At 37.6% G+C, this 72,089-nt stretch overlaps 1 long non-coding RNA gene across 2 annotated transcripts; it reads right to left on the bottom strand.

Moving 5' to 3' along the window:
• Positions 1-43,436: 43,436 nt before the first annotated feature.
• On the bottom strand, positions 43,437-68,498 carry LOC138119884 (uncharacterized). 2 transcript variants are annotated; one of them, XR_011155650.1, is made up of 4 exons: positions 68,454-68,498; positions 65,078-65,149; positions 44,215-44,232; positions 43,437-43,621 (listed from the first exon to the last, which is right to left on the bottom strand). It is a non-coding gene; the product is annotated as an uncharacterized lncRNA (long non-coding RNA). The 2 variants fall into 2 exon arrangements; XR_011155652.1 differs by lacking the exon at positions 65,078-65,149.
• Between the last annotated feature and the right edge of the window lie 3,591 nt (positions 68,499-72,089).

The following is a 72,089-nucleotide window of genomic DNA, read 5'->3' as shown; positions in this document are numbered from 1 at the left end:
TCTAAAATTGCTTTTCAGGCTCAAAGTAGATAATTGTTCCAGTGAATCAGAACTGTCTTTATTTTGATGTTTTGACAAGCTATTTTAATGTTGCTGCCATACATGTCTTATGTAATTACAAGATCTTTTCAAAAGCAAGGTTATTTATTTACTGATTATTTCACTCTTGTGTGTCATTGTCGATTTCTTTAATTTATTATGTTATGTATGTTTTTGTTACTTATATGTGCTTCAAAATATCTGGGGGCGGGCAAAACTTATTTTGTGTAAATAATATCGAGCATTTATTCCAACTCATTATACACAATGATAAACTACTTTGCTGCAGACCTTAAGGCAAGTTTCCAAGAATGGCTCATTGACTAAAATCTGACAGCAAAGAAGCCTACTCATCAAACTGGAATATAAAATATTAGCTCCTGTGTCCCGAAGGAAAAAATGTTTTAACTAATAGTGAAAAGCAGAACTCTGTGTTGTGTACAGATACAAATCCACACAGACCATCACTATATCTGAATTCTCATCATCATTTTATCTACTTGTGGCATTCAATCTATTGAGTTCTGGTTAGGAGGAAATGCAGTGAGCTCTGCTATTCCATGAAGCTCAGGGAAGAAATGTCAGCTGTGTGAGAAATCCTCATTCTTGTCTCCCAACTCTGCAAATGTTACTGTATTGTTCCAGCCACTAACTAGGAAGAACATTTGTTTTAGACAAGCCCACTAGCCTGACCCTGCCTGTGATGCAGAAACAGGATAGAATCATCCCTGTGACTGCTTCTAGTTCTCTGCCAACAAAAGCAGACCATGGGGCAGCTAGTATGGCTGGTTAGTCAAAAAAAAGTCAGTAAAGAAGGAGTTAGTGATCTACTGCACACCCTCGTAGTTGCCTGCCTAAGTAAGCCAGCATCAACCCTTAAGTCTTTACTAAGTACTTTTTTCTGACTTTTTATAAGCAAACAAGTTACATGTATCTCCACTGCAATTCAAAATCACCTGTATGTCTGATTCAGTAACATTTCAGAGAGGAATAGGAATTTCAGGAGACAGCTATTAAAATAAGCAGCTGGTTAGAGCTAGTATCAAGGAAAGGCAAGGAGACTTCAGCCTTCATGTATTCCCCTTTGTTTTTAAAACCAGTTTTCACATTCCTCTAAACAAAAAAATAACCATGGCAGTACCCATACAACAATATTCATAATGAGCTAAGAATGCTGAATACTGTTAGTGACCTCTAATACCCACCACTCATGATGAGCAGCCCATGTCTAAGAATTTTATCTGTCTTTTGAGGCAATTCCATTTGGAAAGATTTTTCTCTGGCATATTGGATTTTGACTAATGTGAACAAGGGATAGAGAATAAGTTTAATATCTAAGAAGAGCTGCATGTTCAGAATAGAACATGTTCAACCTTATTCTCCTATGGGAATTCCCAAGAATTTGCATGTGAATGGGAGAGAAGATATTATTTTGGTGATATTTTATATGGTAAATAATAACATGCATTTTATAACACAACTGTCTTCTAGGATCCTGAAGAAATTTAAAAGCATCTAGTGACTCAACCTATTTCTATACAAAAAAGAACTAGAAATTAACGTTGACCCACTGACATCCTGCTGTTCTCTCTTAGTTTCTTACTGCCATTTTTCTGCAAAGCATAATTATATTATTTAGTGTGCCTCAGTGTTTTAGTCCTTCAACTTACATAAGGCCCTACTCAGATTAGTAGTAGTAAGTCTGAGCTATATACATTAAAATTTAAGTTGTTCTGATCTGATTGAAGACCTGGAGGCTTCTGTGGGATTTGTTAAACTGAGAATTTGTACTAGGAGAAGCTGATCAGAGATGGATGTGGGTGAGCCCCCAGGTAAATATTGAGTGTGGCAGCAGGAAAACTTGGTAGAATAAACTCAGAAACAATCAAACAGCTATTTTGAAGAAAACAGGATGAAGAGTGTTAGGAGCACATTTATATCTGCCACAGATGGAGAGGAAGTGGTGGTGAATGCAATTAACACACTTGAAAAAAGGGATCTTCTGAAAAAGGCCAAGACTAACTTTCTCAGCTCTGTGTGTGTAAGAGTCAAACAGTTGCAGCTGTACTGGAAAAAAAAAAAAACAAACTAACAACAAAAAAAACCCCACAAACCTAATGCAAATGTCTAAAAATTGTTTGTGAGCCTGAGCCTGAGAACTGTGTGTTGAAGTATCACTATGAATTTGTAAGTTTATTATGAATAGAAAAGAGAATGAGAAAACTAGATCACTCTTTTAAAATATATTGAAGTTCAAGGAATTACATCTCACACATTCTGAGAGACACTCTGTGGTTACCTCATTTATTCATTCTTGCTAGTTCATGATATCCCCCTTCCTGCTTGGCTATCTGGGGACCTGTTCAGGTTTCACATTGAAGGATCAATTCACACAGCAATGAAATACCACTGCCTCTTGGGGGGAGGATGACATCTGTTAAATAGCACCCAGCAACACTACACAACAGTTTATAGCATCAAATGCAGAACAATTATGAATTTAATTAGAATCAGAGTGGGATTTTAATGAGAAAAAATGCAATTATGCATGATGAAAATATAGGGCTAAGCTCCTTTATACTCACCCTGAGTTCCTTTAGTACATAAGTATTTCCAAGGATTTTACTACCAGCAAGGGGGTATAATTTTCCCCTGAGCAGTTAAGGACCCAACCTCTCATTTACCAGCAAAGAGCTGTGTTCTCTTTGTGCTACCAGCACATTACAGAGATTAACAAGTTTCACGCTCAAACACCATCAGCTGAGCAGATCTTTCACATTTTTCCCCCTCTAATATGGCAAATATCTATTCCTCACATGTTCAGTAGAATGGGCTACATCTCATCAGCAAAATGGCACATGGATTTGGATATAAAATGATAAATGGTGTTGGTCTGGTACCTAACTAATACTCTAAAACAACATACATCTCTGAGTGCCTGTGACACAGGTCTACAGGAGGGAGAGTTTTAATGCCTGTACACAAAATAATAATAACTAGCTGGAGGAGAGGGAAATAAATTAATTTTATTTTCTCCTATAGTGCTGTAGGTGATTGCCTGCATAACTGCTTGTGAATACCTATGAATCACTGTAACATTATAACAATTGCTTTTAAAGCTGACAACAGAGAAATTATGGTATTGCCATATTGATAAATATTACTTTATCTAATTGCAAGTTGGCATTAAAATCTAATTGGAAACAGTTTGAACCAAGTTATAAGAAGGATTTTTATGTGGGACTGAGAAACTTTTTTATCAAGCATTGTACAAGCACATAAAAGCGAAAATGTCTATCTTAATTTAATGGCATAGAAGATCTCTGTCCTACAAGATGTTAAATCTTGGGTAACCTGAGGCACTTTCCTCCTCCAGAAATGCACCTTCAATGCATAGGATCTACTTGTTACAATAAAACTCCCAGTATGAGGAGGAAAAGAAAATATATGAAACTTGGATAAACTCTGGAAAGCAATATTTAAAAAAAATATATATTAGGGCCAAAGCTAAGTAACAAGGCCAGAAAAATTGCATTGCACTACAGTAGCCATTTTGTTTCTTCCATGCTTTTTAGGGCACAAGCTTAGAAAACCAATGTTTCCATGAAGAAAAAAAAAAAGTAAGTCTATAAGGCTCTGGAACAGTGTATTGGCATTCACTTCCCAAGTGCTGAAAGGCAACTGCCTAATCGTTCCCTCTAGCTGCAGGAATGCTTGGCAATTACAAAAGAAGAATGATGATTACTATTCTTCCTCCTTGGAAAAAGGACAGACCAGCCAAAGGGCAACAATATTTTTAAATCCTATGCTACACTTTCCCCTCATACTCATGGCTTCATCTGTAGTACTCAGACACTCTAAGGTAACTCTAAAATATCATTTTATGGAAGTGGAAATGGCTAGATGCACTTTAATGCACACTTGCTCAGAGTTGTCATGGATTCCATGTTAAAATTCATACTTGGAAAAAAATCATAAACTAAAAAAAAAAAAATGAAGACAGACAACTGTTTATCACTGTAATATTTGCCTGTCAGTGAGCAAAAGTGAAATTTGCATAATGGTATCAGCAGCTTTCTCCATGATGTTAAGCTTTCCAGTTTTTCTTTCTCAGGCTATAGGAAGATTTGCCTGGAACAATATTTGCTTGTTTTCTTAAATTTATTTTGGTTATGGTCAAGGGGTAAATTCAATATTATCACCTGCTCATAAAGACCTGTTGTGATAGCTCATGTAAAAATGTTCAACAATAAAAAAGACAATAAATAATGTCAACTTTTTCAACTACAGGTTGTTTTGATCCTTACTGTGATAAGGAAAAATATAAACAAATGTAGATTGTCTTTTTACATTTCAACAAACAGTTGCAGAATTATTCCATCATGTTACAGGAATCTGATCACACTTGATTGAGGCCTCTGGATTTAAGATACATTTTCTATCTTGTATCATATAAAAATAAATACATGTCCAAGCAGCCTGATGATAGGATATATATGTTTTATGAAAAAGGAAATAAAATGTGCAAGGCAGTCTCTTTTAGCTCGTAGGGAAAGCTGGACCCTACAGTGGTGTTGCTGATTTGCTGGTGTACCTGCCAACCTAAATTTTGTTTCCGTCTGATGTTTCCCAAAATAGTATCTCTTACAGCAAATTGATCTAGCTCCCTCTCCTCTACCTAAGAGATATAAAACACTCATCTTATCTTATAGAAAAGCTAGTAATGCCATGACCCTATCCAGCACAAGCAAAATTATAATATATCCATTTCTGATGTTGAATAATACAGCCTTTCCCTAACTGCTGTGGGTTTTCTTATATATAAAGATACAAATAAATTCTTACTGAGTTAATAGTATTTTTTGTAGATCACTGAATGTGACAAGGCAAAAAGAAATCCACAAACCTACATGCTCTTTTTCTGAAGGGGAATAAAACTCAACCACATTCTAAAGAATTTAGCACCAAGTAGCTTGTGGGAAAAGATGAATTAATGTTAGACCAGTCTGGCAGCCTGCAGACATTAATCATCTGTGTTAACTTATCCACATGGCTTCAATTTTTGTCCTGTCAATGTGTAAGCTGGGATGGATAAAATATCATTCACCTCATTCAAACCACTCCTTAATTCATATATGTGAGAAAGCAAAATATTAACTTTTTTTTTTTTTTTTTTTAATATATATATTCAAGAAAAAATTCTCCTAACCCTACGTTGTTCCTGTGAAATTCTGGAAGATATCCTGCATAATTTCCTCTTCTTCCCAAGAGGGCCAGGAGCAGCATCTCCACAATTCCCTTACCAAAATGTCACCTCCTGAGATTTCCAGGGCAATTTTACAGAAGCAGTAAATCCAGCAAACAGTGCTGTCTGATGAACCTCTGGTGTATACAAGCTTTCAGGCTTTCAAGGTTCATTCCTCACTGGTCTCAAAGGATCCTTGCATGGAGAGAGCACAGGTGGGGCAGTCAGCCTTAAAAACCAAGGGAGAGCAAGGGACAATTATCCACCATACTGAAGAAATACTCTTTGGGATATGCTAGGGAAGCAACCAGTACATAGTGACAGTGAGTTAAGGGTGAAGAAAAGGAGGGATACAATGTCTTTAGAGTAGAAAACAACTACAGCAATTCTGAACATGCGAAGCCCTCCTTTTGGTGATAAGGAAAAAAGTGATAAAAGAAACTGTGTAGTATATGTTGGCAAGATCCCTTAAGTCACTAGCTTCTGAACATTCAATTACTGTGCTTATTCTTAATGCCAGCTAGCACTCATCTGAAAAGAAAGACTAAGGAAAAACAAAAGGAAATAATTTTGGCACTAAGACACTCTCCAAATGTGAGAATTGCAGCTAGGAAAATGAAGCACTTGGATTACGTTTTTTCATTAAAAAACTCTGTCATTGCTTTTGAATGTGAAGTGAAATCAAAGTCAGGAGATTTGTTATGGGTCAGCAAGAAGGAAGGAAAGGAGGTGGGAGTAGGGTTTTGTGCCAAGAACATCTTTAACTGCATGATCCTCTTTCTAAGAACATGGGCTATTAACAAAAGGGAAAGAAAGGCACAGCTTAAACAACATAACGATTTTAGAGGAAATCCTACAAACACAGATAATTATATACTTGATTTAGTTCTTGAAGCTGCAATTTTAGTACTTTTATTATTCTAAAGTACAATACATCATCAGATACTTTCCACATTGTAGTCATTTAATGTCTCCAAATTATAGTCTGCAAGCCAGAACTGGGGATTTGGTCTAAGTAACAGAGTGGTAACTGCAGGAAATGTTGTGATGGATGTCAAGTCTTACAAGGTTCACTTTGCTGAACTAGAGCACACCAAGAGAGATGTTGTTACAGTTCTAAAAGTTTAATCTGTCCACCTCCTACTGTTTGGATGTGAACAACCTTTTGAATTTTACAGTAATAATAGGATTGACTTTTTTTTTTCTCCCTTTGCTTTCCTCCCTTTCTCACCTCCTCTCTCTTTTTTTCTTTAACAAAGCCTTGGGCCTTCAGTTACAGAGGAGGTAATATTTCTAGTTGTTCTTACAGCTCAGTGTCCTTTAATAGGAATTTCTCACTATGTCATGCTAGTCTTTAAGTTAGTATTTGGCTGCAGGCTGAATCAAGCCCACATCTCAGGCTCTCTAAATAATGCACAACCCATGTATTATCAACCCTGAAATGTCACCATGTCTGTAAGAGACACAGGGTAACTTGACAGAGGACAAGTCGCCTTCAAAGAGGGCCAAGGACAGAGACAGGATCTACTGCACGCTCACCCAGGATGCAACAAGACCTTCAGTGAAGAGGTAATGAACCAATATTTCTCTCACACAAGAGAAATCTCTCATACAGAAATAATAAATGAACACAAACGCATAAGAAGAAAGCTTCTCTCAAAAATATACACAGCTTCTGATTACAAAAACAATGAAGGAAGGAGAAGTTTGCTCTTGCCAGAAGCAGGAGGCTTCAATCCCTGATCAGAAGATTTCTACAAACCCACAAAGATTTAAACATGTTTCCCTTCCTCCTCTTTCATAGAAATTGGCTACAATTTTAGAAGGTTTCTAACTCAAATGCAGAAACAGACCTCTTCCACGTCCACCCCAAAACCCCCACCAAATTGTTGAATCCAGCAAAGTGGCAGTTAAATCAGGATGTTGAATGAGAAACCTGGAAAGGGAAGATGAGCAAAACTGCCCTGGAAATAGAAAGAATCCCAGTTCTTATATACTAAGTAGAGACAAACAGCTTGAGTTCCCTTCTGCTCACTGTAGTAGGAATGTCACACCAAGCACTAATGACTGCTCTGCTCTACAAGAGAATGTCTCTGGGATGTGGCATTTCAAGTGTCAACTACAGCACTGCAGACATTCAAGCTTTGCCCTCAAAATATAAAATTGCTGGTACAAGTACTGTATTTGAAACGTTCCCTGTGAAGAAAAATGAAAGGCAGCCATTTACGTCCGTGACTTTTCACCTGTTAATATCCCATCATATAATTTGCTTTCTCATCATTGGCCTGTGCTGAAGCCACTAGGAGATTGTGGGTGAGATCATTCTGGAGCAGGCACACTGCAAAAGGGCCACAGCTTGTGGAGGACCCATCCAAGATTGCAGGAAGAATGAAAAATGAAGAGTGGGCAGAGAGAAATCACCACCCACCTCCTGGACTTGTAGGCTCAGTGGAGGGACTGAGAGTAATCTCGCTCTAGCAAGGTTGTGAAGTAATGAGGTAGATACTAGAAAAGAAGAAGGAAAGGAGTTTGAAGCGAAGTGGGAGCTGTAAATGTGGGAGGAAAGGTGTTTCAATGTCTGTCTCCTTTGTTTCCCAATACTGGAATAGGTAATTAAATATTTATGCTAATTGGCAAAACAAATTAAGCTAAATTCCCTGTGTCAAGTCAGTTTTGGCTGCTGCACTACTTTGTAGGTGATTTCCTAGTCTGTCTTTTGACCCACGAGTTTTCTTGCTCCCATTCCTCCTGTTTTCTCCTACATCCCACTGGGAGGCATAATGAGTGACTGGTTGCATGGGTGCTTATCTACTAGCTGGGGCAAATCCACCCTGGATATCAGCCATGAACCTGTGCTGTGGCCTAAAATATCATCTGGCTGGGTCATCCTGGAGCTGAGCTAAAATACTTCCATCACTCTTGTAAGGAGGCACCTGAACTGCTCCAGCAACTTGCCCTTACCGGAGGAGAAAGCAGTAACATATTTAAGAGTAAGAGAAATTTTCACAAGTAAATCTTTCCTGTATTAATTCAGTAACATTAATTTCAACAATCCTCTTATACCACTCCAAATCAAAGTCCCAGCTAACTTGTTTTATCCTTTTGCTGTCATTGTAAGAGATTGTGTTTGAATAACGTGGTTTTTTCACTCCAGACAAGCATTTCATTTGGTTTTATCCTGCTGATAAAATAAAAACTCCTGTGTTTCTGACATCTGTCTGTTAAAATGACTGCTGCAGATCGAGCACTGCAAGGCTGCAAAGTGGAATTCAAGCAGAGATGAACAGGAAGACCAGAAGTAAGCAGGGTTCAAACCATAGCCACCTTCAAAAGCTAGTAAATACGGGGGGGGGGGGGGGGGGGGGGGGGGGAATGTGTCTGGGACTTCAAACCTAGCTTGAAAGCCAGTAAATTTTAGAAAGGAGTATGTTAGAAGGAAAGAGCCTTGGGTAGGTGTGAGCTGAACAAAGCAGTCAAAGTAATAACACCTTGTTTCAGTTTTGGGAGTGGGTATCACTGATGGCTCTTTCAGATTCTTTGCCAGAGTCTACAAACTCCCAAAGCAGGCAGTCTCCAGGCAAAAAGAATCTTCAACTCTTCCTCTTGTGTTGCTGGGTGAAAACTCCAGGAAAATGCACTCATTCATTTATTAAAAGCAGTACTTTGTTCAATGAAAACAAGAGAAATGAGGACAGCCATTTTGAGAATATCTGCACATTCTGACAGATCAAGATATGCAGAAAAATATTATGATTATATAAATGTTTTCTGGAACATCTGACCTCATTACAGACAACAAACTTATTCACCAATCACACTGAAATGTTTCTGTGCTGAATTTCCAGTCTTTTGATTTTAGCACATGATCACATCTAGAGGCTCTCGAAATAATATTTTTTTACATTCTTCTTATTTGGTGTTCTATCACAAGTTCTGCTCTTATGACACTAAATAATCTTAGCATGTACAGTTTGTTCACCTAAAATGGAGCCAATTTCACTGGGTCTGGTGACACTGATAATTCAATAAATACATGATGCTTCTTCACAAACCCAACCCCCACAGTGCTCAGAACAAAGGAGGTAAATAATGACAACCTAATAGGGGCCTGTAGGGTGCTGAAATACCCTTTTTTAAATCAGCATTTTGTGTTCTAATGTCCCAACCAAATTACATGCCACAAACCAAGCCTTTTATTTGCCTATTTTTTTTTTTTTGAGAAAACAGAGTCAAATACCTATCCCTCAACACTCAGCCTGCTATGCTCCACATAGCATAACCAAATGAAAATTTCAATAATGAAAGAAAAAGGGCAGGGCTGGCTCAGACCAATTATATTACACTGCTAGAGGAGAATTCCCAGATTTTCAGAGGACTGTGTAGGAAGATGCTTTTAAAACCAGTTCAAGACTGTGCAAGTTCACAAGAAGAAAACTAATTTCTTTTGCAGCTTTAGACCAGTTAAGAGTTTTTCAGAACATATTTGGGTGACATCTGAATTGTTCAGCCTAAAAGTGAAAAATCTACATCCCAACACTAATTTCAGGGACTATGAGGAATAAGAGCTCAATTTGCTTGACACAGCAGGGAAAAAAAACATCCTCAAGACAGCTCAGATTACAGTCTATTAAATTTTCTAAACTAAGAAACTGCATTTGAACTGTATTACTAATCACATCTATTTTATTAAAGTTGAAATCCTGTAGGCACTGGAGGCAGGGGTATGTGAAGCTTTAAAATCTGCTCAAAGATTGTCTGATGGGGGAAGCAAACTTCAGAAAACCAAGGAATTTTAGTTTAAATTATGCAACAGTAATTTCACTCTAACTGAACTGAGCTATCAAACCTTCATTTTTACATAAAAAAATCATGTTACTAAGTTCCATGTTTTTTATTTTGAAGGATAACATATTATTAAAATTATGAACTTAGAACAAAAATCATACTTTGAAAATTTTTCTCTTTATTTTATTCAGAATTGAAAGGAAATTCTACTGCGATTCCACAGATATCTGTCCTGGATGCAGCCTTATGAGCTACTTTCCATTACAATTAATTTCCATTGCAAAGAGATTTCTGGATATCCCTAGGTCACAAGCACTCTAGAGAACTGAAATCAATAAGGTGGAATTCAACAACAGCAGATGCATGAAGTACTGTTCTTAGGAAAGACGGAGTTAAATGCACGAATACAAAAGGACTAAAATGGGAACAAGGAGCACTCTTGCAGAAAAGAGTCTGGACAAATGGCAGATCCATTAGGAACTCTCAGTGCAATGTTTGGGAAGTGGGGGGAAGCCGTTCTTCTGTTAGGTCACATTGATAGGAGTGGTTTGGGGAACATGCTGAGGTGGTGATTCCATTGCTGAGACCCCAACAAGAGAACTGTGTTGAGTTTCTAGCATTCCCTCAGGGAAGCTGGAAAAAGTCAGTCCAGAGAACAGCAGTAAGAATGACAAATTGTTTAGAAAACATGAAGCACAAAAAGAATGAAAGATTGAGGTTGTTAATCTAGGAAACAGTATATTTAGAGGAAAAACAAAGCAGTTCTGAAACAACTAAAATTATTTTCCATATGGACAAGGAGAAAGGAAGCAATTGGCTTGATCTGCAATGTAAGTAAGAAAACTCACTCTTTAGCTTTAGAAGACAACTATGTCCAGGAAAAGGTTGTCAGGGAAAGGTTTTGAGAATCTTTGAAGAGTTTAGGAAAAAAAGTCATTGTTGATATCAAGACACAAGATATCAGCATTGCCACTGACTGGCCTCCTTGACCTCTCAATTGCTGAACTCTCAATATCTAGCATTGCTTTCCCTTAATTCTCTAATGAATAGCTGTATTTTTTGCACTGGTCTCAATCCTTCTTTTGTTGAGAAGGTGAAAAGCATGATCTGAGTACCAAGAATAGGTACTCCTGAGTGCTGGCTTCCAAGTTGCATTGTGTTTGGAGAGGATGGAGATACTGCTTCAGAATCCAGGTCTGAGCTTTGTTACACAGCACAAAGGCAAAGCTATTCCACTCTCCTGCTTACAGCTGCAAGCAAGACCCAAATTCAGCCCTCTCAACACTAAGTAATTGGCTGTGAACTCAGATGAGGAAGTGGCTTGTTCACAAGGGTCTGATTCTGGCAAAACCACCTTCCTGCTTCTCTAGATTTTTTTTTTTTAATTTCAATTTATTTTTTTTTTCCTGGGGGAAATTCATAAAAAACCACTGAATTATGTAAAGGTCTCCTGGAAATGTTTAAGTACAAATCATAAAACCCAAAATAGAAAAAAAAAATAAAAGTGGAAAGAAAAAACAACCCTCAAACTAAATATGAAGCATGTGCTGGGATTCAAGTGTGATTTTCTTTCTTTAGAAACATAACAACGTTGTTGGCACGTGTGTGCACAAATCATAGGTAAATTGCTGTTAATAATGAAATGCTCTGCAAAAGTACAATGGTTCCAGTAAATGTCAGAACACATCTGTTCTAATTAAAAATTAACCGTATCATTAAAGTTATATTACTAGTTAATTTCTGAAAATGTTTAATTATTAGAGAGTTATCCTTCCAGCTTCCAGGGAAGAATTAGAAATACTGCACTTCTGTGTTTAAATCTTCCTCTGCCAAGCACTTTAAAGTTTTAAGAGGCATATATTTTAGGGTATTTGGGAGATATGAGGGCTTTGATTATTACACTATAAAGTCAATGAACCTTGTGTCATGGCAGATTTTACCCACTCTTTGGAAGTTTCTCAAAACAAATTCTTTTTTCTCCCACTTTCTATTGGAGCTGAGACTAAGGAAAAGATGCCACTTGTGACAGCAGCAAATCTGGCCCAGAGCCTTTCTCGAGAGGAGCCTTGTCTTTGGCTTCATCCTCCTCCATATCATGTGTCAGCTCTGGCACCAGCTCAGTGTGACAAGCAACTTTTAAGCTAGAAATTATTAACACAGCCAGACTAACCTGAATTTAGCCTTATTACCTGATCTTAAATGCTTTCAGATTTAAGCTACGTGGGGTTTCAATTTGTTATAACTGCCTATAGCTTAATTTGAGTGATTCTCAAATCTGTGAGGGCCAAAGCCAGAAGCATGAGAGGTAAGAACTTACTGGTGTTTCTGTGAGCTTTGCTGCATGATTTCCCATAAACATTCCTCTAATACCTCTCCAATCCACAGCATGGGTTTTTTTTCCAAAAGACCTGCATATCAGCAGATGCCATATGATGATTGTATAGAGTCAGAGCAACCTTAATCCAAGTCAATGAAGCCCTTTTACAGCCAGCCAGGTATTATAATAAAATTTTACTTGGCTATCTCTACAGATACATTCAAACAGCTAATTGCTGAATTTAATGCCCATAGTAAACAGACATTACTCGCAACTGACAGCACCAGGTGGACTGAACATTTCTCATTCAAACCAGACATACAGAATGAAACTGAAATACAGAAATAAATGTAAGAGCAGAGATAGTGCAAAGGAAAAAAAAAAAAGCATCTTAATTATGGAGTGTCCACTTTCTGTAACAGATTGTCCTCCTAATTCACCCCATCTTAATCAACCTGCCAACTTGCTTGGGAAACAAACCAGCAACTTCACACCCAGAGCTCTGCTTATCAGGCATACAAGTGTCCTTGAATGTTGTAGTGATCCCATGGTTCACTCTGGTGTTAGGGTTTGCACTAGAGGAATATAAAAACTCCTCATTGCCCAGAAAGAAAATATCCTGTCTGCTGTTAAGAATGACTGCAACCACAGGTCAAAGGAATAGAGGTTTTAAACAGCATCCAATCCAGTTATGCAGATGGTACTGTCTGGGATGTTGCATTTTGAGGCACAGTGCAAGAAGAAAACCGGGTCCTATGGTTGTGTATGGAGGCGAAGGTAACAGCCCCTTCTGAGCATCCCCAAAATGCGTAGGGAGACTGATACACGAATGTTAATATGGGGGATCAGCAAAATTGTAACCACAAGGAAACCATGGGTAAGAGAAAAGGGATGCTTAGCTAAGCAAAGAGCAGTAACTATTTACTATAAAGCCTGTAGAAACAGATACTACCTGGAAACAGAGCTAAATGGTCATGAGATGAAAGATTTTTAAATACTCAGAACTCAGTTTAGTCCACAGCAATAGCTCAGAAAATGTTTAAATTCAAGGCTGGCAGCTGGCCTACTGCCATAAATCTCATACATCTGTTAGAGAGGGAAACAAATTGTTGGTCAACTTGAGATAATAAACCTACATTTTCATGACCTCACCTAGAAAACAAGATTACCTCAGGATTAGAGACTTATACAGGTCATCCTCTGAGATACAGCTGGAAAACAAACTTTCATTTGGTCTTGTAAAAGTGAATATAGCGTGTTTTGCCAGAGTTCCTATGAAGATGTTTTGGTTTAGGATACATTAGAGGTGGTTTAATGAAATCTACTCTCCTTTATTTGTCCTACTTAGGTTTTGAAAGACAGTTAGCTTTCTTTTCAGCAAATGAAATTATAAGTACTTGAAGAACAAAAAAATCAATTCATTTTCAAACATAATTACAATAAAATAAAAAGTTCTTACGAAAAAAAATCAATGACCAAACATTCCTTGAAGTATTAAATTAATAGATTTCTAAGGCATAATATTAAAGCTTCATAATCTGAGAGTCATTCACAGGTTTGACAGACATTTCTAGTTTAATGGATATAAATATGAGTTTAGAAGAAAAAGTCTCTTATATTTTCAAGTTCATAATCAATAAAACTTCTGTTAGAAGTTACGCTGGTACTTGGGTCCACCTTTTCAGAACTTAACTGAGCACTCTGCTGGAGGAAGTGAGGTGCATGGGCACTTTCTGGACAATCTTGAGTAGGAAACACAGGTGACACAGGAGTGAATTAGAAAGCTTTACTAAAGATCCCCTTGGAGGACACAGGTTTGCCATATGGCATGAGGGTGTAAAGTGGGTATAGCAAACAGAATTATGCTGGGAGAACAAAGCCCCTTCACAAAGTAACATGCTTCTAAAACTGCAAAAAAGAAGCAGACATTGATTTCAACAGAAATTTGAAGGGAACATAAAGGGAAAAGAAGAGCAGAGCAACAATTTTTAATGTATTTTTCAAATATTTTGGAGACTAACAGAGAAAAAAATCAAAACAGCTTGATTCGTACAAAGATGATATCCTGGAAAAATATAGTCCTTCATCTATATGAGGATTTCTGCTCTAAAATCAGAGTATTTAAGTTCATACAGCAGAGTAGAATGAGGTCAGCTTGGCATGTTCAGTAGCAATCTGTCTCGTAGGCAGACACAGCAGTTTGGAGGAAGCTATTCTGAACCCACTTCAGCTTAAAACTCAACTTTAATCCCCTTGTTTCTAAGACAAGACCCAAACTGTCTTATTTCACTTCTAATCTAAACCTCAGAGCTGTTCAGCCAGTATAAAGAGAGCTAGGAAAAAGGCTAATTTCTATTGGGGTTTTCCTGCATACCTGCCGACGCGGTTATAAAATATCGACATGCGCAGGCACACGCGTACGGATGCCCACTGTTTATACCCAGGCATATGGACTCTGTGCCTGTGCAGCTGTGCACACACACACCTCGCAGGAATACTGCATGTGCTTAACAATGGCCCTGCAGTTTGGCTTTTTAGCTCCTTAGCCACCTTGAAAGCTATTTTTTCCTTATTTAAAATTTTAGTCGGGATGTAAGTCCGCCATAAAAAGTGAAGCGTTACTATAAAGCGATCATTTGGGAATTTTTCTCTGTCTTTTCATGACTTTTTATTTGTATTATTTGATTAGCTTGCAATTTTATTTGACCTGAAATTAAATATTTGCCTAACTTTGAAAAAAAAAAACAAACAAACAAACAAAAAAATCCTATTTTATAACTGAAATTCATAATAAATTCTGTACATTTTCTTCACAAATTCAGGGACTTGCTGGAAATCACTAGCCTAAAAGGGATCCTACATCAGGCCAAAACTAGAGCATATCTGTCATGATTGATAGCTAAAGGTTGGGTTCTAGAGGTTAAATATTGCTTGACATGCCCTTGGTGGGAAGGAAGAAGCAAAAAGAAGCAGCAAAAATATCCTCTTCTATTTGTTCAGTTCATACAGTATTTCCATTTCCAGACTGGAAACTATGGAGAAAAAGATTGGTTTTACTGACCATATGATTTAACAGTAGGCAATATAAAGAAAATAGAGCAAAATACTTTGAAGGTTTGTTTTTTTTTTTTTTCCTTTGGGATAATGGGGCAAAATGCTATTTGAACAGAATCAATGTGTTAAAGATGGCTTCCACCCTTTCAAAGTGCATAGCCAAGCCCACAGAGCCTTCCCCCTCATGTGCTGGGATAAACTTAAGAGAAAATGTAAGCATCTTTCTAGTTAAAAGCACTCTGTCCTCTGTAAAGATTAATTAATTTTAACAAAAGCTTCTTTTAGTAATATAAATAATGATAAAAATAATGGAGTTGTCAATGTTGACTTGGTTCAATATCTGGGACAAGTATCCCCTCAGGTAAAGCTGGTAAGCCTTCTGAAGTCAGCTATTACATTATTAATCCTATCACTCCTGAAATGCTTTATTCCATTTATTACCTGTGTCAGCATGCAGCCCACCTTCACACCTCAAACTGGTGATCCAGCATCAGGCATTTCCTAATGGTGTTTAAGTGCAAGGGATTTAGTTTGCTTTACTTAGCCTGTCAGAGTCTTCTATACAATTTCCCATCCTCAGCTGCTGAAAACCCTTCCATATGGCTTGGAGAATAAACTGTTATCTTTGTACTTCCCAATATGCCACTTGACAATATCTTGGTTTAAAGCTGTAACTTCTAAAGAAGTTTTGGGGTTTTTTTTTAAAGAAGGCTGAGTTTATATAAAAGGCCTCTTTTTCTGGGTGCCATCCCCCCTTGCCATGCTGGGGATCTAGCACCAAACTGAGACAGAAAATGAACTGAGAAAGGGTGATTTCTTTCTAAATTTTCTATCTAGTTTTCTTTTTCTGATACAGATCAAGGGACATTTATTTTCTAAACCTTAAGGCAAACAGGTGTTTTGCACTGTGCACGAGTTTGGGTAGAGTTCTGTGACTCTTTCTAGCTAGTAATCAACAGGAACAAATCCATTCCTTTAGGGGAAGATTTAGCAGGTAAACCACTCTATGGAGCATCTGCTCCCAGTCACATGACAGAAAAAAGGCTGAGAGAATTGGGTTTGCTCATCCTGGAAAAGAAAAGGCTTAGGAATGACCTAATTATGGCCTTCCAGCATCTTAAGGGAGCCCACAAAAAAGATGGATAGAGACTATTTCCAAGAGCGTGGAGTGACGGGACAAGGGGGAATGGATTCACACAGGGAGAGTAGGTTTGTAGGCTTAGATTAGAGATTAAGAAAAAATACTGTGAAAGTGGTGAGGCCTTGGCACAGGTTTTCCAGAGAAGTTGTAGATGCCCCATCCCTGGAAGTGTTCAAGGCCAGGTTGGATGGGCTTCTGAGCAACCTGGTCTAGTGGCCTATGGCACAGGGGTTGGAATGAGATGATATTTAGGGTCCCTTCCAAGGCATGATTCCTTAAAACATTGCTTGATTCTCCTCCATGCAGCTCTCTTCCTGAGAGAAAGGACAAGTGTTTCAGGCCAGCAAGGTTATCCATAATCTCCTTCCTTGTGATAACATTGATAGATCACCACCCAACGGTTATGGTGGGGTTTATGACAGAGTTATTATGACAGGGAATCACTGTGAGCAGAAGCAGCCACCAGTGCATCCACTCTCTTCCTTTGCTCTGCTTAACTCCAGGCTCACCATATGACATATTTTAGAAACAATACTTCAATAGGAATCACAAATGGGTGGCAAATGATAGTAATTATTTTGTGGTAATCATTAAATTCTTAGCCATAAAGGAAGTGGTGAGACAATGAGATGTTTTCAAAGAAAGTATGTGGATGCACTGTCCTGTGAAACTTATGGAAAGGAATGTTCAGCCCAAAAGCAGTGTTTGGTTTAATAAACTCATGTATGATTTGCAGGCAAAACTGCTGCTCCCTAAATGTGCAAGAACAGAACGTCTACAGACACTGTCTGGTTTAAGACAATGCCAGCAGGGACTGCGCTTATCATGGTATTCCTTTTGCAGAAAGTTAGTAGCTCTAATATGCATCCTGTGCAGGTTTGAAACAGAGGATAAATTTGGTTGAAATGAGACTTTCTCAAATCTGTTACAGTGGCAAAGACAATGAAATTAAAGTGGGTTTGCAAGTGTTTAATTTGGCACTCAAGGTGGAATATTTTATTACAATTCCAATTACGTTTCAAGGTTTAAAATGCTGTTAAAATATGCTAATTGAGACATTCAGGATGACAAAAGTTTCAATTGTGAAATCTCTTCTTTCTTTGAAAACTACTTAGAGTAAAGCAATATTTAGTTTCTCCTGATGTGGCTTTAGATAGTTATTATCAAATACTAAATTAAACGTCAATAATCCCTAAGGAGCCTATCTTAGTCACACTTTTTTAATCAAGGTTTCCAATGTGATCTTAAGGTCCATTTGTTCCCAGAAAATAATGAGAATTGTAAAAATCTCATGCATTGCCAGGCAGAGTTCAACACAGGGGTTTCATTTATGCTTATTTAAGCAACATTTTAAATGTTTCACATGGAAGTTTTGGTTCCAACAAAAGATATAGAAGAAATAAGGGACTGCAAGCCAATGGATTTTTAGCTTTCAGAAAAAAAAGAGAAAGCCTCATGAAAAACACCTTGCAAGCTAAAAAACAATCACCAGTACATATTTCGAAATATTTTCTACAAAAATGGCAGAAAGGCAAATGCAGGTTTTTTTATGGAAAATGTAAATCAGTTAATGATCAATGTTTTAAGCAGAATATCCCTATCAGATGAAGATTCATTAGTATTATTTCAGAGAAGGAGGTTATTGATAATTTGATACCTCATATCCACTATCCTAATCATTATTGTCAGAAAGTCTATTAAAGATCATAGGTCATGGATCTAAAATTAAGTATGCCACAAAAAAAAATATTGAGCAAGGGAAAAGGACAGACATTCTTATAGATTAAGAATTGCACTAAAATGCATAGTATCAATTAATTTTGCTAAATTATTATTTGATAAAATAAAATTACAGTCTTCAGCGAAACATTTCTCATTTAAAATGGAGATAGAAGTTGTAATATTAAAACCCCCCTAACTCTGACTGGCTTTTTATCCTGCTGTACATGGATCTGCCTTCAAAATGTATTTCTAAGGCAGATTATGCTGGAGTACTCAACAAAGTAATAAGATACACTGTTGGGCTTTTTTTCTCTTTTGCTCTTGAAGCATTCTAGTTTTTGAACAACTCCACTCTTCTCAATATTCTGCTAAATGAGAAGTTGAGATGTGCCCGGGTCCCTGTGCTCATATACCTTGCTTAATCCAACACACACTTAACATAAACTAGGTTAAAAGCAATACTAAAAATAAAGTATTAACATTTTCTTTTAAACAAAATAAAACATATAAACAGTACAATTATGATGTCCTTGGGTGTCTGTTAAGACCGAGACAGTGAAGGAAAGAAAATCATGCTTAATTCCAGTGTAAAACAGAGACCGCCCTCTTCATCTTTATATTCCAGCCATTAACCTATATCACTTAAAAAGCCCCTTTAGAATGGGACTCAAACTCACAGCATGTCATTCTCCATAAACTGAACTCCTAGGGGACAACATTTTCTACCAGTGCTGCTATGACAGCTTTTTTTTTACTGGGATTGCCCATGGATTCCTTTTGGCGCCGAATCTCCTCTAATCCCTCCTTCTCCACTGTTCCCTGTTTCCAGATTTCTAACATTCAGAAAGAGATCTGAGCCCTCCTCTCATTCACCAGTGGCTGGCTCTTTTGAAAAAGCCTGGGTGATGCCTGTCCAGAGAGAACAAGGAAATGGACACTAAGCCAGGCTTGGCCAGGCTGTAACCAGTGTGCCCCTTGTGAGGCTGAGGGACCAGCTGAAGAGGTGACACAGCACCAATCTGGCACTTTCATGTGGCAGCCCTGAGCTACATAAGCACATACAGATTACAGATGTCACACAGGCTCATGGCTGGCATTACAGACAGCAGCTGCTGTCTGAGTGCAGGCATGAACTAATTCAGTCTTTGAAGGGAACTGTGACAAGTTTCAACCAGAGAAGAGGCTTAACCACAAAAATTTGAATAAGATCTAGTGTACTGCAGCATACAACACTGTTCAAAGTGTGTCATAGCTCTCTGGTTTTCTGTTTGGGGACAGGAAATAGCCCAAGTGCCTGCCAAAAGCCAGCAGCAAAGGTGAGGGGAGTTGTGGGTGCAGGAGCAGAGGAAGCACAGGGAGATTGAAACACATGCTGAAGAATGAGCTGGAGAAGTTGAAATAATGGGAAAACAGCATTTTCCCTTTTAGTAACAGGGACGAAATCAAACCTAGGTGACTGGACTCGCATCTTAGGGGCAGATGTGACATCTCCAGTTTGTGTGACTCTGTACTGGAGTCATCAGATGCCATTGTTTGGGTGACTGCTGCTATCACCTGTTTGGCTAAGGAGCTACAGGCTATGATATCAGGAAATTTCCATTTGAGTCCCACAGAGTCAGTTTTGCAGAGGTCTGAGTGCTAGCAGGTAGCGGTGACAGGAGCTGAACTCCACAGACACTGTGGATCTGGAGGGTGCTACAAACCCACAGAGCAGAGTGTTCAGCTGAGGCTGGACCTACATGTGTAAATCATGCAATGTGGAACAGCTTTTTCCTCCTACTAATGTGATTTAGACGCACTTTAGAAACCAGGCTATGGTCTCTGCTGTTTCCTCCCACAAAGGTTTATGTTCTTCAACAGGATGGTTGCCTCCAGCACTGACTCAGGAATGCCAACTGTAATTAAAGGCTTGGAAAAAATAATACATTTAACAGCTTATTCAGGTTGACAAGTGTTGTCCTACCTTGGGAATGTCTATGAGCCTAATAGGTGTAGCTTTCCATTTGGATTTCCTTGCTGCATCATTTGATATTAGCTTTCTTTTTGCAGGTTTTTGAGACCTAAGTTTAAGATATGCACTTGGTAATCTTGTATTGAAATCATAATAAACTGTCACACTAATTTATTCACTGGGAATATTTTGCCAGCTTCTTGTATTAATTCCCCTCAAAGCTATTTTAGATGCTTGTTGTCTGTGTATTCCACATCTGTCTGTATTAATAATTGTGCAAGTGTCTGAACAAATTAGGACATTTTATAGCATTTAAACATCCCAAAGATCTTACATTTTCTGTGAAAGTGGAGAGGTTGTACTATAATTTATGGACATTTTCCCATTAATCTCTGAATTGTTTTGGCAGCTACTGCCTAAAAGCAGCAGCTACCTGGCAAGGACAGAATATCTGTCAGACCATGAAGGGTGCCTGCATTCACTGGAGAGATAAATGGGAACACTGAAATAGAGTTAAGCCCAGAGAAGGAAGCTCATCCTCAGACAGACTTGCCAAGCCTGTTTCATTATAGCTTATAGCTTTCATTGTGGCTTAGCAAATGCTGTTAAGTATTCTGTCAAAGTAAACTTACTTTTCCAGACAAGTAGCTCTGCAAAGCCCTAAGGTGCTAATACTTGAACTTGTTTAGTGTGGGGTTTTTTTTGACTAATATATACAGGTACTGTATTAAAAAGTCAAAGATTTCTTAAAATGTGTTTTCTAATCCAACACATCTATGAAGGTTTTTAATTTTTACCTTTTCTGTCCAGCTGTAATGAAAAGACAGATTATTTCTTAACATCTGTCATTTATAAAGAAGCATTTTTTCCATGTACTTTGAGGGCAGAAGGGTATGCATCTTTCAAGTTCCTATGGTTGTGATCATGTTACTCTATAGAACCTTAATTGATACTCACTGGGGACACATATGGAAGGCCTTTCTACAACTCAAGCTACAACTTTTTTAATGTCTAGAACACATGATTATGGTGTTTAAGCTTCTTTGAGAAGAAAAACCAAAAATCAAACTGGGGAGACTGTCTTAAAGATATCATTTCCATTTTTGTGTGGTAAGAGCCTAAAAGGATATGTAAAAAATATCCTTTTAGGTTTTTACCCAGTCACTTAAAGTATGTTCTATTGGTTAACTAAGTCCTTTTGAAGCCACAACATGCAATCAATCTTATAGGCTACTTAGGAAAAAAGTAATTGGTTTAAATAAAGAAGCATAAAACTTAAAGGAATTTTAAGAAATATTCTCTTACAGAGAAAGGAGAATAATGAATACAGAAACCATGACTGTTAAAGCTGTGTATTATAGCTTTCCTCTTTTTTTAACAAATTACTAAAATTTGATGTTAAATAAGGACTTTCCAACTCTATTATACTTTTACTGAGAACTGACTTAAGAACATTCAGTTACAGTTCAACAGAAGACAATATAACTCTTGCAAAGCTTCAGGATGTCTTGTATCCTGCTGAATAGATTTATTTATTCCTAATTGTAACTAAGGAAGCAGGTTTTCTGTTGCATTTTGCTAATCATATCATAATGATTTATAACCAAGTGAAAATAAGACCACAGGTTCTACATAGGAGTCTTTGCCACTGTACAAATTTACAGTGGTATTTTCCCAATCATAGTTAACTAGGCTCTAAATGTTATATAATGCACTGAGAACAGCTGCTTTAAGAGACTCCTTCCCATACTCATGTATTTACAATCCATACGCTTAAGTGGATTTCACTTAGTTACCAAACATTTCTGGATCATGTAACTGTTATGTCATTATATGCTAAATGAAGCTTAGTTGTAAGCCTCAGATCTTTAATCCAAGATCAACTCTTTCAGCTCCACAGAGGTGATATTTGCATTATTTTCCATTTGGATCAGCCTGTGATCTGACTACAGAGTTAACAAGCCTTTGCCCTTAATTATTCTCCCTCCTTACTTCCAAGAGATTTTGGATACTTTTTTCAGTCACCACGAGACAATGAGAATTTTGTTTCTTATTGCACTTTCACCAGCAATATCTACTAATAGGCAGGCCCAGTATTACCTTTTCCCTAACACAGGTTTGCAACAGTAATGTGACCTTTTGAACTGATGAAGAGGCAGGGAAGGAACTAGTTGACCTAAGAGATCTTTTTCACCTCTAATTTCTATAGGGAAAAAAAAAAAAAAAAACCCACAAAAAGTTCATGACCTCATTTGCAATGTTCGCTGTCAAATAATGGTCCTTTTATGAGGTTATTGAAAAAAATATTGAGATGCATTGCAATTCTGCTTTGAAAAGTATGCAATAAGCTCTATTCATTTGCAGGTTCTCTAGAACTGTACATGTATGGAAGTATTTGTATTTAAACTGTTGATTCAAGAAGGCTCTATGAACATACTGAGTACTTTGAAAGCCATTACAAAAATCCCTCTCATTATGTGCCATGTAGCAACCTCAGAGCTACCAAAATCAAGCACGTACTTTTTCCCAAAGCAATCATAAACGAAAGTATAAAATAACACTGAAGCTTATTTTAGTCAATATTTTGGGGATTAAAAAGGGGAAAAAAAAGAGCCCTATATGGATCAAACAATGGTCCTTAGAAGAAAAATAAAAAAGCAATCATTGAATTGCATCCCATGAGAGGAAATTGGGCCAAAATTGATCTGGATAGCCAAATTTATTATTACATGAAGTGAATGTAGAATGAAATTTGATTAGAGCAAGTGTGCCATCGTTCCCTTTTGCAAGATTGAGCACAGAACAGCACAGCCTTGATAAAAGGAATCGATAGCATTGAAAGCAAAATTGGAGGGCTGTCAAATCATCTTAATTCCTATTTTCTGAATGAGTGCAGTGAGATTGCTTGATGCACATGCTAATAAACAAATCAGTGCCCTTTTGACTCAATGCAGAGTCAAGCCTCTGTAAAACTTAAATAATATTGCTAAAAGGAAGGAAAAATCCCTCAAACCCACATGAAGCAGAGATACCACAAAATACGTTTCACTTTGAAATTTTAATTAGCAGAACTGCATTTCTCTCAATTTTGTAGACATTAGGATATGTAAACTGCAACTTCACATCTGTTAATCGACATGTTGACTAGCAATCTTTCTTCTCCCATGACTCGAAGGTTAATCTATTCAACAGGCACACACACACACATATGCACAACACACATAGCAAGAATCGACCTGTGAGTCTCTTTGAAATCCATCACTCAGAAGTGCATAGTACAGAATTTCTTTGAGGTATTTCTCATGAAATTTCCTCAGAAAAGTTTGAGGGTGTTTTCAAGGTCAGCTGAAGCCATCCTAAAACTGAATTGACTTCCAATCCTGCTTCCCCACATCCCCCTCACATTTGCTCTCAACCTCCTCCATGCACAGCAAGGCAGCTGTTGATGTGGCCAGGAAGCATGCAGACAAGGAGGCAAGGTGACAAGGTGGTAAAGGTTGTGTGGCTGTGTGTCACCTACCACACCTAGGGAAAAATTCAAGACACACTCATAAATCTACAGATTCTTTAGCAGCAACCTGAGCTCTGTTTTGATTATATTTGTATTTGTAACATCTTTCTGGTGCCTCCCCTAGCAGATGTTTCTCTTCACACCCTGTGCATGCAGGACCCTCCAGAAGATCAGCCTGGGGAAGCTCAGAAGAACAGAGTGTCTCAGCAGCTACAGATTAATGACGTTCAAACTTCCCTCTGACATTCTTAAAGGCATATTTGAAATTATGTTTCTCCTTCCAGCTTTGCGTAGTGCTACTTTTTCACAAGTACAAGCTTTGAGAAATATATATTTTTAAGTATGAAAAAAGGAATCTGTGGTTGCAGCACAGAGAAGAGTCAGGGCAAAACCTGAGAAAGAGCATCTCAGCAGGGAATCTGCATCTCTACTTGCCTTAGAATATGAACATCAGAACTGTCACCCAGAACCAACACTGCATTATCCCCCACCCTTAAACAAACAAATAAATCACACTGTTACAAGGGCACAGCAGTAAAGGGCGATTTTTAGGTACTCTGCTTATATAATTAGTAAAAAGGTTGCAGATAAATTAATGGTTGAGGACAATGACATAATACTAAACCCTAATGCAGGACTTTCATAAGAGGTGGATCCAGGAATATGATGGATTGAGCAATATTATGCTCTATACTCAAGCTAGATTTTGAAGAATGTGAGGCTAAAAGTAATTTTATTACTGTATCATAGATAGCTAATACAGAAAAAACTCATATTGCACTTTGCAAGTAGGTTCAAAACAGGAGACATATTATAATACCCCGTAAGACAGCAAAAGGACCTTCTATGTACAGTTGCAGAAGACAATAAGGACTCTAAATTCTTCTTTTTCAAAAATTACTGGTGGGCTATATGCAAATCTAAGATCTTTAACTGCACGTGTTTTGTATTTTTTGGTATTTCTTTTACTGTGCTTTTTTTTATCTGAGCTTGGGGAAAACATACTGATGGACTTAAACAATATCTCTTAATTAGGACATTGACTCTTGTAGAATTAAAAAAAAAAATCCTATCTGTTAATTCTACCCATATGACAGAGGAGTAAGGCAAGAGAACTAAACATAATAATAGTACAGCTCAGGTGGACAAGACAAAGCTTTTCTCATGCTGAATCCAGAAAATGGACAGATTATATTGTAATTTATGGGAAAATTTTGCTGCACTGCAAACCTGGAAATTTATAAAAAGCATGTGGAGCACCTTCAGCTTTAACATTTGGATTTGGCCACAAGCACGGTGTCCTTGATGATTATTGTGAGCCAGGCACTAGTTTTTTAATATGTGGTGCCTCTTTAATAATAGATTGCTGAGGATAATAATATGGATCATTAGCTTAAAAGTCTGTCAGCTGACTGAACATGGTGTTTGGATTCTAAAGCTGCCAGGAAGTAAAGCAAAGTATGTATTATTTATTTTAAAATAAGACATGGAAGCACGCAGTCTGACACTTGTTGCATTTAAAACACAGCAATGCACTTGTGACCTGTTCAACTACCTCCACGTGGGTGTCTAGTGAGAATACCACCTTGTAGACTATCACAAATTCAGGATGCACTTTGTACTCGTTTTCATACATACAGGAAAATTATCCTGTATAGCATTAGGCACTTGCATTCCCACTCACACAATTCCTTTCATAATAATGTCATCAAATGGTGGTGATACATATATAAACCTGCACCAAAACAAGTTCATTTCACTTGCAGTTTGTACAGAAGCAGATATTTCTTTGTCTCCTTGCTTGGTGCCAATACAGAGCAAATTGCTTCCCCAAAGACTCGGGGTGATGAGACTCCAAGTGTGAGCTATTAACAGCCATTGTTGGTGACACAGGTTCTGTGGGTATATGAGAAGGTTCTAACCTGCTCCCAATCTACTATCTGGGGTTTTGCTGTCTTCTCATGGATGAAGAAATTTGATCCAGAACTTATACAGATTAGGTGCGAAAACTTTTTTTTTTTTTTTTTTTTTTTACACCACAATGAGAAAAAACCAAAAGAAAACAAAACCCTGCATAATTCTAAAAGTTCCTTGGGTAAAGATTTTTGGTAACTGAATTGTCCCAGAGGATCAGACCTTAAACCTCCTAGAAAGTTCACATGACAAGAAAATAATACATTTCCTGCTAGTCATATCAAATATACCTGGTGAGCTATTTAAAATACAGCATCACTACTTGGATACTCTGGTCACTGAAGAACTATGGACACCAGTCTTACAAAACAGCCGAGGTCCCTATATCACATTTTCAATGATCATATCACAGTTTATCATGATCATTAACTGACATCTGTTAGGCTTCTGTGCCACTTATTAAGATAATTTTTAATTTAATGTGTCTATAATCAGTAGAAGGACTTTTTTTACCATAAAGTTGTACAAGTATTTAGACATATGAGCAGATAACTTTTAACTACAATGATGTTCTTTTGCTTCCTTAAGTTCCGTAAGAAATTACTTTTGCCAGTATTGTCATTAATTGCACTAGACCCATGAAGTCATTCGGTGTCTTCATTAATTTAATTATAAAGTACTTCTCTAAACTCCAGTTTTAGAGTATTTCTCAATGAAAGTGATGGGTGGAGCAATGTCTTTTGTAAAAAGTCAAATTTTAATCTTGTGGTCAAACCTTTTTACTGTATCAAATAGATCAGTGCTTGCATCTCTTGCAAGAGCTAAAATAAAGGGAGATCTTTTACTAATAATGGATTCTACAGAAGATATGCACCCTAATTATCAGGATGTTTCTGACTGATACTGGTGCCTGCAGAAGCAGTGGTGTTGACAATATAGGTCTCAACACATACGCAAGGTAATAATATCCATACTTGCATATTGGCAATGGCAAAAAAATAAATGTTTCCTCTTACTACCTTGTGAGATGTAGCTTGGGCTCAGTAAAAGGGCCTGAAAGAATGAAAATCAACAGATACAGGTAACAGAGGTGGTAGAACCCCCATCCAGTTCAGTGGTATTTGGCTGTCCTGCTGTTAGGTCAGAAACAAAAAGACTATAAAATTTTGCAAGCCCACTGTGTTCTCATCCACAGGCAAAACAAGCTAGTCTGGGAAAGTAACTTCAGGTTGCACCTGTTTACACAGAGCACTGTTAGAGCCCTAAGGAAAAGGTTCATTTCCGCAGGTAGCTTGAAAGGAATCTCACTGGAGCCGGCAGTGATTTGCAGCATGCTGTGTTCTGTGATGGCAGAGGTGCAGTTTCCTCTCATGGCCTTGTGTTTGCAATGTTATACTTTTTCTGTGGTTGTGGTACACAAACCATGTCTGTGCTTACATAGCTTCAGCAGTGCCCACAGTGCTCTGGTTTATCTTTTTATCCTAAAAATCTGGAGTGACTCAGTCCAGTTTGACTAGCTTCCATAATACTATGCCTGACTGAAGCAGCAATACCTCTCTGAGGATGGAAGAAACTGTTTCATTTGAGTTCTGATACCTAATAATTTCTTCTGCTGTACTTTCAAACTTACACATGACAACTGATTATTTTAAAGCATCTACCTACTATCTTGATAGTTTGCAGTTTTTGTAGTCACTTAACCAGCTCTGTTATACAGACAAAACTGTTGACATTCAGCTACATTTTTTTTAGCCCCCCCAAAAGTTCTGAGATGGGAACAAGGCTCTGCCTTGCATATCGGTCTGGAGAATGATATCAAATTCATACTAGTGTTCAGTTATAAAGTATTTTCTTCTCTTATAAAGCTCAATAATTGTGGGCATAGAATTAAAAAAAATATATATTTATTCACAAAGTTACATAATGGACCTTAGGCTTACTCAAGGTTTGGAAAAGTATGCAGAGAAGTACAGGCTTAGAAGAAACACCCTCATTACCAGTCAAGTGCACACAGACTGAAAACAAGCACTCAGAACAGTTAATGACAGAGAAGCAGGAAGGGCAGAGTATAGCAGCAGTAGCTACAGGCACAGTAAAATCAATTCCTAGATCAGGATTTCTGATTCTCTCTTTCTTACAGAGCATCCAACAGCACTTTCAGTTATCCAGAGCCAATAATAGACTCTGGTGCACACTGTTTTTAAGCAACTGGAGTTTGTAGTCCTAAGGGTCAGGCAAAAACTAAAGTCAGGATCCTGAATTTTAGGAAAGCAAACTCCCAGCTCTTCAAGGAGTTCAACGGTATGATGCCCTGGGAAACATCCTTCAGGGACAAGGGAGCAGAACAGAGCTGGCACAACTTTAAAGCATTTTCCATACAGTGCAAGAGCTCTCAATCCCCTGGTGTAAGAAATCAGGAAAGGAAGACAAGAGACCAGTACGGAGGAGTCAAAACCTGCTGGTCAAACCAAAGGACAAAAAGGAAGTACACAGGCAGTGGAAGCAGGAACATCATAGGAAGAGTGTAGGGGCACAGCCCAGTTGTGTAAGGATGGGATCAGGAAAGCCAAAATATGGATGGAGCTGAACTTGCAATAGATGCAAAGAATAATAAAAAGGGCTTCTATAGGTGTGTGAGCCAGAAAGGGAAGGTCAGAGAAGGGAAACTCGTTGGATGAGGAAGGCTGGCAAACTGGTAAATGCAGATGAGGAGGAAACTGAGTTACTCAACTACTTTTTTTCCCCCTCAATCTTCACTGTCAACCTCTATTTAAAAAATACCATTCAGGTAAATTCCCCATTGAGTAGAAAAAGGAAAATATTGTACCCATTTTAGAAAAGGGTTAAAAAGGAGGACTCTGGGAACTACTGACTTTTCAGCCTCATCTCTGTGCCAGAGAAGATCATGTAACAGATCCTCCTAGAAGCTGTGCTGAGGCACATGGAGGGCAGGGAGGTGATTCAAGACAGCCAGCACAGTTTTACCAAGGCCAAGTCCCACCTGACCAATTTAGTGGTGGTAGACATAATAGAATTAGACATTCTGTGATGTCTACCTCAGTGGACAAGGGAAGAGCTATGGATGTCATTTATCTGTCCTTCTACAAAGCCTTTGACATGGTCCTCCACAACATCTATATTGGAGGGACATGAATTTTATGGATGAACTGTTTGATGGATGAGGAATTGGTTGGATGGTTCCATACAGAGGGTAGTGGTCAATGGCTCGATGCCTAGCTGGAAATGGGTAACAAGTGGTGACCCTCAGAGGTCCAAACTGGGACCAGTACACTTTAATATCTTTATCAGTGACATAGAGAGTGGGATGAAGTGCACCCTCAGCAAGTTTGCAGGTGACACGAAGCTGCAGTTGACATGATGGGGCTGAGATTCCACCCAGAGGGATATGGAGAAGCTCTAGAAGTGGGCACCCATGGAATCTCGTGGAATTCAACAAGGCCAAGTGCAATGTGCTTCCCCTGGGACAGGGCAATCCCAAGCACAAACACAGGTTGGGCAGAGAATGGATTGAGAGAAGCCCTGAGGAAAAAGACCTGGGGTGTTGGCTGACAAGAAGCTCAACATTACTCAGGAATGTGTGCTTGCATCCCAGAAAACCAACCATGTCCTGGGATTCATCCAAAGAAAGGTGTCCAGCATGTTGTGGGAGGTTGCAATAACAATAAGTCAGAATATTGATAGGAAACAATTCACAATGGCTGCATTTAAAGTTTTAATATTTCCATAGGATGAGCTGATAATCAAAACCCCACAAATTAAATATTTATGAAGAAAAAAATACAGAAAGGTAGATTTTTGAAAGATCTGTGGATCAGAGTTCGACGTTATTTCATTTCCTATTATTTACTCTCAAATCACTCTTCCCTTCCACCACCTGATAAAGCTTCAGGAAGTCCCAGTTTTCTGTTCTCACCAAGCCTGTCCCCCTATCTATGCACTGTAACAAGTCTTAAAAAAATATGGGCTTACTCAGGTAAAATTGTTAATCTAGAGTGATCCATGGAATTGTCAGCTAGAAAAGATCTCAAATACTTGTGCTTTTTGCATTTTTTCAGTCAGCATTCTGGATTGCTTTCATTACTACACCTGTCTGATGTCTTGTGAAGCTTGGCTCCATTGCTGGGGTTTATTGTCACAGGGAGTTTATGTAGGTATTACAGTGACAAAACCCAAAGTTAAGATCACTTACATTGTCATTCTAAGAGACTGAAAAGAAACAGAAATTATCCTGATTTTCTTTTGTACTTATTCTTCAGTAGCATGCTCCTCAAATAATACAACTCTTTAAATGAGACCCTTGGTAATGTATACAGCCATAAATATCATTATTCTCTGAGGTTCCTTTGCTTCATCAACAGGACACAGAGAACATTCTATGAAATAAATTCTATGAAAGATTTGAATTACACAAAGTACACTGGCAAAAGAAAGCTTAGCTGAAGCAGTTGAAGAAATGGACTTGGCTTTCATAGTCAAGATCTAACTTCATGAACCGAGAGTGCAAAAAATATCATGTTGTGGTTTTCATTTTTGCCATTATTTAAGGTAGATATTATGGAAATCTTGACAGACATTGTAATTTCATTATCTACAGTCTCATGCGTGTGAGCCAGCTGCCTTGCTATTTAGGTTAAGCTTACATAGCTGAGAAAGCAGCTATTCACAAATGATAATATTTATTTTCGCTGTTCTTTTCCCTTGTATTTATCATCATAATATTATTTTTCCTTCCTGCCTGCTCTTAACCTCAGTGGTTGCACTTGGGATTTGAAAGTAAGGGATGCATTAGGATAGAGATTGGGTTTATATGTAGTGAGTTTGGGCAATAATAAATTCTCCACATTAATAATGCTGTGATGCTGTTTCAGTAGATTTTTTTCCTTTGGTTTTCCTGTGTTAGCCAAGTCAAACTAAGATTAAACAATTTTAAGAAAAACAAGGGGTCTTTGTCTACACTGGCACCCTCACCTAGAGTAGTTCATAACTTAATGCTACTGTTAATTGGTGAACATTCTAAAATATGTCAGGACAACTTTAAATAGGAGGCATTAATTGGGATTTGTCCCATATGGGAGTCATCTTGGGCCTGCATAAACAGAGAGATGAATGAAAAGGCTTCGCTCCCGTTCGAAACGTGACCTCTCTGGGCTTATTTGGGCTCCTGATATAACAGGCAGTGAAACAGCTAATTAGCTTGGCACTGTTTCAGACAGCTGGATTAGAGTCAGTGATAAAATGCAGCAGAAGGCACCTCTTGGCACAGGTCCCTGTAACTCATCCCGCCAGCCTGGAAATCCAGTGGAGTAGAGGGGTCCGCCAGGCTGGGGCTGGAGGCTCCTTCCGAGTCCAGAGAAACCAAGTCATTTGTCAAAGCCACATTTAACTGTACATGCTTATACTGCAAGCATAGAGCAATATATCTACTGCAAATCAGCCCCAGGACCGGGCCAAGCTACTGTAAGTTCCTCCCCTGTGAGCAAATACTCTGCCACTCTCTGTAGAAGAGAGAGAGTTTCACAAACTCAAAGCTGCATTACAATCCATGGACATAGTAACCACTCATACTCTTTTAAAAAGGAGCTCTCACTAGCTGTGCTCACTTTACTCCAGGGAGCATGAACTTTGTATCAAAGTGCTTTAAACTTGGGAAATAAACTTAACATTTTATCCTCCTGAAGTGATATGGGTTGCCAGCATGACAGGGAAATGTTTCAAAACAAAGGGAATACACTTGGGTAAAACACCGGCAGGAGATGTCTCTACATCAGATAAGACTAAACACCAATGTTCAGAAAATGGTTTGGGGTTAAAAGAAAATTTTCAATGACCATCATCTCTGCTGACTTTACTGTTGTGTGCTACCTCACAGGAACAAAATTTGAGAGAGTATTTTTTGAACAATGGTTTAAATTTGACTACAACAAGCCATTCAGCTAAGCAGAAGCTACATGTAGTATCCTTCTGTGTTTTACAAGATTTTTATTAATTTAAAACTTATGAATGTAATTGGAGAACTATGATACTGTACCAACACAGTAGGAAGAAGCTTATTCAGTGATTCCATATGACTGAGTCTGCTTTGACATCCTCATGTTCATATATTCTAATAAAGCCTGAGCAGCTTTCTGTTCTTGTTTTCTCTTTTGCACCCTTCACAATCTACACCCTCCTTTGGAAAAGTGATATTAGTATGAGAGAATACATTTGCACATTTTGTGCATACAAATATCAAGAACACTGAGGAACCTACAGAAAGAAACATGGGTTTTTAAACATGGGTTTTTACCTAACTTTGCTATTATATGGTCCCTGAAATATATGAAGAGATTTAAAACATTCATTTTGGAATTCTGCTATGGCAGGCTTGCATCGTTTCCCATCCACATTACATTCCGTATGATGTGAAGGGATTCATGGAGCTTTCTTTTCTGCTCTCATTACAATCTTTGTCACTAGGAATGAAGTATCCAAATTTTAATGCCTCATATATTTTGTCAGCTGTAGTGGCGTGCTATACTACTCTGACCTTTTTGATTGGCTTGCCATTTCAGTTCTCCCTATTTACAGCTTCATTAACCTGTGGGGGAGAGGTGGACTGGCTACCAATCAAGGGACGGGCTACTGAAAAGGTCAGCGTAGTCCAGCATATTTACAATCCCTCCACAAACCAAGTTTGTTCAAGTTGTTCCCCATTTGGGACAGAAAAGCTGCAGCAGTAGGAAAAAAGCGAGTGACATGAATTCAGCCTGAATTCCAGACATTGAAAAAGGAAAGGAAGCAGAAAAATGCCTCCAACTCATTTTCAGAGAAATACCACATTCGTTAACCCGCAGTTCTTAACAAAAAACATTTGATCTCAACTGAATGACACTACCCAGATAAGTAAAGTCTACAATTATTACTATTTTGAATTGGTTTTGAAGTCAACTCTAAGAAACATATTGCCTGTTTAATATAATCCTGGGAAGCAAGAATAAAAACTGAGCAAGCTCTTTTGCACAGAGAGCTTTTTAAACAGGAAATATCTGACGTTTTCCAACATTCTTCGCTATAGACTTCACTAAACATCATCTTCCATATGAGAAAAAATTAGTTATGTAATTAGTGCCATTTTAAGATAATTCAAAACTGGTTCATAAAACAAACTTCTATTTAGACCACAAAGAGATAGGACAAAACTTAGACTAAACATGGAGTTTGATAGCAGAGGATACTGTGCTGTAGGAGGCTCTGTCTTTCAGATAAGAAGAAAAGCTAAACTAATGACCACTTCTGACCACTGAGGTTGTTTAGCCTGTTAATCTGACTGACCTGGCCAGACTCCAGCTTCTGTAATTACAGGGCTCTCAGAATACCTAATTTTCCCTAAATGTAATTGTTTTTTGGTGGCAGTGGGGCAGAGGGAAAGCGCCTCCTTTGCTAAGTACCTGAGCATTCCTACATGAAGCAGAACAGAATTTCCGGGGTGAAAACAAAAGAAAATAATTTTACATGCAGATCTTTAAACTGGTTATGAAATTATCTGGAAAAGTAAGATACAGTGAAGAAATTTTAAAAAGCAAGATTTCCCCCACAATCATCACAATGAATAAATAATGCCAGTTCCAACTAGTATTTAATCTTTGTTGCAAGAAAGTACTTCTCTCCAGATTCAGAAACAAGCATATTCATTACAGAAATGGATGAAATAGGGATTAATTAAACTGTTTTGGTCCATAAGGATGCTACTGTGTAAGGTTTTATTTCTCATATCTATTTCAAACCTTTCACTACACCTTCAGTCACATCAGCTTCCCACAATCATTACTAATACATGTCCAGGGACTGTTGTAATTTGCTTCTTTACCAGTTATTCTTTATTTAAATTAAAGTAACACTTAGGAAACAACTAATTGCTTGTACTAATGCTTCACTTTCTAAGCAAGAGAAAATTTTAAGCTCAAAAAAAAAGAGCATAAATAAAATTGAGGTAGCTAAAAATGTCAGAGCAGTAAATCACAAATAAAGCATGAATTAGGTCAAACATTTATCACATCATTAAAGGTTATACATGTACTGCACTGCCCTTAGTAGCTACACTTGGAGCATGTACATGTGATCTCAAACACCTGAAGAAACCAGTGAGAGAATTCAAATACTTATACTTCTCTTTCTGAGAAATACAATATACATTGAGAATATTAAGGTCCCACCCATTTTGATAGTGTCTAATACCCTCCTCTGATAGTGATTTTCTCTTTCTCTCAGGGACACCAACCCTTTCATAAGGTATTTTCATATTTGTTGACTGTAAAAGACCATGCATGATGTACAAAAAGCAGAGCATAAAGGACAGTGAGACTATCAATGCAAACTACAAATAAACAAAATCTTAGATTGGACTGACACATCCCTTATACACACACACACATACCAGGATTTGAAGAAAAATCTTGTCATTGCATGACTTCTCTGTGATGTGTTAGTCACACAAAATGGTTTTAAGAAGTGTTATACTAAGTGGTCATTTTCACCTTATTTACCACAAATTAAAACTGCAAAATTAATTAGATCCTATTGCTAATCAGAGGAATCTGCTCCAAAGAAATACTCTGACATATTGGTAACTTGGTAATGTGTTAAATTTCTATAGGCCAGTAATTTTTCTTGGCTTCCTCTACATAAACATCTAATAGCAAAAAAAAAAAAAAAAAGTAAATCAACACACTTTATTGAAGTCTGTGTTGATTTAAGCCATCTGAAGTTCTGGCTCAGTACTGAGATTATTTGTTATTAGAAGTAAAGCATACGTAAAATCTAGGATATTTTATCATTAGAGGCTTGGCTGGAAATGTTGTTCTTGGGTGCATGAAGAAAACTGAAGACAAACATTTTGAACATGAAAAAAAATTTCTCAGATTTTGTGACCTCTGAAGAAAAAAGCTGATCGAGTTAGTCAACTTAAGTCTACACACGTGGTTTTATTTGTGTTGATGCTTATCACACATGCTCTTTTCCATTATAACAAAGACAAATCCTTGCTCAATTAGTTTTTATAATGTATTAGCTGACCATATCATAATTAAGATTTCTTTAATTCCCTTGATAATTATCTTCACTGAGTCCTAGAAATGTCTTGGATAGACGAGAAACTCCTGAACCTATATCCAGCTCTCCAAGACTCCAACTAGTAGTCACTCGACTCAGGAGAAGCCCAAAAAAACCCAAACTCAAACCAAATCAAACAATCAGAAATTGCAATTGTTGGTAAAGCCAAAGGGTCAGTAAGTTTATTCTTATTTATATATTGCTATCCATGAGAAAAGGCAGATCACAGCCTATGGCCTGCTGGTAATAGCCCTCCAGCCTGAACTACAGAAGATGAGGTTCATGTTCATACTTAGATTAGGTACAGACAGGGACCTGAACTTGCCTTCCCCAACACAGGTACCTGCAACTCTTTGCTTATCCATCGTCTTCTTCTCTACATGATCCCTTGGAGTTGCCAAGACACAAATAAATGCTAAATACTGCTGCCAAATCTTTTATAAAATGAACTGTAATGTAGACAAATGCCAGCTCCTGAGGAGAGGAATGCTTGCCAAAGCTTGTGGTGCTTCTGAGGGCATCAGGAAACATGAGATAGTAGGAGGTACTAAGGTACTTCAGAAAGGCGATTACTGGTTCTACTTGTTCCTTCTGATGAAACACTACATCTATCTGAAGACAATTTCTGATCTTTCTGAAAAAATGAAAATAGTCTATATATAACCAGTTACTAGGGATAAAAAGATTTCTTCCTGGCTAATGCAGATGTCTGAGTGAAGTTGTGAAGCACGGGTTTCATTAAACCATTGTAGTGATTTAAAATGAAGCTTCCTTCATGTTTTATGAGCATCCCAAAATCAAGGCCAGGAACACTCTTCACTCAGTGGTGCATGAATAAATGCAAATGAACACAGGCATTCAGGTTTCAAAGCTGGGGAGAACAGCATACAGAAACCATTACCATTTAAATGACTTTTTCTATACATACATGGATATGAGAGATTAATTAAAAATGCACTATTAAAGCTGACTTTGTAAGAAGCAGTCATTTAGCCCTTCGAATCAGGCCAGACCTTAAAAGCCATTTCACTTGCTTTATTGTAAAGTCCTCCATCACTAATACTTTTCCAAAATGATAAGACTTCATTCTGTTTTCAAATGCCTAGACAGATCGCTAACTCTTGTGATGTCAAGCACGAATTTTTTTCCTGTTGAGATGAATAAATAAAGCAAGGTTTACTAAAGCTATCAACTGGATATCAGTCAAAAACGAGCTTTCAAAGTGAAAAATCTACTTAAGTTTAGGCAACACCCCCCATCTCACTTATTAAAAGAACAAAGGTTTCCTTTAAGTACATCAAAAAGGAGGTAAAACTAAAGCCCTGAAAAACTAGGTACAAAAGGTATACAGAGTGACTGGGGGATAAAAGATAGGGTAGATCTCAGATGACATGAGGTGTGCTACAAAAGCAAGCAGGGTTGTCAACAGAAAGAATTCAGGGAACAAAGAGATTGATGCCCCAAAGCCAGCACTATAAGAGCATTTTACTATGACGAGCTCTAGTCTGGTCCTGTGGACCTTCTGGGACCCCTGAAAGTCCACGTGTTCTAAGATTGCTTTGCAAAGTAAAGTAATTGAGGGAATGGGGAAGAGTTTTGTTTTCAGGAGAAAGCCTCTATTGTGAAGTAAAATGCTTTTAAACAGCACCATACTCTGGATTGCAAATGGAAGAGAAATAGCAGATGTTCATCTCTCTTCCACAATGATGACAGAGTTTTTTTACAGGTTTCTCAAAAAGTCATTACCACATTCTTTCAATTGCTATTATGAATATCTAGTTGACATAATGCTTACAAAATACAATTTAGACATATCTCATTGCAGAATACTAAACTACTGGTTTTTCCCTCAGTGAAGGGTTGCGTGTGACCTGAGCACAGCAGTTCAGTAGGTGAACTTTCGGAGAGGCAACAGAGGTGGAACACATTAGTGTCACTTAGAGAAACATCAGACATTTTGGGGTCATTTTCATACAACCCACAGCCAAATAAAATGCTGTGGGAATATTTCTTAACTGAAACATTTCACCGGTTCATTTCTTGGAAAAGGACTTTATTTGAAAGAATGAAACATTGCCACTGCTTAAACAGTTTGTCTCTAGGCCAAGGAATGATCTCTGTGCTGAGTGGGCACAGCACTTTACAGACTTGATGATTAAATGATAATGGCAGCATTTCAACAAAAGCAACATTAACTGCTTATAGCAAAAGCAGAAGTGGAGATCATGCTAGAGATTCCTAAAAGATGAAAAGCGTTTTGCTCATACTTCCCCTCCATCACAGAGATGAAATGAGAGATCATTTGGCCTCTGTATCTTCCCACTTTTATGTTAATTTTTGTCTGCATCTCTCACTGATTTTGCTGTTTCTTGATCTCTCTTTTTATACATATGGCCTCACAAGGGCAGATATTTTTTGGGATTTGCTAAAAGGTAGATTTTCCCAGCATTAATAACAGCATTCCTGAAGCAGCCAAAATATGGCTAGAGAGAATTTTTGCATCAAAGTACTGTGAAAGCACATCTCTGAAGGAATTCACTGGGGGATCACATGGTAGTTGCAGTTTCTATTGTATTTCTCTTTACATTTGTATGTCCACTTGAACCTGAATATCAAGTCAAGTTTTAGAGAAACAGGATAATAAATATCTGCATGAAACAGCACAAATGTTGCACATGAAAAGCAGCATAAAGATGCATCCCTAGCATTTGCAAATAAATTCACACAAAAGATGGAATGATGGTCATAACACCCAGAAACCATAAAGAAAAAAAGGGGTCATTAACTTGATGCAAAAAGTGCATTTCATTCAATTTTAGAACTTTCTCAGGCTTAAAAAGCAGACCCTTTCTGGATAATGCTACATAGATAAATTTTCAAGCTGAGGCTATCCTGAGGCTATGAAACAATAGAGATTTACAAAAAAATTGGGAAGGCAGAAGCCAAGAGAAGGGAAAAATCTCTCCACAATTATGTCATTCTCCAAGGACAAAAAAAGTCTAATTGTGGGACATTTGCCACCACTTCCTTCACAGTCAGCAAAACCCTCTTAAACAAAGAAGCAAACACAGAAGTCAGCAGCAGAATTCATTTTCATACTCGTATCAATAGTGTCTAGGACTAAATTCAATTGCAACAACAACTTTCTCTACTCCTGGTTAGCTGAATAATAACATGCTGAGATCTAGGCTTCATACAAAACTTTAGGAATGGCAAAGAAATAAAGATGATCATGTGAGAATTAATAGATGTCCCCAGTGATTCCTCACAAAGGTAAATAATGACTGAACTACTTGTTTATATGCAATTTGTGATTTTACAATGCAAACAAATGTGAACTTATAGAAAAAATATTATGATGGAGCAATAAACTGACAAGGAGATTTTTTTTTTTCAGTGTGCTCCTGCAGTACACAACAGGGAGATATTATATGCCCAGATTACATACTTATTTCTAGTGCCTCCTGCCCCACCAAGTGGACTAATAGTGTTATTTTTTATCATAAATTTGTGTATTTTCCTTTCGGGACTAAATGAAGTATATGTTCCCATAGCAACAAAAGTTAATTCTTTCCAAATTTAAGTCAGAGCCTTTAGCACTGAATTCCATGGAAGCTTACTTTCCTATGAATCTTTGAAATGTGCTATTATACCGGCAGCTTTAATCTGCAAAGCTCAAAGACGGAGGGGGATGGGGAGTCAGTAATCTATACATGGCATAATAAGCACATCTCTAAATGCACCATAAAATTTCTTAATCTTTCACCCTGAAAATCCATCATAACCTGAAAAATCTGTTTAACATGTCTGCTGCTGCTTTTTACAAAGTTTTTGTTCCAAAATGTAACAATGGTTGTTAGACAGTTTACAGTTTCCTCACAGAGAGCCTTGGAAAATGTGATATTCAGTGAGTTCCAGCTTTCTAACAAGGGGGACAGCTATTAGGCATATTTAGTTTAAATAAGCAAATAAATACTCTTTCAGCACATGAAATTAATAGGACCAGAGAAGACTTCCAAGGACAACAGCAGGATTAAACCAAATGCCAACTCACATTCCAAAACCTTAAGGAAAATCTTACTACACTATGTCTAGGATAAAGAAAGTTCATTTAATCAAGAATCTTAACCATTAATTCATGTCCCCTTTTCAAAAAGGTACATTCCACCTCACCTCCAGCCCTCCCAAAGTGAGTTTGATTTCTTTCCCTTTGTAGCTGAAAGTGTTCTTCACCCTTCTCATGGGAAAGCCACCTCATGGTTTCCCCTCTCCCACTCATGCTTTCATTTCAAATTTTGAAAGACTAAGTAACCTCTCTAGTACACGTTACTGAATGCTTGGCTGCATTTATTCTGTTCTAGTCTACATTTTTAAAATGGCTCACAAAAGGGCTAAAGCATATGCTTAAAATTTAATCTAAAACTACACAAGTCAGAGAATAATTTTTCTTTGTAGAAGATAAAAGGAGGGTTAAACCATACTAAATTCCAATACTTTGGCTACGGGAGGGGTCTCATTAAACTTCCATAACCAAGCAATTTTCACTACATTCATAACAGATCAAGTCCTCCCATCTCCCTCCCTGTATTAGAGTGAGTTTTATATACAGCAATGTAGCACAACATTTGTATTAAAGTTTCATGATTTCTCAGAAAAAGCATCTCCTATCTACCATTTAGGTTGTAATGCCCATCCACTCCAGGGACTCCCCAAATCACTACACTTCTATCTAATGACCCCTGTCCATTGATATTTAAAATACTATTGACACTACAAAGCAACAAAATACTTGGAAAATTTTATGTTCAAACAAATATTCAAATAGAAGATGAAAGTATTTGCCAAATGTTCTAGTACATGTGAGTGCAATTACGCTTCAGAAGAGCTAGACATTAACACATTAACGACCAGCAACTTGGAAATGGCTTTATTTTACTTTTACGGTGACTTTTCCCCAGTTTTGCTTTGCTTGCCCCAACGAAGGAAGCAACAGATCTGGGAACAACACAAAAACTGCAGGCTAGCAGTGGATATGGTGACAGCTGTACCTTCATGCAACCAAGCAAAGATAAAATAGTCCAGTCCACAGGGGACAAACACTAACATGCTTCCTGTAATTCTCTGAAATCACAAAAATGCTTCCTTATTAGAAGGAAGAGTAGGAGCAAAACCTAGTCAGCACAAAATAAGGAACAGGACTCCCACTGTGATGAATTTTGTCTAGAAAGGTGGCAAAGCACAGTATCTAAGCAAATTTACTGAACCGCAGCCCAAGTGGCCACTGTCCTTTATAAGGTGCTGAGACTTCCCACAGCCACAGGAAAACAGGGTACCACAAATTGTGTTTATTGCAGTTCTACAGAAGCAAAAACATATCTCTTTAAGATGTTTCTATATTACATATCTCATCCCTTAAGACAAACTTACTGACTGAAGGCTCACCCTACAAAAAATTATGACTGATGTTTAGAAAAGCAACTTTAGATTACAAAAGTACTGATTTAATATTTTTTATTCTTTCCTGCTATTTCTCAATATATGAGTGTTTTCATCTTTCTCCTTATAAGAGTACTGCATTGAAGTGACAGCTGCTAAAAATGTACATCACTCGTGCCCTTGGTTTGAAACATTAGGAATGATGGGCACAGTTCTGGTCTCAAACATCTCAATAAATCCCACCATTAATCTCATAGCAAGGCTCTAATGTTTTTTTATAGGGTATTACTTGATATATGTTTGCATTCCAAAGACCAGTATGGGTATATGTGCAACATAAGCCTGGAAGACATCCAGGGTTATTTGATTTTTAAAATTCATCACTAAGTCAGGCTTACAGAATTATGCAGTAACACCAGGAATGTCCATTGCAAAGCATCAGCTGCTTTAGCTCATGCTACTATAATCTTTTTTGCATACCACAGGGCAGCAAATCCTGAAATGGGGGAGTTATATACCAGAAGCATTTCTGAAGAGTTGGTAATTTTTTAAAACCTTAAAATCAGTATAATCCAAACTATTTCCCTGGTTACATTTCAGCTCCTCTATGCTGATTAAACTTTCCAGACAAACCATACAGAATCACAAATATACTTCTCTAAAGCCTTTTACGTTTTTACTCCCTTTCCAACATTCACTCCTGAATTATGCATTTAATGCGAACCTAGAAACTCTTTAAATATCTCATCATCTTTTATTTAGAGACAGCTTAACATGAAAAGTCCTGTTAGAAGGATTTGTTTTACATTTTTAAAGAGCAATATTTCCTTTACAGCCAAGCTTTAAGCGGTCTTACTTAAAAGGAGTCTTAGCTTCTTTCAGGAGTTTTTATTGGATTTGCACTAGTGATAGTAAAAGCTATTTCCAATGTCTAAATCAGTAGCAATACATTTTGTTCATCTGTGTTTGCCCTGATGTTAATAATTCTTCAAGCTAAAAACCAGAAAATAACCCCTTCAAGCCCCCAACGAAGCACATAAACATTTATTTCTATGGATTTCTCTACCTTTCTGTATCTGATGTTTCCAGAGATGATCAATATGGCAATTTCCTGCCAACCCAGAAGGCTAATTACCACTCATTTTCAGAGAGTGACAAGGCAGAAGTATTAAAGTGTTCTGAAAATAAGTCACAGAGACTCATTAAAGAGCCCTGGAATATGATTATTTGCCTTTTCCTTGGGAAAATAGGTATCTCATTACAGCTTATGTGAAGAAGTTGGGTGGTAGCACCAGTGAAATTCAAGTGGCTGGTGTGAAAAAGCAGTGACTCAAAGTATTTGACTGTGAGGGGATGTTAAATCATTGGGAATAAATGTTGGGTTTTGTATTTGTAACTAATTTCTCTTAGGTTGAAATGAGTATTTTCACAGTAGATTCCTGTGGCAGGGCATGAGTCCCTCCAACACACATATTCAGAATACCCCTTCTCACACTACTTGTTAAGAGTGAAAGAGTTTACCCATGAGACTATTTCTTAGTGCCTCATAAGCATGAATAAAAATAAAATTGCTCATCCTTCTGCATACTGAATGCACATGTTCAATACATCTTCCTCTCAAATCAGATGGCCTGTGCTAATCTGCAGATTTTTAAGAGAAATCTGCCACCTGTGCCTATATGTGCTAGAAATGCCCCATCATCCACCACAACAGCAGATTTTTCTGGCCTTCTTTGTTGCAGCAGCCTTAAGAGAAAGGGCTGTCCTCTGGCAGCCTCTGCTCAGCACTTGGTTAAATATCTGTTGGTAATCTCATTCTTAAAATGACAAGGTGAGTGGTCTGATGGAAGAAAAAAGGTGTCTTACAGAAGGCATTTGGCAAGGGAGAGGTGAGGAGGAGAGAGGCAAGATGAAGAAAGGGAATAAAATCAGACTATGTTGGGGAAGGAAAGAAATAAAATGTTTAAATATGCCATTAAAACAAACAAATAAACATGAAAAATAACTAACCCAAAACCTGTATCATTGAATCCATGACTTTTTGGCATTGTGTTGTGAATTCCAAAGGAAGGAGGTTTTTAGGTTTTCCTTGAGGATCGTGAGCAAGAGATAAAAGGTGACTTAGCAGAGACATTCATCACTGGCAGCTGAGCACTCAGTGCATCTTAGATTCCTGGAGGGCTGCTTCTGGCACACAGGATTTTTTTGTGTTATGTATTTAGTTATGCAGGCAAATGATCTGCTGGATTAAGTGTGTTACTGGCTCTTACCGTGCACCCACAGATGCTGATTGCTCTGCTATAAGGAATATTTGCTGCAATGCTACTGGAGAGGTGTTGGCAGGTTCAGAGAGTGCTCAAGCACAGCCCAAATCCACCGGGTCTGTTTTAGTAACCAAACTAGAAATTACATTTCCAAGAAAAGAATACAATGCCCAGTGTCAGAAACACTGCAAAGCTGTCCTACAGAACTCCTTTTTATTGCTCAGATGTGTAGCCCATTAGAAAAAAACAAAATGAAAGGCAAGGCTTGCCAAGAGAAGTAAGGTGATCTCTGGTTTGAGATTAGCACTTGGGGTCTTTCAGAGAAAAGATTCGGCAAATTGGCAAGAGAAAAGTTTGAAGGAAAGCTCATGGGGACTGCAGGAAAAGAGCATTGTTAGGGTTTTTCTCACAAGAGTATTAAAACAAATTTTCCAGATCCATCTTAATTTAATCCAGCATATATCCTTGTTCTATCTGGCATCTTGGAGGCTCCTCAATATAGTGAGAACAACCCACACAAATAAGATGGAAGTTTCATGTAACATTAACTATTTAAGACAGCATTACTGCTGTCAAAACATGTATTTATTAGAAATGGATAAGTGGAAAGGAAATCCTTCTATTCTGCTCATTTTATCCACCTCATAATTTCTAATTAAATGGAGCCTGTATCTCAATTGCTCTGGCTTTTGGAATTAAAGAACTGCAACTCCTATGATAAGCTCTTCCCTTGTCTCAAAATCCAAACCATTTAATTTGCTTAATACACTTAAGTTTGTAATAGCCAAAATTGTAATTTAAAAACAGTAATGTGGCTCTTATTTTTTTTTTTAATAGTGTGATCTGAAAATAAACATATATTGGTGAATTTTTTTTCCTAAACAGCTTGAAACCTTTAATGTCAGTCTTGTATATCATTTTGACTCCACAAGGATGTAAAGCAGCTAGATTTGTTGTGTGGTATAGCTATTTATTTTAAATCATAGGATAGTTTTTGCTAAAAACCAGAGCCTGCTCTTTGAAAAACACTGTATTTTAAATACACAGAGATAGCTGAAGGGAACAGTGAGAGATCAGCAGGTGTTACAGAGACATTCTTCTGCCCTGCTATCAAAGCAATGCCACACTCCACATCTTCATGTCAAGCAGGTTAAAAAGCAAATATCTCAAAATAGCTCCATCCTCACCAAGTGACCCAAAATCACCTTCAAACAGAACTTTTTTGTAAGATTACCATAAGTTGAATTTCCTGGAGAGCTTTTAAAAATGTGCTCTCAGCAACTTCAACAGCTTCCTTTGAAAAACTAGCCTATGTACGGCATTTGATTTCAGAGGATTTGCACTTAAATACACATTTATTAGAGTTCAAAAAAATGTGCCTAGCCCAAGATACAAGATGATTTTACTTCCTTTTTTTTTTTTTTTTTTTTACTAGAAAATCTTCACTAATAAACCTGACTTGATATTGCTAGGAGATTGCCAAAATCTTTGAAAGCAAAACTGGAAAGTGTTCTGTACTAAGATTTTTTTTAAATCACCATATAAATGTGAATTGCACGATAATGAGACAAAGTGGAATCTTAAATATTCTCAGTGACAGCATTCTTACTAAATAATAAGTATGACACCTCCAAAGTATCAAAAGGAGGATCCAGTTTCACAAAATACCAAATTATTAAACTGAGTAACCAGTACTTAGAGGGAATTTAAGGGTTTCTGAAGGATACACTAGGTGAAGAGTTTGCCTGAAAAAAGAAAAAAAGGAAATATATGTAAATTTTTCCTTATAAATGTTTTAGAATAGCATTCATCAGTTGAAGAATAAGCCCAATTTTAAGCAACAATTGTTTTTTCTAGAAAAGGGCTGAACGGAACTAAAAGTCTCAAATCCTATTAAAAGCATAAACAACAAACCCATACAAAGTGAAGGCCCCAGCACGAAGAAAAACCTTGGGTTTATACTTCAAATTAGAAGTGCAAGAGTCTTGTGTTTTCCAGTGAGGCAGGAGAAGCCCGTTTACAGCCAAGGGTGTGAAGAGCTGCACCAAGCAGAGCTCTGGTCCTTGCACCCCTCCAGGTCTGTACTGCCTCACCATCCTTAGCAGCTTTAGGGGCATCTTACTGAGCATTTGGGAGCTGCTTAGCATGTCCTTTTGTTGAGATAAATTGAAAATTATGAACTGCCAATCACCTCCACAAAGATGAATATAAGACAACAAGCTAAACCGCTCTCCTCTGAATGAAGCCACCGGGCACATCCATTTGCAGCCAGACCTTCAATCCCAACACAGCACAACACAGCTTAAGGCACAAGGTTGACTGCAGTAGGGCCTTCCAAATTCTTACAATAATATTCCTTTGGGGGCCAGGAGGTATTTCACTATATAATATATAGTGAAATATATACTATATAATACATATATATCCATACATGGAGCACTCTTTCTGTGAGTGAAAGCTGGTTCAGTACACACCACTGACACCAGTCAGTCTGACTTTGTGAACACTTCTCAGTGGCACCAAACACACTGACAGCACTTTAAAATACCCTCCCTAAGCCACTGGTTTCAGACCAAGGGGAAATGGGGAACATGGCCAGAACAGACATCTGCTGAACACTGGTAAAGTTGTATCATTCGACTTGCTGGAAAACAAGTTATTCCAAAAAGGAAGCCATGCTCAACTGGCTTGAGGACACTTCTGAAACCTATGGAAAGAGAAATTTCTTAAAGAGAGTGCAATCCATGCTATACTTTCCAGTAACTTGAAAAGAAAAAATTTCACTAAGTGAGTATAAAGCATGAAAATCTAAGCCAGGGGTACCTATGGGAAGGTAAAGCTCAGCACCAGTACTGTCATAATACCTGAGATAATGAACTGTTGTTCAGAACAAGGTGTCAAGGCTAACTCAAGCCCCAGCTGGTCAGGATGGCTGGATTTTATCTTAAATTAATCCCAGTTGGCCTCTAATCACCCACTGTGTCCAGGGTAACCCTGGAGAGAGCCTGCACATTGCTGCTCCTCAGCTCACCAGCTAAGGATGTGACCACCAGCCCCATGGACCCTGTGTCACCCGACCTCCATGGTGACCCTGGGTAAGCAGAAAGGCTCTCCCCATGCCCAGTTAATAAGGTTTATGTAATAAATGCAAAACAGATGTGGATTAATTCATTCTCAGAAGAAGTTTGATAGCTTGAAATACTTTTCTGCACTTTCCTAGTCTTCTTTACTGTTGTGGTTTAACTGCAGCCATCAGCCAAACCCCACATAGCTGCTCACTCACACACCAGCAGGATCAGGGAGAGAATTAGGATGGTACAAGAAGGAACTCATGGGCTGAGATCAAGACAGTTTAACAGGGAAAGTAAAAGTTGGGCACAGAAGCAAAGCAAAACAAGGAATCCATTCACTGCTTCCCATGGGCATGCAGGTGTTCGGCCATCTCCAGGAGCACAAGGCTCCATAACACACAACAGTGATTTGGGAAGACAAATGGCATCACTGCAAATGTGCCTCCATTCCTCCTTCTTTCCCCCACTTTATACAGTGAACCTGATGCCATATGGTCTGGAATATCCCTCTGGTCAGTTTGGGTCACCTGTCCTGGCTGTGCCTTCTCCCAGCCTCCCCATAGAGTGTGGCAGTACAAAAAGCAGAGGCAGCCTTGGCTCTGTGCAAGCCCTGCTCAGCAATGACAGGAACATGTCTATATTACCAACCCTGTGTTCAGCACAGATCCAAAACACAGCCCCATACAAGCCACTGGGTAGAAAATCTACTCCAGCCAAAACCCACTGGGGAACCTAAAAAAAAAAGATGAAAAAAGAAAGAGAAAAAGAAAATGTTAAAGAAATATTCTGCCACTTTGTCCACTTTTTGTGTGTATGAAGGTTCCCAAAAGCAATGTTATGAAATGTGAATTATTTCACAGTTGTTTTCACCATGTTGAATAGTGCTGGGTTTGCATTCAAAATACAACAGCTAGAAGTGAATTGATTTTTTTTTTTTGTGCTATGGGGTAAAATTTGCCAGTAATAATAATAATATTAATATTAATAATAGTAGTAATAATAATAGGAAAAAGATCTTTATTAAGTCTGCAGCAGAAAGAAGAAAATATCAGTAAACTTTTTACAATCAGCACTGTCATTTACTATCTGACAAATCACTGCTGTTATCTGTTTATTCTTGCTAATTTAGCAGAACAACAACAACAACAAAATCACTTTATTAGCCATACTTTTTCCTAGTAAAAAAAGCATCATTTCAAACCATACATTTAAAATGTTTAACACACTTTTGGCAAGCATATGGGCTCTGATTGTCAAACATATGCCATAAATTCATAGGCAGAGTTAGGGCAAATCATTTGACCTTCTTGTGGCTCAGACAATCCAGCTGTAAAATTAGATGAAAGCAGAACTGAAAAACAGATGCTGCTGCATCCAGTTTGAGCTTTCTTGAGCAAACAGCATCTTAAGAGAGCAGAATTAATGTCTTGTATGAGCTGCAATATTTTATTCGATGGTTATCAGCACAATCTGTAAATTAAAATAAAAACCTGAAAAACTTTGCAAGCCTGCTGCATGTATTATATTGAATTTCCTAATTCATTAATTATTTACGTGTTTCCGAAGACAGGCAGTAGCCACCTAGAGAACTGAGCCTACTGGGCCTTTGGCAAGGAAGGTTTGCCTGGAGTGAGTTGGATACCACAGTCTAAACCATCTGTCACACCCACTCTGGACCCACAAGAGATTAGAGGGGCATCCAGAGAGAAGGGCAGGCCAAAGCACCTGAGATGTGCACTGGTTTAGCTCATTTTCTAGGCAGTCAGCCACCCCAGAACCTTCACCTGGAATGTGAAATTCTTCTTTCCTCTTACCAGGTCATAGGGAAATCTACTTTTTGCTCATATCTGGGTGGCCAGCTTCTGCTAGGCTACAGAGTGTTGGCCGCTGGTAAGCGTGTGCTGCAATGTCCTATCCAGCCAGCTCTGCCTTCCCTGCTAGGAGGAATGCATCACACCTGTGCTACCATTGCAGCTGTACAATCACAGCTGGTGGAGTTCTTAAAAAGCTTTAAGCCACAGTTTGCTCCCAGGCAGGAAGGCAGAACTTGAGCAGGGGTAGCTGCAGACACCCACAGGGCAATATGAGTTATCACCTTGCTGGTTTTGGCCTTTCCAAGTTTATATTGGGAAAATACTTAAAAATCCTGATGGAAATTTAAGAAAGAAAAAAATAAAACAAGACACCACCAGAATGTACATCCCACAAGTCAAGTTTGCTTACTTGTGTTTGAACTTGGAAATAAACACTACCACTTCAAAGGCAAATGAGGCAAACATAGCTGAATTTGCACCTTGTCTGTTGACCTCACTTTTTGGACATGGGAAAACTGTATTTGGATTATTTTCAAGAACATCATTTAGAACAAGAAAATAAAGAAAAAACTCCAAGTTCCACCTAAGAAAGAGTGAAATTAAGTGTGTTGCATGTTTGGGGATTTTTTTCCCCTATCCTTTTCCATTTCTTGGCTACATAAGTACTCAATCAATTCAGCCAGAACTTTCAGCCATGTTTACCTCACCCCCTTTTCCAAACCAGAAATTACACCCTGCTCAGTAAATGCCTTCCCCTACAGGAAACCAAGCAACCATAAATGGGGTTCTGATGTTGCTGTAGCTGTTTCAAAGCCTTAAGTACCACAGGGTCCTCACTGATGACTCTGGGTCTAGGACATAATGTAATTAAACACAACAGAGCCAGAACACTAAAACAAGTTTCAACTTTTTTGTTTTTTAGTAATGCTGTCCAACTGTGCCGACAGGTGTCGTTTTCATTACGAAGAATAAGGAAATGCTAGCAATTACTGTACTATATTTTTGTTGACAGCAAAGAAAATAAATTTTTTCTAAATATATTAACCCTGTTTTTGCCCTACAGGAAAAAAACTGATGGAAATACATTCCTCTTATAAACACTTCCTCATACCTTTGGAGCTGTTTATGAGGAAGGAGTTATTATATTGATTATTCTGTCATTCTGAAATTTAAGTCATTCAGTATCACATCCTAAGGGCACATTATATTTTCAGATGAAGATTTTTTTATTATTATTTCAAAAAAAGAGCTTTAATTTTTTAAAAAAATTGCATAAATTCTTGTCATTTTATCTAATTTGGTTCTTTCATGGAGCCAATCCATCACTTGATTACTAAGATAGCTTTTGCAATTGAACACTGATTTGCCAGGGAATGTATGCATATTTTATATTTTCTTGAAAACAGAGTTTAAAGAATAGTGCAAATTCCCTGGAAAGCAAGCTGTAGAGAGATGAAGCCAAAGTCTTTGGTAATAAATGTCACAGTTTAATCAAAAAATAAAATAAAGGGAGAAAAATTACAAGCTATATAATTAAGGAATTCCACTAGAAAGGAAAGGAATTCATCACATTTCACCAATGAGACAAAATAATCTTTGTTTGTTCTTGCCTGTTTAGATTATATAAACTCTTATAAACCAACTTCATCTACCTCAGTGTATGATGCTACAAAATCAGTTTTGATAAAATACAATCTAACACTAGATGTAAAAAGATACCTTTTATTGAATGAACAAACAAAAAGATGGCATTATTTGTTTTGCAAAGAAGACTGCAGGAAGTTCACATAGGATTAAACCTCACCTTAATTCCCCAACACTTTGAGCATTGTGGATAGTTAATATTTGTATGTTTCTAGTTATCTACAAATTTTAATTAAACATGAATGTTTCTGTCAAATGGCGAAGAACTTCATTTGATATTCCAACCCAGTCCTAAACTCTTAAACAAGAGGTTAAATGCCTCAAGTAGTTCAAGAGTTCTATCAGTAGAGAAGAAGAGAATTTCATTTCTTTCCAATGGTATTTTAGTAGTGGGGACAGCTCATTCAAATGAGAGAGAGACTAGAGCAATGAAATTCTACTTCATATGATATGGAACTGCCTCTCTTTGGAGGCAATCTTGGATTCTCAGTTCCAGAACAGCCATTCAGCCTTGGTGTCTCAGTTCAAATACTTACCTGGACACAGCTTGTTTGCTTAAGAGCAATTTCTGAGGAACTATTTAAAGCCCTTCTCGAAAAGCTTTACTCTTCCCATCAGAATGATTTAAAGTCAATGATAGGTCACAGAGTTAAGTCATCTTTTTGGAGGGCCAAGGGACAGCTGGTAGCTGAGAAGCTGAATAAAAGAGGTCTGCCATGGCAAAACAGGGCTGAGCTTCACCGAGTACATGTCCATAAGGAACCAAGTGGTGAGTTTGGCTGCATGTTTCTCCCCATGAGACATTGCAAAAGAGTTGATGTGCAAGGCAGGGAACGCCACTTGCACTTGCAGCTTCTGGGGAAGGGGAGAAGGCAGGCTAAAAAACAGATGAAGAGAATAAAGATCAATATCCTCCTAAAAGTTTTAGCATTTTCCTTTTTCTCCTTATGGTTACAATCTGTTTTGTACTTGAAGCCTTACACCCAGTTGTAAGGCTGTGCCTGAGCAACCGATGTGGAGCAGCTCAAGGGCCATTGGCTTCAGCTGCATCTCGGCTGTCGGCTTATCCACAAGAACAGCAAAATCCATGCAGAAGAAAAACCTTTTTAAAGACAGAATTTAAGACTCTAAGGCTGCCATGCTGAATAGATTATTGGACAATCTTTATTAGGAAGAAGTGGTCATCTATAGAGAGCATGACCAGGTACCTCTTTCTGCCAGAGAAGGCTGAAATGGGTGACAGAGCACTTCCATACTGGCAATGCTCTGGGTTTGCAGCATGATGGGTGTGGGTATCCCACGTGCATGGAAGAGAGCCAGGAAAAATCTTTTATGTCAGCACTATTTCAGTGTGAAAAATGAAGTGATTTGGTTAAAGCATTTCTTATTCCTGAAAAACTTAGCCAACGAGCACCAGAAAACCCCAGAAACAAAAATAACTTCCCCCAAATCAGGAATACACCCATGAATGTAGATGGCTTAGGAGTGCAAGTGACTGCTTTCATAGTCAAAGGCAGGGACCTTCAACAGACCTTAGATATCTGTATGAGAGGAGAAAATACAGGAAAAGGTAGAGAGTAAGGAAAACCTCAGAGGAATAATTTCTGATATTATGTACAAGATTTCATTAGGAACCTCTGGAAAACTTCCAGCTGAGGGGCAGAGAATATTCAAACACTTTACTTTCACATAACCAAGCTGTGTTTTTGCATATCCATAGCTCTTTAGTCTCCCTGCTAACTTTTTATGGCACTTGTAAATTACTATTAATTCAGAAAATTAATCTCAGAATATGATGCTGTACAATATTAAAATATTTTTTCCCATAATTTGTTTAGTGTATAATATTACAATAATCTTTTCAGCCACCAAATCAAAAGAAAAGAAAGCAAACTGACTTAATGGCTAACAGTTCATATTGCTTGGGGTCACCTTTTACAATGAAGATGTGACAAACATAAAAACAAACTCCAAAAATCTTTATTTCTAACTAATGGTTGATTTCTAATTATATGAATAATTAATAAAATAATTTAAAGAAAAGTCAGTATAGGTTCAGAAAGTAAATGCAGATCAAAGCCATCCTACATTAATAAAATATTGAGCTACATAATATCCCTGAGCTGAGTGGGTTTTTTGTCAGGAAGATAAGTTAATTGGCATTCTGACCTTTCACTTTTAGTGCTGACCTGAGGCTAGCAGGAAGGACAGTTGTTCTGGAATGAAGTGTGTGACAAGATGTTAAAATTTTTATTGTCTCAAACAGTCTTTTGCATTCTTAGTCAAACAGCCTGCAACAGAACTGAGCCTGTCTGTGACTATTGAGTGCACTGTGGCAATGTCAAGGACTTCTTTCATTATTTATATTTTTTTTTTTGTTCAATTTGGCTGATGTTTGTTTTCCCGAGACCTGGCTGATCTCACTGGAAACTGTTCCCTTTACCCAGCTACGACAAAGTTCAGAGACCGTGCACGCATGAGGGGTGGCAATCAGTCAGAGGGGAGAGCTCTGTGCCCAATCAATACTCCCGGTACGCTCCGACAAGCAGCATAAGCGTCATCTCCCCTTCCCCCACCCCCCAGTAAATGGACTTGCAAAATGTGCACTCCAGAGATGGAAATGTTATCACAGCACAGGTCAGTAAACTATTGATGGGACTAAGCTATGTCTACTGATGTACAGGGAATGATGTGTGGCAGTTTGATCTAGCAAGGGGACTATTTTGTATGCCAAACACAACTCTCTGCTCGGTGTTGTCTTTTTGGTTCACTTTACAATGCTTCAATGTCAAAGCTTCAGCAGACATGGGATCATATTGTAGGGATGTCTGCGGCACAGGTTAAAAAAAAAATAAAATAACGTTTTTTGTAAATTGCAATGTTCTAAAAAATTAACTTCTAGTTTATCATGCCTTGAAGTGTCAGAGCCTTCATAGTGCTCTAACTTCATCTCGTACGCAAATGATGACTTGCAATGACTAGATAGTCAAGTTTACTAATGTTCTAATTATGTCAGTGCAAATTAGATATACAGTAGTTTAAATTGCTTTGATAATGCCTGTAGGGTGACTACAATGAGAGAAATATCAGGTTAGACATTTGGGTCACAGCACGTCAACCTTTCCTAACAAAGTTGACTTTTTCTTCTGATTTTAGTTTTGTCATAACATAAGTTTTAGATCCTAAGTTCATTTTGTTTGGGGGAGGAAAAAAAAATCAAAACCATTGGAAGTAATTTTACAGTAAAGCATTTTATAATGTATAATTTAATAATATTTCCCCTACACACACACACGTGTCTCTTTTCCTGTGTTCTGTGTAGTGCTCAGCTGTGGATAGAAACAGCTTGGAACTGCAGACTTCCAGAGTCCACCCCACCACTACAGGCTTGCAAGAAGAGCCCTTCCTCTCCTCATGGAGTGACCAAGGGCTAGTTAAATTGGAATATCATATTCTTGACAGAGAAAGCAAAAGGTATTCTGATGTATTTCTGAGCAACTGGCCAACTCTATTTCCTGCACACGAATGAATCATGCAACAGGGGCAGCCACAGGACAAACTGTATCATATAGGTATTACAAAGCCCACCCACCATATGCCACAAAGAATTCTGTTCCTGCTAAAACCCTCTCTTCAGGGCAAAATGATTTCAGCACCCTTGTCCTCAACTAACTTATCTGCAAGTGGTACAGTCTGGAGTTCTAAAAAATAGAGTCTTCAGCGTACATATCTTACACTTACACACATGTTTGTAGGCATGTGTGCATGCATATGCATATACCTGCAGTCACACTGCATGCAAGCATTTTTTACTATATACTTGTGATAAATGCTAGAGAAAAAAAAAATCCCTTTATTACTTTATGGCATCACATTCCCACTGATTAACAAAACTCAGCCTCCTAGACTCATTCACCTGTGTTGGCACAAAATTGAACCTGCACTCCAAAAAGAGGTTTCTGGGGTGAGGATTTCACTCTGTGTAAAACCACACACGACTATTGCTACTAGATCTGCTAAGGACAAGACAGCAGCAGATGGCATTCTCCAGGCAGATGCAAGAGAGCTATGCCTCCTCAGCTAATAGAACATAAGCCAACTTGAAACCAGAAGTCCTGTGAAAATATAAGTGCAATCCTGGAGCCTGAAATAATAAGCCTTCTGGATATTCAGCATATATCTATTTTGGCTGTGCTGGGATTACCACACAGCTTTTATAGTGTCCTGCCACTTCATTTGTGGCTGGAGCAGAGGCTGTGCCTACTGCAGTCTCTCATATGGATATGGATGATAAAACTGTTTAGCTACACCCATGATGACAAACTAGCACCAGGATGTGATGGTACACATTGCTGACACTCTCTTCACATACATTTGCCCTCTGCCAACCAGATGCACCCAGAAAATACCCAGGGATAATTTCAGGGATTATCATGAATCAAGAGCCACTGTCAGCAGGCAGAAGAGCCCAAGCCATTCTGTTTGGGAAGAAAAGAGACAAGGGAGGAAAGGAGGGAAATAAACCACATGGAAAAGGCTGTGCTATGCCTTTTATCTGCACGGACAGATGACAAAGTTTTCTCCATCTATTTGTTATAAAAGAAAGACCCTTTGAAGTCTACCTTCCAGACTGACAAAGAATTTAGAGAGAAATTATGAAGAATATAAAGATACAGCAGTACAACCATGTCCTTCCTTAGAAATACAATATTTGAAGCAGTTATTCAAGTGAGCACCCATATAATTATGCCACAGAAAATAAATAAGAAGCAGGTATGTGAGAAAATTATAGGGCCTAGCCAATTTTTTTCTCCTGGATCCCAAATGTACCTTATTTTGATGGACTGGGATGTTCTTTATATGCAGCTGAAACTGTAAAAATGAATTAAAGAGAATTGGATGTAAAGAGAGAAATCAGGCCATATAGCTATTGTGATATATATTCTTTACACAAAACTGCTATACTTTTGAGTTGTGGCAACTGTTTTTAAGTGATATTCCTGTATATCCTCCAGTTTTCTTCATCTGCCCATCTTCCTCATCTTTGTTTTTAGAACTACTACAGGAAAATCAAAGTAATCTTGCTTTCCTTGTAAGGTGGGCCAGGTGGTCTTTAAAGGTCCCTCCTAACCCAAACCCCTCTATGATTCTATGTCTCAGCTACTCTCCTGTAAAAGACAAGGTTTACAAAATTACCCATTGAAAAAGAAACACTGGGTAGGTTTATTGGCTTCAAACAGATTGCTAAAGGGACATCATGGAAAACACTTAAGTGCTCGAAAAGGTATTGATTAAATGTAAACTAGATGTGTTTCAAGTGTTCAGATAGCCCAGACTCATGTTTTAGGGAACATGGAGAAAATTAATTCAATCAGAACATGTATCTCTCATGGAAAAAGAGGAAAACATTAAACTCAAGTAGCAGTAGGCAGAAATAACTTACATATAATGGTAAATTCGTGGACTCACTGAAATTTAATAACAGTAAATTTACCTATTGCCAGACACCACCCTCTGAAACCTATTACTGTGATCAGAACATAAATTCTTCTCCATATGCAGTCAAATGGCAGCTGTATGAGCCTACACAGCATAAAGAAAATTGTACAGATGTACTTTTGCAAAGAAAAGCTGAGGATTATGGTGCAAAGCAGAGAAATGGCCTTACTGTGGTTCAAAGGGGTTTTTTATAATTATGTTCTTTCTGTTCTCAAACTTCTACCCCCAGACCCCTTCCCTCCCTACCTCACCAGACTGTCTAAAGCTCTTCTTCTATGTGAGTGCCTCATATATGTGGTAACTTACATTTTGGAGTAGGTGTGTGTCTTTCCCTCAGAGTAGATGCAAATTTTTCTGAATTTCACTATTTACTTTCATTAAAAAAAAAAAAAAAAAACAAACCAACAAAAAACAACTAAGAAAGAGCATGTTATCAAAATCAGTCTAAGAAGATCAGAGTTAGTTTTGTTCAGATATCCTGATAGGGGTATAGAATGAGTTTTGATGGAGAAGGAGTTAAATGTGAATTATAAAGGAAAAAAAAATAACCAAAAGAAAACAAACAAAAAATAGAAACCAAAAAAACAAACAAAAAATCCCGTGCACATAGCGCAAAAATCTATTAGTGGGAGAACAAAAAATAAAAGAATGGAAAGTTTCAGTCTCTGTATTCACTCCTGGATCACAAATAATCTGAAGACTGTTTAAAAATGAATAATGCTGGATCTGCATCTTTGAACTATCTACTATGCAATGACTGTATTCTGTTAAATACATAAGGGAATGCCTGTGATAAACAAGGTACTTTATCAATTTATCATCTCTCTCTTGATATGCTTCCCTAAATAACTGCAAAGGAGATCCAGGCAGTGAGGTTACCTGCACAATTAAATTCCTTGTGGGATTGCAGGAAAGGGCTGAGGAGGAGAGAGGGAAAGAACCCCAACAATAAACAGTCAGAGCTCCATAACCAATGTGCTAAAAGGAGTTCTGAACCTGATGTGATTGCCCACCGCTCAGTGCAAAGCGATTATGATTGCTGAGAAGATTTCACTGGCATTTTTTGGGGGCAAATTGGTGCAAATTGACATCTTGCATAGGAACCACCTCAAAATAATTTCAGTGACTCTTTGGTATCACACTGCTCTTTGCCTCTAGTTTCAACCAGGGTCCTGCACAGGGCTGAAAAACCAGGATACAATTTATACACTTGCCATCTGTGAAGGGTATGACTGTCATAAAAAATGCACAAATACCTTCTGGGGTGGGATTTCTTGGTCGTTATTGCATAAGGGAGACATGTTTAAAGTGCACACTTTAATCTATATGGTTATAATCCAGAACTGCTGGAAGTCAGTCCAAGAGGAATTCCATATTTTGTCAGGCCCTTGCATTTAGCTAAACTTTTGCCCAGCCAAGTGATTTTGACCTGTTATTCCCAGCCAGGCAATCCTACTACTCACTCCCTGCCTTTCTTTTGTAATTATCAGGTCAGTGTTAAAAAAAGGAAAAATAAAAAAAAAAAAAAAAAAAAAAGGAAAACAGAATGAAAGCATTTCAACCCCCTAATCACATCAGCATTGATTACATGAATATTGAACATATTGTACAAGGGGAAGGAAGAACACACTGTGCAGAGTACCTGGTCTTCTGTTTGCTTAGTGCAGTGTAGAGCTAAACAGAAAGCTAACAAGAAAATAAATTAAAAGGACACAAATCTCCTGAAATTTTCAATACCTCACAGGTTTAGGATTTGCATTTTTTGGAGTGAATGTGATGTGGGGAGCCGCTGTAGCTTGCACAAGCTCCCAAAAATGACCCTATTCCAAAGAATTTGCTGCCCAGCCAGAGCGCTGCTGTCTGACTATACACGGACTGCTCCCGTGTCAGAAAGTGGAGTGCCTTCTATAATTAACAGATAACTCTTATTTGATAGCATGCCAAGAAAATAATAACTTTGCTACAGCAAAATGTAAAACTCTGTCAAAAGGAGACATCTATCTGTTTCCACAAGTCCCATGGTGATTAGTTTGGCCCTAATTAACAGCAGCTTTCTAAAGTGAGAGATAATTGCTGGCACACGTAACGTAGATTTCAATAGCTAAAATGAGCAATAACGAATATTCACTTTGAAGCTTGCCTGACAGGATGCTTAGACTACAAAAAGTAGTAAAGTAGTACCTTGACTACAGCTGATAAATGAGATTCCTTTACTGTCCTCCACTTTCCATCAGTATTTCAGCACTATCACTTTTAATGCTTCAGGTCTGGAGCTTTGTCTCTTAAAGTCAGAGATTTATGGCAAGTGAGAAATGTCCATATTAAAAAGGTAAAAGGAGATTCAGATTATATCCTTCTCTGACCATTATAATTAATAGCTGGATCTTCAGTTGTAACTAATTGAACGGAGGTCAGTGTGTTGCCATGGTAATGTACTAGCCAAGCAATTTTACCCATTTTCCAGTCTACTGCCCCTTTGGAGAACTGCAAGTTATAAAATGTTTTAATTGCAAGATTTGCAAATGATGCAACATCTGGGCTGCAGATTTCCATGTAAAGGAAGAAGATTAATGGGATTATTAACATATCTGTGCAAACCCTTGAAGTGCTGAATATCATTACTGAACACCAGCATTTTCACTGATCATCTGTGTGACATGTTGGAAATCCATATAACTAAGGAAGAAAATTGCAGATGGGTATTTTTCCTTCCTCTATGCCACTAGTAATTAGAAGAAGTGTCATTCTATTGCTGCCTTGGAATAATAGGGAAATATCTTTAGTCACGTCACCAGAACAACAATATAATTTCTTTACTTCTACTGTTGTTTCATTTGATTAGATTTGAAAGCAAGTCATGTTAGTGAACTTTAAATTCTGATTATTGATTTTGAACTCCTTATTCCAAAACCACACAAACAAACAGCAAGCAACCAGCCCTCCACTCTGTGTATATCTAAACATATTTTTTTTAAAAAAATACAATTTCCTTCTAACTAATCAAAATCAAATTATTACCCTAAAAAAAAAACCCTGACATATACACATGGGAGTCTAACACCACTGGAGAATCTTACAGTAGTTGCATGAGAATAATAAAATTATTTATTAGAAAGGAAAAATAACCCAGGAATATTTTCAAAAAAAAAAAAAAATGGAATACACAGTTTGAAATATCAACTAGGAAGTTAATGTATTTATATCCTGATGGACTGAAGAAAGTACAAACTCGTACTGCAGTCGTTCTTCAGAATGGCAGAAGAGCCAAGAGCTCTCTTGCCATGACAGCTACAGATTCTATTCCTTCACAAAAGCAGCAGAAACTGTTTCTTCTTTTCTCAGAATGTAACAGAGTGGTCATGTAAAAGGCATGGGCGACTTCCAAAACTATGTCAAAGGCACTGGCAATTCGAAGTCTCATCTACCTTTCTCCACTTTTCTTCAGGTATTGAAGGACTTGGCAAGATTTTCAAGAGAAACTAGGTGATTTAAGATTGCAATTTCCATTATTAGAAAAGGTTTAGATAATGAAGTAATTCCAATTCAGTTTCCTAAATAATTATAATGCTTAATTTATTCAACAGTCAATTAAAAAAGTATAACATTAAAAGCTCAGTCCAGCAACAGATTCGATCGCTGGGTACAATGAACTCATCTCTATTTGAGGTACAGGTTGGGAATTTGTGTTGAAATGCAAAACTTATTGTCTGTACATTTGTGATGGGATCTACCATGTCCCTTGGAAATATTTTTCCATGCTTTCTGAAACTAAAACCATGGGGCTAAGAGCAATATTTCTACCCAATTTAAAGATTAGGGCTTTTAAAATATTTTCCACTCATATGACTGCATAAATGTCTTCTAATACCACCTCATTACAATTCAAGAACTAGTCATTTATACTGATGTAAATTTAGAATCACTTCTGAAAACTTTGAGGAGGCCTCAGATCTGCTAAGCTAACATGAACTCCTCTTGTCTTGGTGCAATATCTTTGCAAGGGACATAGAATTGCTCTGTTCTACACATCTGCAGAACAGCCCCCTTTCCTGACTAGAGACATCTCCCTTTGAAATACTTCCTTGACAAAAATTACAGGATATTGTAAATCACGTTTTGCCTAGATTTTCAAAAGGAAGAAGTCAACAACTTCTGGACCCTACAGAATAATGAAACCATTTTAAGATTTCTGACATGCCCACTGATGTAGATCTTAGTGATGCCTTTTGAAGATTTCTCTGATTTCAAAATGTGGCATATTGACTCTGGCTAGATGCTAGGCGTCCACCAAAGCTTCTCTCCCCTCCTCAGCTGGATGGGGGAGAGAAAATATAACCAAAGGCTCGAGGACTGGAACAATGGCAGGGGGAGATCACACTGACCTTGGTAACACAGCCAAAATATAGTCTTTGGAATCAGCTGATGTTTATGTAAATAGGGACAAAGCTCAGGAAGAGAAATTAGATGAAAATCACATGAAACAAAATAATGCAGTATCAATTAAACTAATCAAGAGGAATGAAAACTAAAAAGTAACTGTAAAAATAGCACTAAAATAATTGCCAAAAGATGTAGGAGATGGTTAAGGTGGTGTAAAGAATCCTGTATGTGTGTCATTGTGCTCACATCGTCATGGGCTGTGCAGTCATGAAAAGACTCATCATGGAAGAAATGTATGCCTGTGAGCAGCCTCTGCATAATCAACACCTTTTTTTGAGCTAAAGTCTTTTACCTCACTAATGAGTTGTGCAATTCAACACAAAGCCTAAATGCTGCTGCTGTAAGTAGATTATATGAGTCTTATTTATAAGGTATTTCTAGAGACACAAGTGTTTTTAATTCTCTGTAAAAGGAAGAGTAAAAATGTGGTTGTGTATGTCCCAAAAACCCCACTTTGAATATGACCAGATAAAACAGATCCTCTTCCACCTCAAAGAGCCAGCCAGGATAGGTCCCAGCAGATGGGACAAATGTGGCAGATGAAAAAAACCACCACCAACAAAAGAAACCCAGCTCTGAGACATGTTTTTCACACTGTGCATCTCTGTGGGTGGTACAGGAATATATTGCTTCTTACACAGAACCCAAAAATATAGACCATAATTATCTTCATGGTTTATTATTTCACTCAACTTTTAAATCACAAACTCAAAGCCTGCTAAAAAGGCAAGAGTCCAGATCCCATCCTGATGTGCTGACAGTAAAAATCTCACTGAAAACACAATAGCCTGAGGAGCTTCTACCTACCTCCACCTCAATGTGATGATTTTGGCAGGTTCCCTATCCTACTATTATCAGGTCAGAAATCAGCATGGGATCAAATGAACTGTTATAACCAAAAGGGTTCCAGAATTATACTAAAAATGTAAGCAATGGAAGAAAACCAGAGAAACAGTACAAATGTCTGCAGTATACTCCCATGTATTTTACATTTCTATACACTTGTGGAGACATCTGGGAATCATTCTTGTGGTACCTGAAGCTTGACATCTAATTATTGAAGTACCAAAAGAAAGAGAATCTCTGGGAAAAGAGTGGCTTAAATACCACTCTTCAGTAGTTTCCTCTTACAAAATTTTCTCTGCTCACCAAAAACTGAAGGTTGATCAGTATCTTTGTTTGAATGCAGTGTAGGTTGCTTTACCTGTTTCAGAAAAATAAAAGCACTAATATAGGAGTATGGGGTGGGAAATGTGGAAACTATGCATGCATGGCACTGACACCCTTTAAATGGTATTTTTGTACTTAAGCTTTTCGGTTTCTCACAATGCTTTTGAAAATGTTTTAAAATTACACATCATAAATGAATCCTAATTTTATGCTCTAAATCTTTTCTGGGTAAGATTATCTTTCATAGATGATTTTTTCATGTTCTCTTAAAAATTTTTATTACAGGAATAATTACAAGAAAAGGAGAATGATTAATAAAATATCACTATTCTCCCACTGGCATTTCTGGCCTCATCAAAAGTGTCATTTTTTGCATAATAGATTGACTCACACTTCAAGTGTGAAGCAACACTTGAAATTATCCATGCACATACTGATACATGTCCATATGTTTTTCCATCAATTCTCAAACAATAAGCCAAGGGCAAAATTCTGGTCTAGGAAACCTTCTAGAGTAATTCTTACACATGTGTTTTCCAACAAATGTTCCACATCATTGAATACCACTAGACAATAAGCAGCATACAAAGAATACCCCCAAACCACACTTACCAGCATACTGTAACATCTAAAAAAAAAAAAAAATGTATGTGGTGTAGCAAAAAATACAAGAAAGTTAATAATTTTGCTCCCTATGGAATTTAGATTACAGATTTTTTCGGATGTATTAAGAACTGGTGTTTATGTACTCCACACTACTTAGCATCAATTGAAAGTGACAGGATAAAGAAATCCGACAAAAAGAGATGCTAAAATTATCTACCCCATCACCTACTACAGCAACTTCAATGAAGCAGTCGATGCTTTAGACTCTAATGGCAATGGAAAATAATTGTCTATTTATATTTATCTAATACCATGCTTGCCAGGTATCTAATGGGCAAAGTGTGATCTTTAATGATTTAGCAGTAAACATCTCAAAAAGTCAATTCTAACATTCATTTACCAAAGGAACAGCCAGTAGTAGAATACAATGAAAAATATACTCAAAACACATTTTACTTTTAAGCAGGCTATTTCAAGAGAACAGAAACAAAACCAAGATTAAAATTAAATATTAGATTAAAATTAAATATTAAATTAAAAATTGAGAACCTGGCACATACATCAGTGTCCTGTGGATTAATTGGGAAAATTCATTTACTCTTAGGAGTCCCCACAATAGATTATAATGCTTCCATGTCCCCATTTCTCATCTTGGTTTTTTGAGAGAGTGTTTGCTAATTGTAGTTCACAGTTCAGCAGCCTGGCTGATGAGCGCTGGTTCTGCCACTGCCCTGCAAAGGCACTGCAAGGAAACCCATCAGCGAGGGGCTTGCAGCATGGGAGGGAGCAAGGTGGGATGCAGGAATCCCGTGCCCCAGCCACAGAAGGGTTTGAAGGCAGTGGAACCACCCTATCCCCATGCCCCCACCTTCCCCTTTTCCCTCCCAATGCCTGCAGCATGTCCCACGTGCCCTCAGCACTGCAGCAATGAGACAGGCCACAGGAGAAGTTTAAAAACATTCTGAAGGGTCACCTCCTCCCTTTCTCATACTGCCTTAATTAAGGTTCTGGTTGCGCCATGCTTCCTCTGATGACTTCACCCTCTACAGCACTCATCCCAGAAAATTCAAATTTCACCTGTGCTGGCACATAAATCTCATAAAGCAGCATGTGCTTCATACTCTGCAGAGCTGTGTATTGTGTAGGAGAAAAGTTGCTGCAGGTGCCGATTATCCTTCAGTTAAAAAAGGAGTCACTGCAACATTAGAAAAAATATCTGGCAGTGTTTTGAGGGTAGCATACATTAGGTCAGAAGTTAGAGGGACATGAAGTGAGAAGGAATAATAACGTTTAAAAACTACAAATGGAAATAGGTGAGAAAAAAAAATCTGTATCTGAAAACACTGTTTAAAGGACAGTGTTTATTTCTTTCAGCCATTTGTCCCTTTCTGTTCAATTATTTCTCAAAGAAAGAACCAGCTACCACCAAAGATCATAGAATTACAGTCTGGTTTGGGTTTGAAGAGACCTTAAAGATCATCGAGTTCCAATCCCCCTGCCATGGGCAGGGACACTTTCCACTACCCCCATGTTGCTCAGAGCCCCATCCAGCCTGGCCTTGAACACTTGCAGAGATGGGATGCCCACAGCTTCTCTGGGCAACTTGTTCCAGTGCCTTATCCTCACCCCCGCCCATCCCCAGCAAATAATTTCTTCCTAATATCTAATTTAAACCTAGGCAAAAAGTTCATATCTAGCAGCTGAAAAAATTCACCACTGTTTTCACATATGGGAATCTGCTCTGGTGTACAGTTGTGAATGTTAACAGATAAAAAAGGAACAAAAAAAAGAGAGAGACATATTAAAATACTCATAAGGCTTTTGCAGTCACACCAGAGTGGGCAGCAGCAATATCTTCCAAATCGCTGAGTGAAGAGAATTATGAAATCCTTCTGAAAAATGTTAGCTTCTTACATTTAAGACTGACTATATCTCATCTGAATAGTCATTTACTGGAAAACTGTCAGCCTTGATTCAAGATTTTCCAGAAGCTTACTGAGAACAGGTCATGTAAAATACAAGCATTGAAGCATTAAAAAAGAAAAACAAACAAACAAAAAAAAAACACAAAAAAACCAAAATAAAAACAAAAAAAAAACAAATCCCCAAAAACAAACAAACAAACAAACAAACAAAACCAACAACAAAAACCCCAGAGAAGAAACTGGAAAATAAATTTCATGCTTTTTAACAAGGCCACTTATTATTTTACTGAGTACTACGCAAAAGCAAAGTACATATTTGAAATGTCAGAATATTCAAGTTTTTGTGCATCACTAGATAGCAATGAGTATTAGCCTTATACACTGAAACTATATATATTAGTCACTTCTAGGAAAGGATAAAACACTCAGCAAAACACATCAAGAAAGGAGATGATACAGATCTCACGTTACAGCTAAGAAATGCCTAACGAGTTCCTAATTTTGACCACAAACTACTGGCCTTTCCATGACTTAAGTAATTCACAATTGTGCTAAATTAATGTTTGGACTCAATGATCTTAGAGGTATTTTCTGACCTTCATGATTATATGAATATATACACCTTTACAAAAGCACAGGATTCCTATTCTGGGTACAGTTGCTCTTTTTAGAACCCTTTTGGCAGAATCATGCAACTCATGAAAAATCTGTCCTGGATTTTCAGAAAAAAACCCCAAACAACACAACAAACTCACACAACATTTACACAGTCTAGCAATCCCTATATTTTTAGTTTGTGGAACTGAAATCATCATTTTTCAAACTGCTAGATTTTTTACTAAACTGGTGGGGGGCAGGATATATGCTTGCCTGGATTATCCTGTCTGCTTCAGTCTTGTATTCTAAAACTGGATTTATTTTGGCTAAGATGGCAGACCTACAACAAAACCACAGAGTACATGTATTTGGTCTAGAACTACTTAGCAGTCTAGACTTTATTTAAAACCAATGGAGCCATTCTAAAGAGGGCAAATAAATCGATTTTGTCTCCTGGAGCTGCCTATTTATCCTTCTTGACTAGAAAGGAACTTCAGGTAACTAGTTCAGACAGACAGACAGGTTGTAGACTCGTAAAAGTAGGAGGAATGCCACCCAAGGCACTTAAAAGCAGTCAGCTTTACCATATACATTTCCTACTCCACAGTGTATATTAAAGTTTGGTCATGCTCCTTTCCCTAAAGGTAGAGTGCAAAATTAGTTTGTTTTAAATCCCTAGTGAGACTCCTGTTACAAGTAATTAAAGTTCAAGTCACAATCTCATAAATGATAATGAACTTTGAAGGCAGAAGAAAATTAAATAATATTGGGAATGCAATAATCAGACTGCTTGTAAAATTTATGACATGGGAAAAAAAAAAAAACAACAACATGCCATAGTGTGGCATCAGGGGTTCAAAAATTTTAAGCAACCCTATTTTTGGGAAATGTCAAGCTGCGTTTTCAATTCTCACATCATGCAGCACCAAACAAGCAGCACGAAGAAATTTGACCTCAGCATATTGACTACACCTGGACAGTGCAGTACTCCCTCAAAACAAGAAATTTCTTTATTATCATAAATGTCTAGGGTAGAAATTCATATTAAAAAATGTCTAGATTGAGGGCTTCTTTTTGTTCTGACTTGGTTGTTGCTTTTTTATGTTTCTAATGATTACTCAGAAGTACTACTGCCAGATGGGAGATCACTAGGGTCACCCTTAGATGAAGATAATTCTGCACTTGAGTGCAGTAATGTATTATACTTTATACTGCAAAGAACATATTCTAAAAACATTATCTTCTGATAGAGATTGTTTAGTCCTTTTTTGAATGAGAACTCATTCTTGAAAGGGGTCTTAATGCCTTTCATTGGATGCAATTACAGTTGATGACTTCCTCCTCTCTTTCTCAAACACAATTTCTAATTATTGTTACTTGACAGTTTATGTACATACTTCTCTTCCAGTGTGGATTAAAACATCCCAATTTTAATATATTTTAAATTCCATTAAGAGGTCCATTTGAGATGGTGGTGAACACTTTTTTTCCTCGTCACCTTGTATTATTCAAAATTATACCAAGAGAAAATATTTCTCTCGAGTCCTTTTCTTGCTCCCTGCTTACAGACTAAGAATTTAGTCAAACAGAGACATCAAATAAATATTTCTCTCCACAACAGGAACCCAGATTTGACTCTAGCCATTCTATTACAGCTCAGCAGACTTGCTCATTTCACACCTGGAGGGAACTGATGGAGCAACCCCATGGCAAAAAGCTCCATTAGTTTTTACAATTAAAGTTTATTGAACAGACTTAAGATCACCAAGAATCAGCTTCCAAACTGAAAATAAGTAAACTTACAAACCTCGTGACTTTGCTCACCTTCTATTTCCTAACCTTGGTAAAATGAAGCTACAACTTCTATGGTAAAGTTAAGGAACAGCTGTTGTTGACCTTAATGGAAAGGAACAGAGGAATTGTGTTGTTAGCTAAAGGAAAAGTGGACTGTGTCATATGTAGGTTTTAATATTTAATGAATCTATATGGCTGCAATCCATTATGTGACAATTTAATTATATGACAAAAAAGTTTGATAAATAATATTGTGGTAGGACATCTAATTCATTATTTAACAAAAAAATCAATACTTTCATAAATCATATTCCTACACACACACAGTCACACACACACAAGCTTTTTCAAGTAGGCAAAAATCCAGACACCACAGACCATTCATTTTCTGGCCAGGACAAGTTCAAATTGAAGTTTAATCAGGACGAGATGGGAATGAATTTTATTTATTTTTTTTTTTTTAACTTGTAGATCAGGAAATGGTTGCTGCTAGATGTTTTTCCTCTGATAGCTTCCCGAAAGCACTATATAACTAGAAGGACTATCTTTTGTATTTAACAGACAAAGATGAAAGGCCAGATTTCACTATTCTTAATCGCACAAAACTGCTGTTTGAGTCCATGGGATCACTGGGGCGAGCCAGGCAGGCAAAGAGCATCCTCAGGATTAGTGCTCAAGTCTAGACACAACATCACAATCGACAACAGGCAACAAAGGAACTCCTCCTGAAGGGAGGACCATGGTAATGATTTACAGGAATTTTTTCCTCTGCAAACCATTCAGATAAAAGCAGTGCCAGGGGAGTCACCCCTGTGGCACAGCAGAATTTCACCATGAGAAGACAAAGAGAATGAGGATGTCAGGCAGGCAGAGCCGAAGGGGAACACCAGGCAGGAGAAAAGGGACAAGTAGATGTGCACTCCAAAGCCCTGCATTCAGGAATGAAGACTAGGGGGAAATGAGTGAAGGGAGAGTGTGAAAGGAAACTGGGGAGGAGGCACATGAAGAAAGAATGTCAATCAGCAGCTCTCTGATATCACTGTCTGTGGTTCAGCTAATTAATTTATTAGGAACAAATGCTTCCTCTCCAACCACTAAAAGTCTCCCCACCCTTCTATACATCTTGTGTTAGTACTTATTGGTTTGTCATATTGTTCCTGACATTTTGCAACTCCAGACCAAGCGGTACACTCAAAGTCTCAGTGTTTTCAAGTTATGGAAAATAACCCTAATTCAGCTCAGCAAAATGACAGATTTAATATTTTGGCCCAATTCTGCTAGGTAGCTCTACTTGCAGGCCACCTTTGAACTTGAATATTGATAATTCACACTCTGGTGTTTTCAGAAAATTTGATTGTTAAAAAAAAATTTAAATAAATGACCACTTTGTTACAGCTGTCGAGACTAATATTTATGTCAAGTATAGTTATCACACAATTTAGGGCTGGCTAGTTTGATGCTAATGCACTGAAATTTTTGTTTCATTCTGACAGCATTATCACTTTAACAATGATTTCTCACAGTGCTTTTGTTGCCTTCTAATTTTTTTAGCAAATGTAGCTGTTATCTTGTACTTGACCTAGGGAGTTCATTCTCCCCTCCTGAACTTATGCAATTATTTTTTCATTATGTTGCATCTTGGCTTTTGCTGTCTGGGATGATGTGTAGTGTCAAGGGTTTTTTTTTTTAGGGGAGGTTTGAGGAATTTGTGTAGGCCCCTGTAAAAACTCTCCTTTCCTGGGGTATTCTGAAGAAAGCATTAATGCTAAAAATATAAACATATATGTATATATACATACACATGCATCTAAACAAGCAAAGTTCCAAATACCAGAAAAGAACTGTATAGCATTCATCATTCCTTGGTGCATGAATTCCAAATGTGAAATTTGCTAGCAATGCTCTTCTGAAAACTGAAAACTTTGGAAATACCTAAACACTTCAGTTTACATTTTTAAAATAAATATTTTAATAAATAATATTTTAATATTTTTAAATAAATATTAATAATTTTAATAAATATTAAAAATTTTTTGGATTTTAGACCTACGTTTTTGGTTTAATATTTTTTCCTATTTTTAATTGGTTACTACATGTTTTCAGTTTTCTCTTGAATTCTGTGTTACTGCTTAGAATGTTGCAGATAACAGAATAGGGAAACCATTGGAAGTTTATGGCAGTGAAATATTTACTTAATTAAGCATACTTCTGACTTTTCAAAATCAGTATTTCTAAACAGTTTGCTTTGATTATTTCTTTCTTTATTCATTATCTAATCTTGATCAGCCAAACGGAATGGTTCCTAGTATCTCTGTAGTTTAACTAGAAAACCCCAAATTATCCAGAGACAAATGTGGTACAGAAGTTTTCCATTGAAACTGTATCTGATGTCTGAAATCAAAAATTTTTAATCTCTTTTCCATTAAAAAAAAGACATAGGGAAGCTGAGTTTACTTGTAAACAAATAATCTTATGTGCATGGTATGCCAAGATGAGTAGAGTTCTGCTTCTTCTCCTATCTCATGAACAATATAATTATTCACATTCTCAAATAGTTAAAGTTCACTGAAGTATAAAATGTAAGAAAATTAAATATGGTTTTCCAGTATTTATATACCTTTGGAAAGGATTATTTTGAACCTCACTTTAAGGAACACATCGTATGAAGTCACACACCCCATTCATAACATCCCCTACAAATACATTGTACCATGTATGTAACTGGATCTGCCTCAAGAACTAATTTCATACTGGCAGAAACCATTTCCTTTTGCTCCTCATCTTGCTCAAAGTAATTATCAACCATCACCTGAACACTCATCTGCATATGTAGTAGGACATTAAAATTTGAATTAATTAGCACCTACATAACAAGGATGAATTCCCACCCTAGACCAATGGCACAGCTGCACTGCATTCCTTAAGAAGGACAGCAGCAGAGTTCCTGTGATCCAAGTGTTAGCAGCTGATAAAGTAAGAGGAATGATGATTGTCATCAAGACTGCTTGACTGCATAGTGAATGGCATGACTAAAAACACCAGAATTTTTTGCTGGGACAAGAATAAAAGCATTTTCAACCATAGAACTGAAAGGAAAAGACAAGGCCAACATCTGTGTTTTTCCATGCATCTCCAGTACTAATTGCACTAATTATATTTCAGAGATAATAAATTAGTAAGTGACCCTGGAAGCGTATTTGTTGTAAAAGAAAAGAACGAAGTCTGCAAAATATTAGATGCACTGTTAGACCTTTCAGGAAGTGAAAAGGCAAATTCAAATTCTCCAGTCTCTTTCCCAGGGAAGAAATTGATCTGACCACATAAGCTTCACTAGTAAATCAATATTCTCAATACCAAAAATATTTACTGAATTGAGCACAGCGAGCTAGTAAAGTTTTGTACTTACTTACTGCTGGAAGGGAGTTGAGCCTATCACGAGTTCTGATCCCACTGACATACACAAAGACCTAAGGTACAAAGGCCTAAATAAGATTCCTGTGAAAATCACAGGTGATGTTAACCCAGAGGGTGTGCCCACAGCTCCATTAGGTTAAGGGTAACTCTCCTGTAGGTGGTACAAAACCCATCCCAATAGTATGGGTAATCTGTGAAAAAAAAGGGTGCTACTTCAAGAAACCTTCCATGCAGGTTATCTCTTGCTCCTGACTGGAATGTGTACTTTGCTAGGTTTGGCTATTTAGACCTGCTGATCTCCCTTGAGTTCTTGTCAAGCGTTTTAGCTGGGTGTATGTATCTTCCTTTTCTCTACAGAGATACAATGGGGGTCCTACTGTTATCTCAGATTTGAATAATCTGAGGTAATTTTTGCATTATACTCAAAACAGAAAGATCCAGAAGTCATTAGTGTCTGATGAAGACTGTTATTAAAAGCACATTAGGCAAAATGGCAGCTAGAAATAAAATATCGAAGTCCCTCCAATGTATTTGAAGGGTGTTCCACAACTGTGAGAGCAACTTCGGAAATAAGTGTGTGTCTCTGGGGTGTCCCTTAAATACTGATCTCTATAAAAAGAGATTTAATTCTCTGAGAGGGAGAATCTAGGTGAGCAGCATGAGAGCAATCAGTGTGCCCTTGCACTGGAAGGCAACCAAGTGCAGAGTCTCAAAGCTTATTCCAATGAAGTGTTGATGCCTTTCTCCACCTGATGCCACAGATGATTGGAACATACGACAAATGTTTCTAACTGCTGTTTCTGGATGTTACATTTCTAGATGACTTAGTCCCGTTACCACATTTTTGACTAATTCCTACAGAAATACAGAAAAGAAACCAGATTTTTGTATTGCAATTGTTTGCTTTTTATTGATAACTTTTGAAATTTTTTTCCCTTCTGAGTTAAAAGATATTCACCAAACCCCTTGGCTGCCTGTTCCTACACAGAGAGATAATGCTGGACTTTTGAAGAAGTTGATCAATCAGACACCAAATATTTCAGGTACCCTATCAGATCTATAACTGGATAAGGAAAGAGTTTTGTGGAAAACATTCAATTTGTATGCTTAGCATGTAAGTTCTAATTTATATTCTGAATGGACACTCTGGGTGCATTTAATTATTTCCCAGAGTATAAACATTTGTTGTGCTCAATTTGGATAAGAGACCTAGTTGTAAAATTTTCTTTCTATTCATCAACTTTTGAAAACGATCTCTGGTTCTAAATACACTGAACATTTAGCAAGAATATTTTTTTCTTTTACTCAGTTATGTGTCAATGAGGTGGCACCAAGGTGCAATGTAGTGGTGACTCCATCTTCAGACACTGTGGAGGTAAGGAACGTATCAGTACCCAACACAAAAATAAAAGCAGCATAATAATAAAATATTAATGCTGTTAAAAGGCAGTAACTCAAAACCATAGCTCATGTTTGATACTTCATTTGGTTTGTCCTCAGAAATTCCATATCATAGAAGTAGTAATAAAATAATATTAGAGTTGTTTCTCTTTCTTTTTAGACTGGGACTATAGATCTACTTTCCAACAGTTAATGCTTTATTATCTCTTCTATTACTTGTCCCTTAGTGTCTTGCTCTTAATTCTTCAACATGCTTTGCCATGAGGAAGAGATGGGAGACAGCACATGGAAATATTATTTGTGTCACAAAAATGTAGTAGTGATGAAATAAAATATAAAGCTAATTAAAATTTTGCTTAAGAAGATAAGACATTTCATTTAGCAATTTCTTTTAGGCTGTTGCAGCAGGATTAGAAATGAAGGAAGCAAAAGTGTTTCAATTAACTTCCCTGAGATTGCAAAGGATGCTGGATATTTAATTTGGGCTTTAAGTCTTCTATCTGTGTCTGACAAGCTGACCAATATGAAGGCCTTACACGAAAATTACTGTATGTATCAAAATTTTAAATTATTCATATGACGAAATGAAATGATCAACAAAACCACTGGATAATTAATGAAGTTGTCCTCTTGACAAGACTAATAATAAGCTTCTCCTTGGTAGATAATCAGCAATTCCTCTACTATAATCACAAAAACAATTCTATTGTACGTTTATAAGCTCATGGAATAGAAATATCAAACCTTAAAAGAAGTCAGTTGAGTTTTGCAAATAGGCCAATGATTTTACATGATTTCACATAATTGGTTATTAAGTCAGTAGGTAGCTGCTACACATGTGAATTCACCAAGGAAAATCAGACATGGTGCAATGTACATGGAAAATATTATTTTCCTGATATTTTTAGGAGATATATTAAGAAGAAGCAAAAGCAGCAACAGCAGTAATAAGATGTGTATACCTACTAAATCTAGTACCACTGTAATATGTGAAATGATCTGTGGATTTCTTATTCTTTAATTAAAGATTCTGTTGGTTTAATCATACAGCACCACAGTAATAATGCTGTACTGGATAGATGAAGACAAAGGGTATTAGCATAAGGCTACAGCAAGTCAGATGCTGCAACACAGCTCCATCAAGCCTCATCTGTATTGCTCTATCTCAGGCTCCTTCAAACCTCATCTCTACTTCTTATGGCAATGTCCTAAATTTTCCTCAGATCTTTTGTAGGACACGCCATAAAAAGCAGTGGGAAGAGTCCTGACAGACATGGCAGGCTCAGACTTTGTGTAAAACTCCGTTTTCTTATCAGCACCTGGAGTGAGAAGAGGTGGCTGGAAAACATCTGTTGAAGGTCCAAGGATGTACAACACCCTGTGTTTTAGACTTTGCCTTCTCTAGTGGCTTTTTTCCGCTCACTCACATTCGTAGAGTAATACCACGGTATAATTTGTGTTTCTGCTTTTCTAATACTCTGTGCAGCATGTATACCTGGATGAGTTTATGAGTTTACATTGCAGTAAGGACTATATCCCTGAAAAACCTAGGCTCTTGTTCCATTTTGTCAAAACACAGAACCTGTAGACCTCAGCACTGCTTTATTGGAACATTGTTCCAACTTGCAAATTCTAAGTAGGACTGGGCCATATGTACAGGGAGCAGTGTATATGTCTGTGTGTCTTTAAAAAATAAAAGAAATGAGAAATGGTCCCAATGCTCTATTAGTTGGCTTTGGGCACATATTTTCACACAAAATCTGGATACCATAAACCCTCTGGGCATTAGCATTTCCATTTTGGTAATGAAGGCATTTGGTTGTTACAGATAGGAGGGTTTGGAGAGGAAAAGCAGCATACTGAAAATATTTTCTAAGACAAAACCCAAAAGCTTTGCAACCTTTTTTTTTTTTTTTTAGGATAGGTTGTTAAAAATGCAGCTTTATGTCCTTCTCATTGATGAAAGTCATGTCAAGATTTTAACTCCTTATACTAAACCACCTAAGATAAAGTTAAAACTGCAGAATCTACACTGCAATCACTACAGGCACTCCAGACGCTCTCTGTGCTGTCCCAGGAACATCTGCTACTTTCTTCTGGGTAAAAATATGTTGTTTTAACTTCTCTTCTGTCTACCCAGAGGCAGTGAAGGTTTTCCATTCCTTTTTAACTCTTATGTTGCAAGTTTTGTGTCCTTTTCTAGTCCCCACCTAGAGCTGCCCCATGT

This window comes from Aphelocoma coerulescens, chromosome 1 (assembly GCF_041296385.1).
Source record: "Aphelocoma coerulescens isolate FSJ_1873_10779 chromosome 1, UR_Acoe_1.0, whole genome shotgun sequence".
NCBI classification, from domain to species: Eukaryota; Metazoa; Chordata; class Aves; order Passeriformes; family Corvidae; genus Aphelocoma; species Aphelocoma coerulescens.
Note: the sequence above shows the minus strand (reverse complement) of the source record. Positions and strands in the feature narration are given on the sequence as shown.